The 65,268-nt window shown below is 36.2% G+C and overlaps 3 protein-coding genes and 1 long non-coding RNA gene across 4 annotated transcripts; 2 read left to right on the plus strand and 2 right to left on the minus strand.

Annotated features, from left to right (window-relative positions):
• The first annotated feature begins 10,589 nt into the window (after positions 1-10,589).
• On the plus strand, positions 10,590-11,573 carry LOC128202023 (cecropin-A-like). The gene is made up of 2 exons (XM_052900821.1): positions 10,590-10,787; positions 11,371-11,573. The coding sequence occupies exons 1-2, from the start codon at positions 10,590-10,592 to the stop codon at positions 11,464-11,466; spliced, it is 294 nt and encodes a 97-aa protein (XP_052756781.1). The 3' UTR covers positions 11,467-11,573.
• An 18,685-nt stretch (positions 11,574-30,258) lies between these two features.
• Positions 30,259-36,794, plus strand: LOC128202026 (uncharacterized). The gene is made up of 5 exons (XM_052900823.1): positions 30,259-30,320; positions 32,974-33,130; positions 34,846-34,940; positions 35,772-35,920; positions 36,726-36,794. Exons 1-5 carry the CDS (start codon positions 30,287-30,289, stop codon positions 36,792-36,794), a joined length of 504 nt encoding a protein of 167 aa, XP_052756783.1. The 5' UTR covers positions 30,259-30,286.
• A 2,694-nt stretch (positions 36,795-39,488) lies between these two features.
• Positions 39,489-42,369, minus strand: LOC128202024 (uncharacterized). The gene is made up of 3 exons (XR_008253561.1): positions 42,287-42,369; positions 40,648-40,742; positions 39,489-39,605 (listed from the first exon to the last, which is right to left on the minus strand). It is a non-coding gene; the product is annotated as an uncharacterized LOC128202024 (long non-coding RNA).
• Positions 42,370-47,066: 4,697 nt separating this feature from the next.
• LOC128202025 (neuropeptide F receptor-like) lies at positions 47,067-53,336 on the minus strand. The gene is made up of 3 exons (XM_052900822.1): positions 53,108-53,336; positions 52,348-52,581; positions 47,067-48,070 (listed from the first exon to the last, which is right to left on the minus strand). Exons 1-3 carry the CDS (start codon positions 53,312-53,314, stop codon positions 47,390-47,392), a joined length of 1,122 nt encoding a protein of 373 aa, XP_052756782.1. The 5' UTR covers positions 53,315-53,336; the 3' UTR covers positions 47,067-47,389.
• Between the last annotated feature and the right edge of the window lie 11,932 nt (positions 53,337-65,268).

Genomic DNA, 65,268 nt, shown 5'->3' on the forward strand with positions numbered 1-65,268 from the left:
GCGTGCGAGTATTAGCTTCTCATACAGCTTCCCCAGCGAGCTGAGGAGACTGATGGGGCGAAAACTGGTGGGAAGGGACTTATCTTTCCCAGGTTTGGGAAAGCCTACGACATCGGCTTCTTTCCAAGCATCTGGAAAGATGGCATTGGTAATTGCCGCATTGAAGATCGCTACTAGGAGTAGCAGAATGGTTTCTGGCAGACTCTTAAGGAGTCTGTTAGAGATACCGTCGGCACCGGGTGCCTTTCGGTTGGGAGTTCCTTTGATGAGTGTTCGCACCTCATCCAGTGTAACGGGGGGGAGTGACTCTACTGGAGGGATCGACAGGATTCGCTCCACCTCGGATTCTACCTTCTCTAGATGATCATCGGGCACCGGAAGGGTGCTCGGCATGCATTGGGCCTCTAGGCTGTCTGCTAGGCATTCAGCCTTTTCTTCATCAAATATGGCCGGACTGTTGTTTGTTCGGACTAAGGGCGGAAGGTCGGAGTAACACTGGTCTGTTTTGAGGGTTTTGGCTACTCGCCAGTACGCGGTATGGCAGGGGGTGAGTTCTTTGGTGAACTTATCCCATCTGTCTCGCCGAAGTTCCGCTATGCGACTCTTTACTTCGCGCTGTAAATCTCGCAGGCGGGTTCGGTTCTCTTCTGAGGGATAGCGGTCATACGCTCGTGTGGCTGCATTCTTAGTGCGCAGCAGAGCCCTTACATCATCAGGTAGGTTCCATCTACGGTCGCCCGTATCCGGAACCTCCCTGGAGCAGTCCTTGACTGCCGACTGCAGGTGCTCTGTTAGCGCGTCTATGGCTGTAGTCGTCTCCTCGATAGATTCGACTACGTCCGGGATGCGGTCCAGTACCGGAGAGTTAGTCGACTCGAGGACTTTCTCAAGCCGGCTCCAGTCCGTGACCGTTTTAAATTGAGGCGCCCCGTCTGCAGGTGGGCCTAGCGAGAATGTGACGGGGCGGTGGTCGGAGATGAGTTCGGCATGGACCTCCATAGAACTCAGCCTTAAGGCTACGTTCTTTAGTAGGGCCATGTCGAGGATGGAGGGCTGATGAGCAGTGTTTGCCGGATAGTGCGTGAAGTGCACTGGGGGAAGGATGTCGAAACCCATGGAAAGCGAAAGGCGTTCCAGGGTGAGACCGTTTGGGTTCGGATAAGCACAGCTCCAAAGGCTGTGCTTGCAGTTTAGATCTCCGGCAATAATTACCGAATCCCCCAGGTCCATGAGAGCTTGGAGGTCGGCCCGGAGTAGCTTTTTGGAGGGAGAGAGATAGGCCGATGCTATATAGATCGGTCGATGGTCTGTCATCGCGAGGAGGCATATCGAGGCTTCCATGTTTACGAGCGGAGGCGTGTCGATCGGAATGCACTGAAGGGACCTTCGGTAATAAATTAACGTACCGCCGCCGCGACTGATGCGGTCATTGCGTACGATATTGTAGTTTGCGATTCTTGGACCGCGTATTGAAGGCTTGAGGAAGGTCTCCTGTAGTAGGAGAACGTCCACCTGATGGGCGGTGAGAAACTCACGGACTTCGTCTCTTTGCCCTTGTAGTCCGTTAGCGTTGAAAAACGCTAACTTAACGGACCGAGGTTTGCATCTTTTCGCCCTTAGATCCATAATTAGTTGTTAAAATTGAGGATGGCGACTAGTACGCCGATGTGCTCGCAGACGGCTGCGAGTCTTTCTTGTGGGTCGTTGACTGACCTTAATTTGGAGGCCAGGGCCGTAATCTCGCCAGCGTCGATGGAGCTGGCGAGTTTCGCTACCAGTGCGAAGTCGGCTGCGAAGCTTGAGCCTACGTTCGTTCCAGTTTGCGGGGCGGGGCGCGGAGGAGCGGGCGATGCCACAATCTTGGCAAGCGTGGGAGCGGTTGCAGATGGCATGGTGGGTGAGGGGGTCGCCTTGACGACCGGAGGTCGCACCCAAGCATTTTTTGGCGGGGGAGGTGGTGCAGCTGAGGGCTGCGGGATAGTAGGGGGCGCGGGGCGTGCTGCGCGGGGTGCCTGAGCCTTTGTGGCTTTTGCGGAGGCCTTGTTTTGGCCGGGACGGGGAGCGCGGGGACATCCGCGGTAGTTAGCTGTGTGGCCCTGTGTGCCACAGAGTACACAGCTAGGTGGGGTCGGGGTGCCACTCACGCGAGTGCATTGCTTGGTGCCGTGGTCTCCCAGGCACTTGACGCAACGTTCGCGCGCGTAGCAGTTTCGGGCGGAGTGCCCATAATTTTGGCAGCGGTGGCACTGCCCGGGGTAGGTCCGCTTATTTGGCGGTTCTATTGATAGGCCTGAGATCAGGCAGACACTTCGGATGTTGAAGATAGATTTCCCCTCTGGGGAGAGATCTAGTACCACTAGTACCATGTCTAGTGGCGTTTTGGCCCTGCTGCGGTACATCCTGTGTACCTCGTGGACGGGGTAGTTTTGAGAGCGGATATCTGCGAGGATGTCCTGGCAGTCCAGCTCCTTAGGGACGCCGCGTATTACTACGCGCAGTCGTTTCTCCTCCTCGAGGGCATAAGTGTGGTAACCCACACTGTTTGTCCTGAGGAAGGAAGTTAACTGGCGATGATCCGCCGATGTGGGAACCACTACTCTGATTCCTAGTGAGGTTACCCTTGCATGGGTAAAGGATATGCGCTTTTCCTTCAGCGCAGCTGACACCCTGTTCCAGGCTGTCTTGTCCTGGATGATTATAGGAGGAGGAGGCCTCACTTTCCCCGCGTGATCGCGGTCGGTTTTATCGGCGTTAGCCGGAACGGGTGCGCCATCGTTGGCACGTTGGGTTTTAGGCGGGGGAAGATCGCGCGCCCGCTTCGCGCGTTTGGTGCGCTTGGCACCCACAATTTGAAATTCCTCTTCCGAGGAGGAGGCAGTGTCGGAGGAGTCGCCTGTTTCGGCGACGACGTTGGGAGCGTCTAGCTCCATTTCCGTTTCAGAGGAGGGGCGGTTGGGAGCAACCTCCTGAGGGGACATCGGCTCCGGGGTACTCACTAGGTGGTCCCCGGGGGAAGGTGGGTTTGAGGACAGCTCGTCGTTGGCCTCCTGAAGGGAGGCCGCCGGCGAGGCAGGGGCGTCGTCATGTATCACATGTGCGCCCCTGCGCTCATCGAAAAATGCCTTTAAGAGGCCAGGACATTTGGCCTTTAAAAAGGCCACGAATTGTGGAATGTCATCCTGGGACAGCGACATGTTGTCCCAGAAAACACTCCTCTTATAAATTAGCAATGCACCCGACTCTTAAGTCGGGTGCCAATACCTAAAAATAATTAAATTTATAATACGGACAATGCGCTACTATAAAAGTGGACACAAAAAATAAGCCGCTACAAGCCGCGTATATAAGGGCCTGTTGGGACCTGTCCAGGTATGAGTCGCCCTTTATACAGGGATTAGTCACCGGCCGGGCGACGGTTACCCGGCCGCTTTGTGTACAGTTAACCGCCCCGCCGAGTACGGCGGGGGGATGTGTGCCTATTGTTAATGTAACAATGGAATGTAGTCACCGGAGTGACTTGTGTACCTGTTGCCGATACTTGGCCGGGGTGTCGAAGGCGGCGCGGGTCGCCGGGGAGGAGAGTGCTGGTCTCTGGCACCGGCTCCGGAGCTGGTGCGCTGCGCTTATGGCGCAGTACACCACCCTAACACTTGTTAGTCCGATGCACTAGAGTTCACAACACTACACAATTGTCACTTGTAATTGTTCACATGCACTCACTGCACTCGCGACGCGACGAGGTGGCAGCGCGAGCCGTGTACGCGAACGGACGGCCGTTAAAAAGCGCGCGAACCTAAGGCGACGAACGAGAACCTCGTGCCCAAGTTGTTCTCTACTTTTCTTCGTGTCCGACGTGTTTGCGTATCCGCTGACTCCGTGCAACAAGGCAGCGCTACACAACGGAGTATTGATGCCAGTAGTGACGCGTGCGTCACCAAAGGCTATCGAATGAGCAATGTGATACTATTCGTGTATCAACTTTAATTTAAATAAAAAATAAAATAAGTTTTTGCATGCAAATAATAATTACAAATTTTCGTATTTATATTTATATTAATAGTTTTTTTTTATTATAAAATATCTTAATTTGATAAAATTAATATGGAATCAGCATAAAGAAACAATTTTCAACTAAAGTATAAAAGTATAAGGTAATAATAAGGTATAAGGTAATTAAAAGGTAGGGTATTAGGTTATTAGGTTGAAGATTAGCTAAGACATTTAAATACTAAATTAAATTGGTTGTCCACTTCAGTTTTGCACGCGTATACTAATGAAGAAAATTAAACAAAATCTTTTGTTTTTAACTCAAATTTTTCACATATCCGTAGTATTTTTCAAAAAATTTCTTTTATACACACTTTGTACTTTATATTAGAAACACAACAATAATATAATTTACCAAATACATGCAGCTGTCTTAACGTGATGTGGTACACACATTAGGCATATATGTATTGGCTATATATGTTTAAGTTTACAGATGTTTAAGTTTGTAAACATGTTAGGATGTTTGTTACTTTGTTTGTTGTTGAATAGATTTGAATATTAATTTAGTACATGGGTAGACCATATATTAAACTTGACACGTAGTACACTTATAATATGCATATATTGATGTACGTAGGCAACGCTACGGGAAACAGCTAGTATACAAATAAAAAAAGGAGCAATAAAATAATGCAAAGCTTTTTTAAGAACAAAATCAAAATGAAGTAGCAACTTTTCCCGTACCAATCCTATACATCAGCGGAGTGCAAGTGAGGGATGATAGGTGAGGATGCAGCTAGGTCAGCAATTAGACTCACATTTCCGCACTGAGCCTCGCATTTGGGCCGTTGTAGGTGTGTGAAATTCACAAGGTAAAAGCCATGAAGCTCTAGGGGGCACAACTTATAGGAGTATATTATAAGCAGTGGGATAGTGAAGAGAGCGATTATTATTAAAGAGGGTGTTAAATCCCATCACTAGAATAGAATAGAACAGAACAGAATAGAACAGAACAGAACAGAACAGAATAGAATAGAATATAAATTTATTGACAAAAATACAAAGTTACAATCACAAGATACAAGGGGTCTTACAGCAGGCGAACCTGTATCGCAAGCAGTATTATTTATCAGAACAACCTCAACGCGGTTCTCTCTAGAAAACATTCTTGTTGAATTCATCACAATGAGCTAACTGATGTAGTTTCATCCTCATCCATCACTCATATGTTCACTTTTCGTATGAAAAAAGTTAATAATCCGAATTGTGATATTTGTAACACATTGGATGATGTTCATCATATGATATCTGAATGTACGAAATACAAAACACAAAGGCAAGTATTAATACAGATATATAGTCTCAATAGACAGGAGATTGGTTTATTTTCAAATATACTCGCAGAACCACATTCCGGAATGGCATAATCTTTAATTACTATATTTTTGTATCAATAATTCCCTTTATCAAAATAGATTACTAAGATATTATGTATTATTTATTTATGTATCAATGTTTTAAGTATGTGAGGTATTCTATAAAATTAGGGTATGATGAGGCTGACATATCCTTATAGGATAAAAGCCTCTAAATTTAAAAAGATAAAAAAAAAATCACTCACATGTGTTTTACCGCGTACAATATCGTGTATGCGCTATTGTACGCGGAATTACCATTCCATTATCGTTCAATTATAAAAGAAGTAATGGGATAGCTAGATCTTATTATTAACAATTCTTTTCCCGCAATGATGCATAGTTTACTATTTAACGAATACAATAAGGTTTATTTATATAAAAGTTTATGCATTTTATTTTATGATGTAAATAAAAATAGTCATTTAGTATGAGATTATTTTTATTAATTTAGTTTTACAAGATACCATAATTATCTCGGCCGTTAGTCGTCCACTGCTGGATATAGGCCTCCCTTATAGACTGCCATAAAGAATGATCCTGAATCATCTGCGTCCACTGACTCCCTGCAATGCTATTGAGATCGTCACTCCATTTAGTGGGTTTTACACTATGTTTACCTATGTAAACTTGACGGTTCTTCGAGCCCATTGCCACTTTAGCTTATTTATTCTTCGGATAATGTCGGTACCTTTGGTTCTTTTGCAGATATCATAGTTTCTTGGTTATAGATTTTGTTACGCAAAGAAATTCCGAGTATAACCCTGTCCGTAACGTTTCGATTCTATAAGTCATCACTGGCAACTCGCACTGGTTGGAAATCTTCGTTTTCAAACTGTGAGGTATTCTGGATGAGAAGTTTTGTCGTAATTTCCCAAACACTGCCCAGTCGAGTTGGATTCGTGGGTTGACTTCTCGGTCGAAGTTGGACTTACTTAGTCCGACAAGTTATCGGCAACTTAGAACGTAGTATTCTCAATCATGACCAGTATAGGTGTAATATAGACGTTAGATATTTTAGTTGAGAACTATTGAGGTCATTAAACATAGTATTTAAGACCTCCAGGGATTCCGTCATAATTACTATTATTATCAACAAATCGAAAATATTCGCCGTTGATGTTTATAATAATAATAATAATAAATCTAAATAACCCATAGTTTACAATCATAGCGATGATAATTTAATTATAATTAATTATAAATTTTATATTATTATATTATACGTACAAACTATTATTATATTATTAAATTATATATTAATTAATAAAATACCAATTTAAATAATTTCATTATAAAATCTTTTGTCGTCAGGTATGCAGTCAGGAATACAGTCTTTACAATAGGATTACTTATTGTCATTAATCTTTAATGAAATTTTGTCTTACATTTACGTAAAATAGCAAAAAATTATTTACCCTGTTCTTTGCGAACATGCCAGACACACTACATCGTATTGGCAAGTTGAGTATCGCTCGGAATGCGTTATTGTATTGTACACGCAGTGTCTGATAAGCTCTCTTTGTATAACTATACCATAATGGACTGGTGTAGAAATCCTGACAATAGGACTTAAACAATATCAATTTGACTAGCTTCGAACAGTGGTTAAATCGTCTAGATAGCATATTGCTTCTACATGCAATGTTACGCCTTTGTCTCTCCAGATCACTATCATCTCTCAGATCTTCTGTTAACATATTTTCGAGATATTTAAATTTACTAACTATTTTTAAAGTATTCTCACACCATATCATATTTATACGATATCTTTTCCAGTCTAGAAGTTTGAAAAACACCTTCCAATGCAGCTGCGAAGAGTTTTGGGGGATATAACGTCACCCTGTCTTACACCTTTCACTGGGTAGTATTTCGTATACTTGTTCTATAGACGGATAGACATAGTAGTCTTCCTGTACATACATTTCGCTTCGATATACCTATAGTCAATCTAGCACCGCTGGAGGGACTATAGTACCGCCCATGTCTTCACCGAATCAAAGGCTACAAACGCCAGACATAGTGGTAGAATATACCCTTCGGTCTTCTGGATAAATTGCCGTACATACCCATGTATGTGGTCTATGGTATTAAAGCCCTTTCGAAAGCTAGCTTATTCGGGTGGTGGAAAGTCAGCGAGTTTGCGCGTAAGATGTAAGACGAAGATAAGATACCGAGTACATTAAAATTACATAAAAACCAAGCGGCCTCTCGAAAATTACGAAGTTAATCTGAAATATATGTTCGGATCTGGAAGATATTTGATTGAACTTTACTTTCTTAAATTCAAAACGGGATTTGAGAGAGCGAAGTTCAGAATTTATAACATACTTCGTCATATCGAACTTGACGTGTTCCCTTCTGGGAAGTACATGGTTAATGCTTGGTGAATTTATCACGATTTAAATAAGGATCCCTTTATAACTTTTGATTTTGGTATGAAACCTTTTAAATTTGAAACAACGTACGGGTATGTGGTAAGGGCAAAGAATTCAAAGTCATTAGCGGTACGTAAAATTACGAATCTACTATGCTATATGAGGACAGAAATTTCGTTAAAAAATTTTAAAAACAGCAAAAAATATTGTTAGTCACCAGAGGGAGACTTTGTACAAAAGTCGATTGTTTGGGTACCTCTGTCCCATTCGTGTTTCAACCGTGAAGCAGTTGTGTTTGCATGGCTGTGTTTCGATTTGAAGGGTGGGATATGGCGTGAATTTACTGGGTATAGAGGAATAACACCTGAGTCCTCAGGAATGGCAACGCATGGGGGGTATCATGGGCAAAACAGTATACTCTGTTATGCCCAGGGTACTACTCATGTCTATAGGCGACGGTTACCACTTTCCATCAGGTGGGCCGTCAGCTTGTTTGCCATTCTAAGTTGTATAAAAAAAAATAGTTACGTAGTGGGCAGTTATCAGTCGTCGCCCCTGAACATTGGTCAGCCCTATAAGGAGGATTTTGCCAGTAATTGTCACACTTGGCAGACAAGTTGGCAATCGCAGTTAGGCTTTGATGATGTTTTAAGATGGACGCTGCTGTTAATTACATACTTATTGTTAATTAATTATATCGTAAAAAATTACAATGATCCTCTAAATATCGCATCTATCTGTGTGCATATTATCTATACACTTAGAGAAATTTCAAAATTCAAAATTTCAAGAATATCTTTTGCTTCACTATCTTTTAGTGGTAGTTATATATTTTCAACTCAAAAAGAGGGTTCTCAATTCGGGTGTATTTTTTTTTTATTTGTTACCTCATTACTTCGTCAGTTATAAACCGGTTTAATTTTTTTTTGTCCTCTGAAAGTCTATTACTATATAGATTGGTTCCATAGAAATTTTATCAAACTCGACTCAATACTCTAATTTTGAAATCAAAACAACTGGGTTTTGCCACAACTGATAGCGATTTTTTTGTGGTACACAATCTTTAATTATCTTGTTGCTGCCTTTGTTTGTTTATGTCATATTTTGTAGCTTTAAACACATTATTTATTTATTCCAAACATTTTGAGTCGCAGTATTAACTTTTTTTTTGTGTAAGATACACGAAAAAGAAGTTGAGATTTTGTTCTTTTCAGCAAGTGTATTGCAATAATATATTGGTAACCCTACAAAAATAAATAAACTAAACGTACTGTGTTTGTATGGTTGGTTCAATATTTTTTATCGTATTTCGACTCATGTTTTTATAGTGAATATATAGTGAAAATGTTCAGTTTCGCCGATAGAATGCTCTCTTCAATAGATGCTAACGAATGCTATTTCATTCTGTATATTTGTATGAGTTACATCAGCTCCCCTATTCTTATTGAAAGTTGTAGGTGATTGCGTAAACATCATAGACATATATTTTATTTATCTATGTCAGATTACATCTTTTCCCTTATCTGTATATGATGAATAATGCCACAGATTAAATAGTAGTTACTGTTAATTCATCTATATCCGTCATATTATGCAATTTTGGCACTTAATGTAACGTCATAAGGTTGAATTAACATTAAAAGAAAAGTTTCTGTCAGGACTCTATCACCATGCTTTTGAGTAGGGGCACATGATATATAGCAATATCTATATATTTTAGTTGCAATATCTATATACGGGCCCAATAACGAATATGTTAAAAGTCTGTTATCCAAAAAGTAATATTGGATAACAGACTTTTAACATATTCGAAGATAGATATCCGACCGATATGGGCGATATCGAAATAGATGATGACCTTTTTTCCACCATCAATGTCCAGAGGAATCTTATATATAGATATCGGATCGATATCCATATTACTAATGCCTACAGTCTAATATATTTTGCTGCAAGATATCAATAGGATCGATTTTGAAGTGCTGTTCGAAACCTGTATTTTAAATTAATATTTTAATGAACAAATTAACGATTGGTCTTTCAATAGTCTTAATTTGGAGTTTGCAATTTATCTTATCTTATACCTTATCTTATTTTTCGCATATGGGGTCAGCTAAGCCGATGCACGTCGACCCATACGGATCTTTTGTGCTTCCCCCTGCCTTATACCATCATTTCATAGATCCTATTTGTTACCCTAACGATATCCCGCGGTTTAAGATATCTGTAGTCCAAAATGTTTGTAGTTTAATTCATTACATTAGATTATAATCTTATCTTTTTTTTTTTGATACTTTAAATAGCAAATAAGCTGACGGCTCATATGATGGAAAAAGTCTATAGATATGAACAACAGTATGGACACCACATAATACATATGATTACTGTTAGAAAAATTCCATTTACTATTTAATCGACTTCAAAAAAGGAGGAAGTTCTCTGTTTCATTGTATATTTTTTTTTTGTAAAAAATTATTAAAATTTAATTAACATTAATCAACTTTTTAATACTATAATATGTAAAATAATTGTTATTAATAAATATTATCCTTATTCCTTATAAAATGAGTAATTTTATTCATCACTTTATCACAAAGCTTTTCCAGTTATTTTCTGCAAAATGTTGCCGGCTTGGGGAGTTCCCTGCACCAAGCAGACTATGGAGTACAGAAAACAGTTAGCCGTTATTATCTATACGTGTTCAACAAAACACACTCATTTTCAGTTGTATGCGCAACGTAATAAGGTTGATAATAAATGCAAATAAATATATTGACTACAAAGACTGGCCGTATATAAAAAGGTAATGCTTTTTAAACGTATCATCATTCAACAGCATCGTTCCGTGATCGTTCTTCGAACGTTCATTTTTAATTCAAATTTCAAATATCGAATTTCGAAAATGGATTTCTCTAAAATTTTCTTCTTCGTATTTGCCTGCATCGTAGCGCTGTCAACGGTTTCGGGTGCACCCAGCCCTAAATGGAAGTTTTTCAAAAAGATTGTAAGTACATTTTTAATTTTTTTTTTTATTTATCTACGTAGTGAAAATAAGAATACTTTCTTTTCCATTATTTTTTTATATGCATACAGCTAATTGATAAAAAATAATTAATTTCATTTCTATTATATTAACGAGTATATGAATTCCAAAACGTTACATAACAAAACTTTCTAAAGTTTCAAGCGTTTTTGCTATGGGCTTTGTATTAAAATCTGAATTCGTTAGAAATTTATAATACCTGTAACAAGTATTATTATTTACATATCATGGGTTGTTGCCAACGAAAATGGTCGTTGTGATGTCTAGGTTAGAAATAAAATATCTTTGTTTAAAACAATAATATTCATAATGTAGGTATATAGTTGCCAAAGAGTGCTTGTTTGCTAAATCGCTTTCACTGACTATTATTTGTAATTAGAGTAGGCGATATTTAAATTTGAGCCGTATAGGTCCCGGTATAGAATAGGCCAAACAACGGTTACCAACCCACCTGCTAAGCGTGGCAACTACTCTAATTATTATATATTACTTTTGTTCTAAATGTTGTTTTCAATAATAATTTATTAATTTTATTTTATTTCAGGAGCGCGTTGGTCAGAATATAAGAGATGGAATCATAAAAGCTGGTCCAGCAGTACAAGTAGTAGGACAAGCAGCCACGATATATAAAGGAAAATAGATTTTATTTCTTAGATTTTAAGACTTAAATTATCACTTATTAGTTATAAGTCAGAGACTGCCATTACTTAAATTAAATTTATCAAAATAAATAATTATTTTACATAATCATTGACTTTTAATTTTTACAAATACAAATTGTAAAATTCTCTGAAATGGGTAAAGTATATATATTTTTAATTATATAAGTAGGTATTTTTTCATAAATTAATTGACAAATATTTTTAAAAAAAGAACTAAATATCTTTTTCGGTAAATAGTTACGTTGGTATTAAGATTTTTCATTTAATTAATATAATTAGTTTTTCAATTTCTCTAAATATAAACCGGCGTACGAAGTAGCGGGAAAAATACTAGTTTATAATACATATAAGTTTCACGGCCGCCTTATCTCAGACGACTTGTGGCTTTATCCTTTGATTCTTTGTAACTTTGTTATAGATTAAACTTGAATTTGACCTTAGGGTATAGATTGAGGATCTGTGTAGCGCTGTGGTTAGCACGTTGCTTTGCGTGAGTGAGATCCTGGCTTCGATACCCGGTCGAGTTAATTTAGGAAATGAGCATTTCAAAATTCGGCTTGGGTCTAGGTGTTATGAGTTGTGCCCCAGATTGCCCGGCTCCTCGTAACACAAAATATCCTAGCTTGCAGACGAGGTGATTGATGTAATTTTGTGTCATTTATTAATATCAAAAGTATCTGTGATAAGATTCAATATTTATTGTTTTTTTAAATGTAGATCGTGGTCATTGTTAGTAACATTGTACTTATTTTAGTAGTAAATGCACCGCCTACTTAATTTTCCCGTTGCCTCATGGCTGACTGGTAGAAGACGCCATAAAGTGTTAAGTCCGCCCTATGTACATTTATATAATTGTATATTAAAGTTTAAAAAAAATATTGACTAATTTTATTGATTGTTGAATGAAATTAAAATAAAACAATTTAATATTAATTCTTATTTATATTTAAGATTATTAAATAAATCAAAATAAAAAAAATAATTTCAATAAAAGTAATTGCAAATTACATAAAATTAAATTACCTCATATATAAGCATAGATAGATACTCTTTATTGTTTTCTCTAATTTTTTTTATGCTACTTACAATGATAAACAAGCTGATGGCCCACTTGATGAAGAGTAGTAACCTATAGACATGAGACCATGGACATAACAGTGTATATTATTTCGCCCATGATACCCCCCATGCGTTGCCATTCCTGAGGACTCGGATGTTATTCCTCTGTACGCTCTAAGTAAATTCACTGTCACCTTTAAAGCGAAACACAGCCATGCAAATACAATTCCTTCACGGTAAAAATACGAGTGGGACAGAGGTGCCCAAGCAAACGACTTTTGTACAAGGTCTCCCTCTGGTATATATAAGATTACAATATAATATTAAATAATACAATAAAATAATAATAGTAACCTTATTATAAATACAAATAATTACAAGGAAATATTACACTAAGAAAATAATATATCTTAATCAAGCGTAATTATTCTTCAAAAATGGCAACACATGAGGTATTACAGTATATTCTGTGATGTTAAAGGTGCTATTTATGACTATAGACGACGATTACGACTTTACAACAGATAGACCACTAGTTTATTTGCCATCTTGCATAACAAAAGTGTTTATGACATTGCGAGACAATTAAAGTTAAAACTATATGTGTATATGTTAATCCGAAAACAAATAGCGCCTGTACAAAGTGTAATTGCATTGTTGTTTAAAAGCAAGATTCCCCAAAACTGTTTGGAGATAAGTAAAAATGAATATAAATTTGTTTAGTTTTTGTCTGTAACTTTGTATGTTTGTTTATAACACTTTATTGTATTTATTTATTTAAGTGTAACCAATAAAACATACATTTATATCTACTTCAATTACATGATAACATGGTTATATTATAAAAAGTTGGTTAATTAAAGACCGTCTCAACACACTATATATATATATATATATATATAGCAGTACTAGCATAGCAGTGAATTTACTGGGTACAGAGGAATAACACCTGAATCCTCAGAAATGGCAACGCATGGGGTGGTATTATAGGCGAAACAGTACATTCATGCCCATGGTACTGCTTATGTCTGCAGGCGATGGTTACCACTTTCCATCAGGTGGGCCGTCAGCTTGTTTGTCATTCTAAGTTGCATAAAAAAATATAACTGTACAGTAAAGTTTAAAATACCATTTTTACCCATAAAAAAACCACCCTTAACTCACGCATTTCAGATAGATAGAGATATTAGAAACGGCTGAGCAATATCTGGCTGTCGCTGTCGGCTTTAATACCTTTATTATAATTTTGTATGTTAGCACACTAGGTTTATAACATGTATTTGGCTTTTGCTGTCATAATGTTAGAATTATGTTTAATGAATAAATAAATAACAGCACATGACATGACATCAACTAAAAATACAAAATATCTTCAAATTATATCTTGTAGTGTGCTTTGTATTTAATATTTCAGTAAATTACAAAAGCTCGCAATAGGTATATGATTCATAAGTAATGAAAGCGTTCCAGCTGCAGGAACGTTATACGTACCAATCCGACACTATCAAGGGATTGCACTATGCGAAGCAATTTGAAACTGAAAACAGTAAACCCAAAATCCGAAACAATTTGAAACAAACCTAGCACGATTCGAGTGTTCACTCGAAATAAAAAAAAAAACCCTCAAAATAATGTTAAACATACCTATACATACAAATTTATAGTTATAATAGGATATTTTAAAGAACGTACACTCCACTTAGTACCTTAGTGCATCCCTATTACAGAATTTTTTATAATTTTTCACATATTACATCTTATTAGACTTATTAATTTTTTATCTCAAATTCATTACACTAGTTAAAGTCTAATTTCAACAAAAGCTAACTAAATGTTCGACTCGATACCCACTTTATGGAAGGCGATCACTGCAATCCTATTTTCTTTAACACCACATTCCATATTGTAATTTGATAATGAATACGAAAAAAATATGTGAAATGGCGCGAAATCGAAACAAGTTTTTAAAATAATAAACGTGTTCCATATTCAAAATAATTAAAAAATTGAAAGAAACAAAAGTTTTTATGTAACAGTATTTATGGTCAGACTAGTTACGTACTGGGGCCACGTATACGAATTATGATTATTACAAAAGCAAAGGAGACGTCATTTCATTTAATTCATTTAATTGTGGGTATGTTATTATTTCAAAAGTAATAAAACTAAGTTTAATTAACTACATCACCCACGTTAATCAGAGGCTACTGATTAGTAGACAGAATTAGTTGCGTAGTGTGGTCCAACCCGGAACCGCATCGTAATATGTGTTAATTAAACTGAACTACTTACCCAGAAAAACATTGTGTAGCATGAAATTATTTTATATAAATACACAAATTTTCACCTGTAACTTTGTCCACGTAACCGAAAAATAGTCTATGCCCGAAACATAGTGTTATGTTTTTTCTTTCACACACAACTAAACTATGGAACGAAATCCGAGCAACAGTATTTCCGAACAGATGCAACATTCAAGAAAAGAGTATATTCCTTTTTAAAAGGCCGGCAGCACACCTGCAAAGCCGCTGGTGTTGTGGGTGATCATGGGCGGCGGTAGTCACTTACCATCAGGTGAGCCGCATGCTCGTTTGCCCCCTGTGTTGTAAAAAAAAAAAAAATTGAAACATTCGAGAAAAAAGTTAACTGGCTGTTGATTCTGACGTTTTTTAGAACACGTATTGTTTTTTTAAATTTGTTTTGTGACAGCTTCTTATAAAATATATCTCTTTTTTTATAAAATTGAGAATAGATTATATTACAAATACATATACGTTTTATTACTGCATTCTGCTGTTTACATCACAGGTCAACCTCAACGCGGTTCTTTCAAAAATCCACAATACTTTCTTTTTTTATTAATTCACCACAATTGGCTGAGATGATGATATGTTCGATAGTGGACAGATAATAGCTGAGATGATGAATTGGTCAACTGATTTGCTTTCATTCTTCACTGGTTTCCCGCGAACGTCAAGCTAGCATTAATAGATATTTAACCTAAACGGGGTTACTATTTAATTATCATCCATTTACAGAGTAGTCTATGCCGTTCTTTATTTAAAATACCATGTGTGTATCTATATATTCGTGATCAATTTCATGATGATTGGTGCCAATAAGGTCGTAATAAAATAAATAATAATGAATAAATAGGAATAATAAAAATAATTAATTTTATAATAAATTTCTTTATTTTTTCATAAATGATCGTCATCATATCGGTCGTTAACTGTCCACTTCTGAACATAGATTTCCCCCATTAGATTTTGCTAGTAGTTGCCACTCTTGACAGATGGGTTGGCAACCGCAGTTATGTTTTGGTGATATTTTAACAGAGCAGCAGCCCATCTCTTAATCGCCTCTTACGATACCCACGGGGAAGAAAGGGGTGGCTCATTCTATGCCGGGACCACACGGCGACCATGCTTGAACGATACATAGCAATAATTAGCTAATTATATTTTTGCAATCATCACAATTATGATATAATAATCACATTGATACGCAGTTCACAGGTCATGTAAACGGAGCGAGGGAACTCCCTATCACATAGTTATCATTCAATAAATAAAAGCACTAGGTAACATGAGATAAGGCTATTATGTTAAACATTAATTACGTATTATGTTATATTTAACTAGCTTTTACCTGCGACTTCGTCGTGACCGTGAAATGTTCACTAAGCGGACTAAAAAGAAGCCCATGTTCTTCTTTATCCCAAATACCAGAGGGAGACTGTATAAAAATGTTTTAATTTGGGTACTTCTGTCCTATTCGTGTTTCAACCGTAAAACAGTTGTGTTTGCATGGCTATGTTTCAGTTTGAAGGGTGGGATATGGCAGTGAAATTACAAGGTACAGAGGAATACCATCTTAACCCTCAGGAATTGCAACGCATGGGGGGGGGGGTATCATGGGCGAAACGGTATTCTCTGTTATGTTCATGATACTGCTCATGTCTATAGGCGACAGTTACTACTTTCCATCAGGTAGGTCGTCAGCTTGTTTGCCATTCTAAGTTGTATAAAAAAAATTAAACACATTATGCTGCCAAATAGATATATTTAATTGTACAAAAACAGCCTGTAGAAATAAGGTTATTCAAATTATAAGCAAATAACACGTTGAATCTCTCTGCATGCTTTTTAATCTAATGCATAAAAGGACCTGATTCTGGTGTTTTGAGTCGATGTAACATAACAATTATATATATATATATGTATGTATGTATGTTTATATTTACACACTACTGTTCGCTATTCTAAGTTGCACAAAAAATTTTATGTATGAGTCTTCATGATGATCAGGTTAAGCCATTAAAATGTCAGGAGGTAACAAAGAAATTCACTTTTATATATTTATTAATATTATAAATGTAAAAGTAAGTTAGTTCATTTGTAACATGTTAGCGTCATAACGGCTTAGCCAATTGCTATGAAATTAAGTATACACGTACTATATAGTATGAAGACGGTTATAGGCTACTTTTTATCCCACCCACATAAAATATTCCGGTCACGCGGGCGAAGTCGCGTGTAAAGCTAGTTTGTGAGGATTATATTAAGTATAATACGCACATTTCATAAGATTTTTCCTGTTAGCTACTGTTGTAGAGATATATAAAATTACAGAAAGCTGCGGTATAAACGCACAACATGCTAGGCCTCAGGAATTGCAATGAATGGGTGTAACAGTGTTTTTTTTATACCACTGAGTTGGTAAACAAGCATACGGCTTATGAACGCTTGCAATACCAGAGGTATTACGCGCGCGTTGCCGACCCTGAAGAAACCTCTTTAAAAAGAAAAGGGGGGTCCTTTTGAAGAACCCCATGCTGTAGTCTCTTGGGAAAACCTCGGCAAGGAGCTCATTCCATAACCTGAGTGTTCGTGGGAGAAAACATCTTCAGTGTTTTTTACAATATCTATTATATTACCTCCTCCTTAAGGGGGAGGAGGTTTGGCAGTAGTTTCCATGTTTGGCATTTTTGATTGACAACCGCAGTTAGGCGCAGAACTTAGAATGGCAAACAAGCTGACAGTCCACCTGATGGAAAGTGGTAACCGCCGCCTATAGACATGAGCAGTACCATGGACATAACAGAGTATACTGTCTCGCCCATGATACCCCCCATGCGTTGCCATTCCTGAGGACTCAGGTGTTATTTCTCTGTACCCAGTAAATTCACGCCATATCCCATCCTTCAAACCGAAACACAGCCATGCAGATACAACTGTTTCACGGTTGAAACACGAATAGGACAGAGGTACCCAAGCAATCGACTTTTGTACAAAGTCTCCCTCTGGTGATTATAATTAATGGATTAGTTGCAAGTTCACGATTGGACTTGTTTTTACTGTACTACCACAGAGTTTGGTAGAGCCACAGATAATATAATACCATACTAGTAGAGCAGTAACAAATTATGCAGAAGTAAAAAGTTAGTATTTATTTATAATAATGTAATTAGAGTATTTTTTCTAATTAATATGTAATGTATTTGTATTATTAATATTCTATGGTTTTTAGTGAATGAATTGGTAAATATATTCGTATATATTTTAAATAAATAATTATTGATTGATTTTCCCCAAAGAAACAGTGACTTTAATAAGGATTATTTATTTTTAAACAGTTTAATTTTAATTTGTATATTTTATTGTACACAATAATAATACATACAGATATATAATATGTCTAAATGTAATTAAATGCATAAAGGTGGCTTAAGACCTGTAAGAGTTTTCTTCTAGCCAAACCAAAAGTGGAATTTACATACAAAATAACGAGCATTTTATATTTATACATATTCGTCTATATTTTAGTTTACATATACATATGCTTATATTAATTTAAGCTTCAATAGCAACAAAATATTCACTAGAATCCCATCTTACTACTTACTTAATTATTGAAAAGATATTTTTATTATATGAAGCAGAAAGTGTCTCAGTTCTTCTATAAATTTTGGTGCGTATATTACGTTTTAAACCGATTTAATAACTCTTTTTGTACTTGATATAGTTAATTTCCATTAACGATAATAATACTTTTGACCACAACAGAATATCAGTGTTTTGCTCTTTTTAGGGTAAAACAATAAACTGAGTTGCAATCATTTTATGTTACTATGGCACATACATGAATGAAAAATTCTTACTTCTTTTATGTATTTTGCTTTTATTTTTATATGTATTCTTTTACCTCTTTTTACTGTGTATGCCTATCTATGTTTGTTGTTATTTGTGTGCTGTAAGTAATTCAAATAAATTATATATCTATCTATCTATCGAATTGAATTTAAATCCAATCAGCCATTTAATACTGAGTAAGAAATACCCAAACACCTTTACAAACATTCATATTTATAATTTTAGTAGGTTAAAAAAACTTACGATTTCCTTGAAGAAATTCTCCGGTGCCGCCGAAGTCGTGGTGAAGAACATGGCGCAGGCGAAAAAGACGAAGAAAATCTTGGAGAATTTCATTGTAATATTGTTTATGATACAATATGTTCACTGTACACTTGTTTAGCTTCTACTATTTACGATCCAAGGAACTGTTTGCATTTATATCGATTGAAAGTAACGAACAGGTTTCGTTGAAAGAAATAATCGTTATACCATTTACGATTCTATGAGTAATGATATAGAGATCAATATTTAATTTAATAAAGCTACTGAGTCATGAAATTGATAAGGTGTAATGTATGCAACAAAAAATACTCCGGTACATCCCAGCGTCCAAATAACGAAGATAGCTTGTGGTCGGACTAGTGTCAGACAAAGAGTTGTTGCTAACTGCAAGAATTATGACTAAACGTGTTAATTCTAATTAATCGTAATCCTCAAAACTTAGTGGTGAAGCAATTTAATATTTCAACTCCCAATGGTCATCGTTTCAAATATATATTTTTGAACGGTGTGGACTGCCGTTCGGTGACATGGACTGTAGGGGCGTTGGTTCTTTGAAACACAGGGATTACTATTCTGAAGCCTCCGGTACCGTCTGAAGAGAGTATTTTTTCTTCTTGTCCTATATTTTTTCTCGAGTGTAGTGCGTCGCTGCCCGGAAGCGAATGCCGCTCGACGGGAGGCGGTATCTTTATAGGTGCCCGCTCGCACGATAACGTTTCCAACTCGCGATAGCGATCTGTAAAAAAAAACGGGGCGAAAATGAACGAGACGCGTTAAAAGAAAAGTTACTCTATAGCGTCTATTTATTTATTTTATTTCAATTTACAATTTCTTAATTCTATTTATTATTACAATTTCTATTCGTAGGTATAACGACAACACGCAAAGGAATACTTTATTTAACTTACACTATCTTAAATCTATGTAAATCTATATAAAATAACAGAATACAGAAACGATTAACTAGGGACTTAACAACTATAAATTACGATATATACAAATAATGTCGCGAACATAATCTCCCGCCGCAGCTCTCGTAGCTGGAGTTAACTCGTGTTCGCGTCGCTCGATGTCGATGTGGGCAGTATGATCAGCTTCTTAGTGGGTCGCCGTAGGATGCCCTTGTTCGTCCGCACGTCGACTGCTCGGATCTCGCCGTCTGGTCCAGGGTAGGTCGCCACCACCACGCCTCGCGGCCACGTGTTGCGAGGCAAGGTCCCATCATTTATCAGGACCAGTGTCGTCCATTTTGATGGCTCGTGTGTAGATGATTGGGCTCCCGCCGGTGTTGCAACTCGGGTAGGTACTCCTTCACCCACCGGTTAAAAAGAAGCAATCAATAGCCTCTGGCTGGCACGCCACTCCTTGTGTCCCGCCGCGTCGCTCTCTGTGAAGCTGCCTGGCAGTGGGACGCGCGATGGACCGCCCAATTGATGATTGGGGGTTAGGGCGCTGTCGTCGTCTGCCGATGTTGACACGTGGGTTAGCGGTCGACTATTGAGGGTGTGCTCGACCTCGACCAGCAGAGTGTGGAGGACCTCTTCCTTGGGGGCCCGCTCGTTACGTAGCGGCTAGTGCGGTCTTCACGCTACGCACCAGCCGTTCCCACGCACCTCCCATGAAGGGTGCGCTCGGGGGAATGTAGCGCAACCGGATGAAATGGACTGATGACTCTTCTTGGATGGCTTCCTCGGCTGCTTTCTTCAGTTCGACGTCAGCACCTTTGAGGTTGGTGCCTTGGTCGGACCATAGCTCAGTGGGACACCCTCTGCGGCTTATGAAGCGCCGCAGGGCCATTATGGCGGAGTCCGTGCTGAGGCTGCCGGCGATTTCTAGGTGGACTGCGCGCGTCGTTAGGCAGGTGAAGAGCACTCCGTATCGCTTCTGGTGAGTGCGGCCCACTGTCACGGTCATAGGCCCGAATAGTCTAGGCCGGTGAACGTGAACGGTCGTTGATGATGCGCCAGCCTGCTATGTGGATGGTTGCCCGTTGATGGCTGCGCCGGTCTTGCTCTTCGTAGGCGGCACAGCTGACACCTCTTCAGTTCACTGCGGACGGCGTGTCGTAGGCGCAACACCCACAAGTGTTGTCGCACCTCGTTCGTGGTGATCTCGAAGCCGCCGTGGTGAAGTTTCCGATGCACCCATGCGATGTATAGGCGCACCCAGGCGTGGTTTCCGTCGACGATGGGGGGCTCTCGTTGCTCGGCTGACAAATCGGCGGCGGCCGCTATTCTCGATCGAAGTCGCAGAATGTCGTCGTTGTCTATGACGACCGACAGCTGTATGAGTCGACTGGATGACGGCAGCTGTTTCCCATGTTTCAATACTGCGATTTCGTCGCCGAACGACTCTTGTTGTATCGCGCGAATACATAGCCGTCGCGCGCGATCGAGGTAGTGTGTGTCTATGGGGATGAAACACACAGATGGACTATATATATTCTATGATTTTCATCTTCGTCTTCTCTCTATCGACTTTCTTCGTGCGGGTCCAAGTGGGGTCGGTGCTCTCTTTCTTCTTGTTCCTCTTTCGGATGGCGGTACAGCGTTGACTGGTCGGTCGCAGGAGGTCGATGAACTGCAACACTCGTTATGATACTGCGAACAAGTTTCAACCAATTAAAACGTACGGATCGGGTAATGCTATAGACAACTGCGTCGCGTTCTGTAAATTGTGTACGCGTTCTTCTCCCGTTTCCGCTTGACTATCGTCGCTCGTACTATCTTCACGCGGCCACTGCTCTTCGGGGAGGTACAGGAAGTCCGGCCCACGGAACCATCTATGCTGCGAGCCGAAGTCCGTCGGTGGGTCGCGTGTGGCGTCGTCTGCTACGTTGTGCCGCGTCGGTATCCATCTCCACTCGTTCGTCTTCGTTTCTTCGACGATCTCGGCGACTCTATGCGCGACGAAAAATTATGCGCGAGGACCGGTGCGTAGCCATGCGAGCACGGTGCGTGAGTCCGACCAGTATACTCGGCGAGCGGGCTTCAGGTCGTGTTCTTCGACTGCCGTGCGCGATAGGCGACACCCGAGGACGGCCGCTTGCAGCTCCAGTCGCGGTATCGTGGTCACCTTGCTGAGTGGGGCCACTCGTCCCTTTGCCGCGATCAGCGACACGTGGACCTCGCCGGTCGCGCTTACGGCCCGCCAGTACACGGCACAGGCGTACGCGTCCGAGCTGGCGTCGACGAATGTATGCAGCTCCGCTGTATCGGCCGTGGCTACCTCCGGGTAGCACCGCGGCACCTCCAGCGCGGACAGCCGTCGCACGTGGTCCATCCAGCTCCGCCAGGCGTCCGCTTCCCGTGGTTGCAGCTCGGTGTCCCAGTCGATACCGGTACGCCACGTCTCCTGCAATATCTTCTTCGCCTGTATGGTGATGGGAGTGGCGAGGCCCAGTGGATCGAACAGCGACATAATCGCTCGTAGCGCTTCCCTCTTCGTCGGCGTCTGTTCCCCGCTGGCTATCTGTGGCGGAAGCTTGTGTCCGTTGAAGTTGAAGCCTAAGGTGTCTTCAGAAGGTCGCCATACCATCCCCAGTATCTTCTCCGCGTCGAGTTGTACCACGCTGTCCCCGCCGGTGTCGGAGAACGCGGCGCGCTTTGATGCGAGTTCGACGCCCACCGTTGGAGATAGTAGTTGGCTCGACCGTGGATCTGTGCGACCTGTCTTGAGACGCGTACGGCTTGCTCTTCCGTGTCGAAGCTGGCGAGGTAGTCGTCGACGTAGTGGTTCATGACCACCGCCGTTGCTGCCTCCGGGAACTCTTCCTTGTACTGTTCTGCGTTCTTGTTCTTGACGTAGATTGCTGTACACGGTGACGATGTTGCGCCGAATATGACACTCTTCATCCTATATTCCACAGGTGGACCCTCTCGTCGATCTCCTCGCCACAGGAACCGTTGCATGTCCCTATCTTCTTCCCGTATGGTGACCCGCATGAACATGTCCTTTATGTCCGCCGTGACTGCCACCCGTCGTTGCCGGAACCGCAAGAGGACCCCCGGTAGCGATTGAAGTAAGTCGGGGCCCGGCAGCAGCATGTCGTTCAAACTGATGCCCTTCGTCTTGGCTGCTGCGTCGTGCACGATCCGCAGTTTCCCCGGTTTCTGCGGGTTGATGACGGCGAAGTGTGGCAGGTACCACACCCGTTGGGAACTCCGTGGCGGGGCGACTTCGGCATACCCGTTCTTGAGTAGCGTGTCCATTTGTTGTTCATACCTCTTCTTAATTTCTTCATTCTTGTCGAGTTTCCTTTCGACCAGTTGGAGACGTCGCATTGCCGATTCGTAGTTGTCCGGCGGCACAGGGTCGTCCTTCTTCCATAATAACCCCGTCTCGTATCCTCCCGCCGGTAACGGACGAGTTTTCTCCTCTAAAATGCGTAGGGCGCGACGTTCCTCTTCATTGTAAGACTTCTTCGGTGCGATTCCCAGCGATTCGAGCGCGAAATGTTGCTTCATCATTTCTTCCATCGATTGTTCCTCTTCATGTGTCGTCACTATGTGGCTGATTCTGTGCACCTGCTGTCTTGTCCTGCCGCGACTCGTACCGTGCAGTACCCATCCCAGGTCGGTGAGTGATGCGACCGGCTGCGTGTCGGATCCTCTTCTGACTTCGTGGGCCAGCAGTAGGTGCCAGTTGTCTTGCCCCAGCAGTACCGTCGGTTTGCCCTCTTCGTAGACCAATTCCCTCTCTATGTCCCGCAGATGTGGACAGCCCTTGATGACGCTGCGTGGTACCGACTGCGGTGATAACTGCATGTCCATCGTCCGTGCCCCCACTGTGTATTCTTGTATTCCGCCCGCGGATCTTGAAGTGAACACGCGTCGATTGAGCTGCGTTGATCCGCGCCCCGGCCACACCTTCCATGTAGAATGGTGCGGGGGGACCCGTAGCACCGATTCGCTCCGCCACCGTCGTCTCGATGATGGTGCAAGTCGACCCGTCGTCCAGTAGCGCGTAGGTGTCGCACGTTCCCGTGGGACCGATGACTCGTATCGGCAGGATCTTCAGGAACGCGATCTTGTCGTTTTCCCTTGCCGATGCGGCGACTGCGGCGGACTTGTCCTCGACGACGTGTGTTGTTACTTCATTCTCCGGCTGTTGTCGCGTGGTGTGCAGCAGAGGGTGATGAGTCTGCGTGCACTCATCCACTCCACATCTCTTGCTCTTGCAGGCGTGGCGAAATCTTCTTACTTTGAGGCAGCGGAAACACAGCCTATGAGTCTTCGCTAACTCCCATCTCGCCGATGTGTCTGCTTCCTTCATCGTCTTGCAGTCCGATGGAGCGTGTCCCTCTCGTCGACACATCGGGCACGGTGGTGTAGCGGGTTTCTCCTGCGTCGTGTATGTCTTCGCCGTCTTCCTAGGAGCGGACTCCCGCCGGTCTTCGGACGGTATCTCCTCGGCGGGGGCGAAGTTTCCACATCGTGCGGCGGTCCTTTGCAGGAACTGAGAGAGTGTTATGAGGTCCGGTTGTCCCTCCGGTTGGTCGTTGGCGAAATCGTAGTACTTGAAGCGTAGTACCGACGGCATCTTCTCTGTGACGTTTCTCACTATTTCTTCGTTGTAGAGGTAGTGACTCTTGTTCAGCGCTCGTATCGTGGCGACGACGTTCTGCACCTTGCTTGCGAAGAGGCAGACGTCTCTTGCGTTGTCCGAGAGTCGTGGTAGCGCGCGGAGTTTGTTCAGTTCGGCTGTGACGAGTGCCGAACCTCGCGGCTAACATCTTCATTACTTCTTCTGCGGTCGTAGACCCGACGAATAGGGAGCGTGCCGCGTCCTTTGCGGCCCCCTTCAAGCTTCTGCGCAGTCTTGCTAGGTTCTCTTGTTCTGTGAGTTGACTTGCGCTCTCTTCATAGGCCATCTTCCATGGTAACCACTCGCTCGACGATCCATTGAAGACTGGCAACTCGGTGACTCTTGACGCTGTGGAGGGCAGTATGTTGCGAGCGGCCATCTGCATGGCGATCGCAAACTCATTACAATCGATGCCCACCTTCAGCACCGGTTCTTCTTTCTTCATCGACTGCATCGCTGCTGCTATCGTAGGCATGGCGGCATGTGGGTCAACGTGGCGTGCGTGGTCCCGGTGAAGTGCGTCGCTGCTCGGCTGTGGCGGCGGCGCTCTCGAATCCTCTTCAACGGGTCTCGATGGGACGAACCCCTGACGCTTGCCGGTGACTTCTTCTATCTCTGGTACATGCGGCTCCATCGTGAGTGCCAGCGTGCTTCGATGAACCCAATCCGACGTTCGTTCTCTTCTGACGGTAGCGTCGTCGTCTTCTACTTCCTCGTCGTCCTCTGATTCGGCTTCCAGGGCGGCGACACGTGCGGCAGCCAATTCCACCTCCTTTCGAAGTAGCTCCTCCCGTGCCTTGGCCAGAGCCTTCTTCTTCTGCGAGGCCGTGGTGCGAACCGTGCGTGCCGTGCCGTGCTTCGGTTCCTTCTTCCTTGCTGTCTCCTCTGTCGTTCCTGTGGCTTCGGTAGTCTCCGTGGCTCCTGTGGTCGTCGTATCGCCGGACGTGTTCGTAGTCGATGTGGTGGCGGCGGTAGACGACGTGGCAGCGACAGATGACGTTCTGACAGCCGCAGACGACGTGGTGGCAGCAACGGACGGCGTGGCAGCGACGGACAGCGTTCCGGCGGCCGTAGTCGACGTGGTGGCGGCGGACGTTGTGGCTTCGGTGACGGCGATTTTTGTTGCGACGACTTCATGTTTCTCGTAGTCGGCATTTCAGCGATCCGGCTTCAGAATGGTCTTCCTCCAGCGATCCGGCTTCTCGATGTACCAACGGTGTTCCTCCAGCAATCCGGCTTCTCGAAGGACCACGATGAACGGTGTGGACTGCCGTTCGGTGAGCGTGGACTGTAGGGGCGTTGGTTCAGGCTGGAGTGAAACACAGGGATTACTATTCTGAAGCCTCCGGTACCGTCTGAAGAGAGTATTTTTTCTTCTTGTCCTATTTCTTCTCGAGTGTAGTGCGTCGCTGCCCGGAAGCGAATGCCGCTCGACGGGAGGCGGCCTATCTTTATACCCGCCCGCTCGCACGATAACGTTTCCAACTCGCGATAGCGATCTGTGCGAGCGGGACGGGGCGAAAATGAACGAGACGCGTGTCTCTTCAGATCGGTACTCTATAGCGTCTATTTATTTATTTATTTTATTTCAATTTACAATTTCTTAATTCTATTTATTGTTACAATTTCTATTCGTAGGTAATAACGACAACACGCAAAGGAATACTTTATTTAACTTACACTATCTTAAATCTATGTAAATCTATATAAAATAACAGAATACAGAAACGATTAACTAGGGACTTAACAACTATAAATTACGATATATACAAATAATGTCGCGAACAATTTTTGTATTATATTAAGAAAATAATTATCATTTTATATTCCTTGTGTTATATTATATAGTAATATATAATATAATTAACTGTAAAAAAGTTTGTACAAAAGTCGATTGTTTGGGTACCTCTGTCCCATTCGTGTTACAACCGTGAAGCAGTTGTGTTTGCATGGCTGTGTTTCGGTTTAGCGCAGCTCTTAAATGGGATAGATAGATAGATGGTTTATTCACATAAGATGATGGTATATATTAGCACAATACTAGTGTGGGATAAAACTACGAGAACGTATTCATATTAATTGGAACAATGCGAATTTAAATGTTCATGATGGTATCCGGTTGAACCACCTAGAGGTCAACTTGATAGGGTCATGACAATCAATCTTTTCTCTGTTTATGAATACTATATGAATCCGTGTAATCAATACTTGTTGCTCGATAATTTAATTTTTTGATGATTTGTAGTCAACAAAAAAGCCTTCGACTGTGGCAAAATCAGTTATTTCGATTTGTAAACTAAACTACTGAAGCGATTTTAATAAAAAAATCTACGTGACTAATCTGTAACTATACCCTTTCAGATAAAAAAAAAAACATATTGCAAATCGGTTTATAACTGATGGAGTTAAAAAAATACAAACGAATTAAGAACCCACTTCTTTTTGAAGTCGGTTTAAAATCTGAAAACAACATGGCAATGTAATTTTAAGTACGGAACATTGTTGTGTCCTTCTTTTCTAATCTTAGTCTTTAGTTAGAAATGTATAGATAGTAAACAAAAAAAAAAATATGCAACCAGTATCTATCAAAATATATTTCTTTTGTGTATTTTTAATTTTAAATTAAAAAACAAAAAAGAAACAAAAAAAAAAATTAAAACAGAAGGGAAAAAATGTTAGAAGACTCGATACGATACGACGAAATTAGGAATAATATAATAGAAGGTAAGGTAGAAGAAAGAAGGGGAAGAGGGAGACCAAGGCATAGTTACATCAGACAGATCAAGGAAGGAGTTGGTGCCGTGTCGTATCAAGATGTGAAGAGACTCGCTAAAAATCGTAGTGAGCGGTAAGAGCTCTTACGGACAAGAGCGCAGCTCTTAAATGGATAGATAATCCTATGTAATATAATAATAATTTACCTTAATCAATATGAAAACTGCACTTTTTCGAATATCAGAAATAAAGAAATTAATGAAATGACCAAAGAAACAACTTATACAAATTAAATTAATTTTCACTGCTACATAAAATAAGTCGCGGATACTGCTAGTTGATTATAGCAATTTAAAGGAATCATACTCGTAATGAAGAAGTTAGAGAGAGTTTGCTAACTCTCAAAGAGTCGTTATAAACTAATGACGGAGGTACAAACTTCGCCTCAAAATCATGTTCCAGCTGTTAATAATAATTTAGTCCCTAGAGTTATTTTCGACCGACTCAAAATATTATGAATTATATACTATGTTAATATAGTTTGTGTATAATTATATAGATAGAACATCGAGTCTCAAAAACGGGTCAACCTTTTGTTTTTTAACAATTTGACAATTAGCTGACTCGTTTTATTAACGGTGTTCTATAAACCAATACATAAAATGTATCTCGGCATATTATTCAATAACTAAAATGAGTATTTACGTAATAAAAAGAAGCAGAATTTACAAGAAAATAAATATAGAAGTAATAAAGGAATTACTTATAACTATTTGTCACGCAAAAATGTATGAAAAAGATGAACCTTTTTTTCGAAGCATTTGTATGGCGATACTCTATATAATCTAATATGTATACAGACAATCAGGGTTGCTACAAGTTATTTTTGATTGATACCCAAATGTCATATATTTCATACATTTTTATTTAAATCTATTACTCACTCATTAACTTGAACCTTCATCTACAATCCGGCATAGAATGTGTCACCCCTTCCTTTTCAGTAGGTGTCCTAAGAGGCAACTAAGGGAACTTAATAGTCGAGGAATGGGTATTTTATTTTCGAAAGCAATAGAGATCTTCCACCTGTTGCTAGCATCTTGTGATTAAAACTGTTATACTCGTATCATACATCAGTTTAAAATTTTGATATTTCCTTATATTTAAGCTTCTAAGTTTCACATAAAAAATGCCCAGCTAAATAGAATGACAAATTATAATATGAAACTAAGTAAAAAACATTTTAAATACAAACGTAATTTATATCCATAATTTTTTAGTAATATTTTTTTGTAGTATTATTATTTTTTTTTTGTATTATTATTTATATCTATTAATATTAGAAAAAGGAAAGGTTATGATTTTTTGTATGTTTATCTGTTTGTTTATTGGCTAAATTAAAAAACTACTCAACTGATTTTAAAAGTTCTTTCACCTGTATAAAGTTACATTTACAACGAATATGCTAGGATATATATCTTATTATAATGTAATAACTATCTTATAACTAATATAATTAATTTAAGTGTATTCTAGTTTCGAGACTAAGGGTCCCGGATGATTCTGAAACTAGTCGAGTTATCTCGACTAAAATGTATCTAAATTAAAAAAAAAATTAGAGATCCTTACGATAGTTACAATAATGTAATCCAAGGTATCATAATTTTCTTATTTAAGCTAATATAAATTATTAATACAATATAAGCGCGGCGGGTACTAGTACCCGTTTTGTGGACTGCCATCTATCAGCGGGGCGGGTATTTGTACCCATTTGGAAAGTACTTACGTTAAAGTGGGGTACAGTACTACTCGTTGGTTGACTTATGAAATATAAGTAGATGTTTGTTTTAAAATTCTCATAGTTCGAGGCGCTATAAATTTTCAACGCGAAGTTACGAGCTTCCCTCGCTAATTTCGCCCGCTACGCAATATCGTCAGGGCTATTAGACAGCCCGCTTAAAATGTGTTAATTTCACTATCTATCTACCCGTGCGAAGCCGGGTCGGATCGTTAGTTTTATTACAATATCACTGAGTATCACATGCATTATTCGTATTGGCAAATTATTTGATTTATCTCTATTATTTCCTTATCATTAAAGCGAACTCTGTGAAGGATTATCGGTAAAAGCTAAGCACTCGAGTTCTCAATATATTTGAATTTATATCAATTGTTTTGCTACCGTGACGTGTGCAGTGGTTTTGTTTTTATTCTGATTATATACAGAGGTTTGTTTGACTGCGTTTCAAGTTTCACTGCAGTGTAAGCAATAATGAGCTGATCTAACGTCTTTGGTATGCCTCGAATTTAGATTAGAGTTTCGAATAATTACGTTACTATTCGGGATACAAATCTCTATCCAGATGTGTTCATTTTAGAACTGGCAAGAAAAAAAAATATTTTAGCTTATTTTTGTCAGTAGAAAAATAGAGGCGTACAAACGTAACTAAATTAATATGATTAATCTTATTATTGTACTACATTTTAATTTAATAACTCTGAATCAATGTGCATTTTAGTCGACAAAGCTCGATTAGTTTCGGAACCACTCGGGATTCATAACCATAAGCGCCTATAACGTGAGTGCGAATCTCATTTAAAAATGAATTGAACACTCCAATAGTATACAAGATACTTTATAATTTGAATTAAGAACTAAGAATTAGTTATTTAAAAATAGCATTTACTCTGCTACAGCCAGTATTTTTTAAGGAACTTAAAAATAGCGGCTTCAGTTATCGCAATATTAATATGGAAACAGTAGTAGTTAGAGAGATTAAACTGTGTCGATAGAATTAAATAATTAATAAAATTTTAATCGTATATAATAGTTAAACAATAAATACAGATGAATAAATAGTCTCCTCTTTTGGAAGATATTTAAATATATTGCCTCTGTCATTGTTTTAGAACGTAACGCCCAATTTCCTCTCGCCTACAACTACCACTTGTTTTATGGTTATTGCATTCCGACTGAGCATTAGATTTTATTCTACCCGTATACCTTATCTATAGCATTATGCGACGAAATAATTCCCTATTGCTATTACTCTGTGAGTATTTTTATTTTATTATTATACTGTAGGAGAATTTCTACGTCGTCTAATTTTTAAGCGGTTTACAAAAGAAAGCGATTTTAAATTTTTTGTAGCTAAGTTGAACTACTTTTACTACACGTAAAGTATTTTTTGTATATTACTCTATCAATTCTAAATCGATTTTAGTATTTTATTTTAAAATTTTAGTGTCATATTAATTTATTACGATTGAAATCGCCGTTTTTTTCGTAAAGCAGAAAATTGCCTGAAATTGCAAAACACAATTATAAAAATGTTACTCCTCGTTCTAAATTCAAATATTTTATTTCTTCGAACTATTTAACTACACAATTTGTCCTTTCTCAGTGTGTTTTTCTACGATTTGAACAACTTTTTTGCTCAGAAAAATTTATTTACTGCGTACGTATGTATTTCTCATGCACCGCTGCGTTATCTTTATGCCGTTTCCATACTTTAGTTAAAAGTGGTTCGAGTTGTCTCGTTTGATATTTATCAAATTCTATACTAATCTTGTATGACTTCTGTACAACAGTGTTTGATTATTATATCAGTGCCTTAGATTATACAGATAGAGTGTCTCCATACAAATGCTTCAAGAAAAACGGATCAACTTTTTCATAAAATTTTGCGTGATAAATAGTTACGAGTGATTCTTTTATAACTTCTATATTTATTTCGTCTTATAAATTCTGCACTTTTTAATGCGTAAACACTCATTATATTTATTAAATAATACATCAAGATACTTTTTTTGTGTAAGTATATAAAACACTGACAAAAAAACGAGTCAGCTAATTTGACAATTAGCTGATAAAAAGTTGCCCCTTTTTGGATAATAATATAATTTATTTGCTGAAAAACACGGTATACAGATGGTAATATGTTAGGAACAGGCGTGTTTTGCCAAAACAATGGCATGCAAAATTTTAATATTTATTGTTAACTTCTTTTCAAATACTATTAACAAAATATTATTTATGTGCTTATAAAGTGGAATTACTGGGGGAAAAGGATTGTTAGCAGTGGAGTTTGATATTGCCAGCAATATGCCCTATCAGGTCGACCTCCACGTGGTTCCCCCTGGAAACCACCGTGAACAATTCTTGTTGAATTCGTCACGATGGGCTAACTGGCCTGCTTCATCCTCATCTAACATCACTCACTGGTGCCCCGCCGGTATATACCGATAGCACGGGTGGGGTTACCATTCCATTATCATCCATTAAAAAAAAGTGGATTTATTTTCTAGTCCAACAAGTCCTTAAATTGAGTAATAACATATGTCCAAAAGACATTTGTGCATTACAATTGCCATTTGGAGACTCGGTGCTCTATCTTTATAATCTAAGATAGAGACATCGTTATCATATCGGCCGGTAACTCTCTGCTGTTGAACATAAACCTCCTTCTTGGAGGGGTTTACCAGTACTTACTAACTACACTTGGCAGACGGGTTGGCTGGGCTTTATATATGTTTTAAGAGGGACGCTGCTGCCCCTTCCTCGACCATTAAGTTTTAGTCGCTTCTTAAGACATTCACTGGAAAAGAAGGGTTTTTATTGATGGGTGAAAATGGTATGGTAACCCCGCTTGCACTAACGGGATGCGCTGGCGGAGCACCGGTGAAGGGTGATAGATGAGAATGAAAACAGGCCAGTTAGCCCATCATGATGAATTCATCAGGAATTAACCATGATAGTTTCTAAGGGGAACCGCGAGGAGGTCGACCTGGTTGGGTATATTGCTAGCAATGGGATTCTCAGTCTCCATCACTAACAATCCTTTTCCCTCCGGAAAGGAAGGGTTGGCCCATTCTATGCTAGAGCTACATGGCAATTGTTGGTACAGCACTCGTGCTCTGTAGCTGTCTGCTAACGACATTCTTTTCTACTGTATTGAGTTGGCTGGAAGAGATCTCTTATTCCAAAAAGTTTAAAAATTTACAAGTGCAATAAAGGCTATAGATATAGGTATAGATAGAGTGTCTCTATACAAATGTTTCGCCAATACATTTGTACGGGGATATCTTATTATCCTTGTGTGCGTGAATAGAGTTATTATTATTATTGAGAAATGGGCTATGTTTGGGCATGGTGATTAGAGCAGTGGTTAACAACCAGTGGTCCGCAGAAGCTAAAATATGGTCCGTGAATGATTTTAAATTTAACGGGCGGTTAGCCGTTGGTTGCGGTTCAATGAGTTATTTCTTCTAATGTAATTTTCTATTGAGTTTTTAATCACAGTTTCAATTTGATTACTACAGTGTATTTTTATTATATCTACATATTGGTCCCTGCTAACGAGAATAATATAAAAATGGTTCCTAACCAAGAAAAGGGTGGGAACCCCTGCTTTAGAGACTACAATATGGGGTTTTTCAAAAAGAATATATTAAGTTTTTTTTTCAGGTTCGGTGGCGAACATGTGACACGTGACTGTGTACTATCATCAGTCGGGCTGTATGCTTATTTGCCACCTTTGTGGTATAAAAAAAATAAAGGTGCTGTTTATTTCTATAGCCGACAGCTACTTACCAATTTATATTATGTGGGCTGTTAAAATAAATTAGTAATCGAGATGTATTGATCAGCTATTGGCATAGAGTGGAAAAGAAAAACAGGGAAAATAAACAAAATAATTATTACAGTGTTTATAACGATAACAATGGGTTCCGACTACGTAAACAAATCGCACACGAAGCCATGGAAAGTAAGATTCTACCCTAAAAAGTCAGTGTTCAGGAAAGCTGACCACATCGACAAAGGGTGTACTGTGTTTATCAAGGATTGCCCCCAGTCGTACAAGTAAGATCTATTTTGTTATTTGACTTTGTATGCATATTTTTATTTTGTTGTATTAATCTTTTATTAGCTTTCAACTACGACTTTATCCCCGTGAAAACGCTTTGGCAAAAATATGTTTACTGACCGAGTTTTATATTTAATAAAATGTAAATTTATATAAACTCATTTGTTGATTTACGTATGAATGAAAAGCATCTATTTATCTTTTATTATATCTTCCTCCATCCGAGTAAATTTATTCTATAGTACCTCAATACCAAATTTCATAGTGACTCTCAAGTCGTTAAGAGGTAACAAAGAAATAAACAAACGAACTCTCTTTCATTTTTTTTTATTAGTAGTAATCGACTGTCCGGCTATCAGTGGAGTGGGAAGGTCGAATTTTTCTAACGTTATTGGAAATACAATTCTTTGGGGAAAATGTACAATTACACTAATAATGAAGTTAATAATTTCTATTTCATAAAAATTATAACAAAAAACGAAGTTTGCCATTTTTTATACATACAAAAGAACAAATTGGCTGGTGATTAATACATAGATGATATTTTGAACAATGGGAAATTACAAAATGTAATTTCCTGTCGTTGGAAATGTTAATTCATATATATTAAATACTTAAGTCGCCATAAAAACTTTAATCACCATATTGGTCCCGGTATAGAATAGCCCACTCCTTATCCCGTGGGCGTCGTAAGAGGCGACTAAGGAAGGGCGAGGGATGGACAGCAGCGATCCTCTTAAAATATCTCCAAAATCTAACTGCGGTTGCCAATCCGCCTGCCAAGCGTGACAACTATAAGCAAAACCCTCCAAGGGAGACGCTTATGTTCAGCAGTGGACAGTTAAAGGTTGAAATGATTGAAGATGAAATATAAATCGCGAAAATTATAAAAAAAAAAATGATAAATTAAATCTATTTTTGAATAGTGCATTTAAATAAATACACATAAAGTTAACAGAGATTTAAAAGGGTAACTGTTGAGTTTTTTACGAACTTTTCATAATAAATAATAACTTTCCGAACCCTGCATTCATAAAAAAATTACAATTTTAAAGTGTTTGTAAACAATTCTATTTAAATAAAGATGATTTGAATTTGAATCTGAACTACGTTTTTGTATAATAAAAATTTATTTAAATCACGATCGGTTATGTAGTCGTAGATTACTCCATCACAAAAACATATTGATTATATCGTCATAGTCGTAGAATACTGACGGATCTGACAAATATTATATATATATATAAATATTATATATTATATATCCGTCAGTATTCTACGACTATGACGATATCTACTCTCCTATATCACGGAAAAGGAAAATTTTAATAGTAAAGTTTTTCACCAGAACCCAACAGATTATAGCTATTGTTTTATATATTACTAGTTATATCTCATGACTCCGCCTGCGTGTATCAGTGCATAAAGCATCCTATGTTCTAAGTTAGGATATAATCTACTCGTGTACCAAATTTCGTTCAAATCCGTTTAGTAGTTTTTGCGTAAAGGAATAACAAATATCCATCCATTCATCCAGCATTACAAATTTTCGCTTTAATATTCATTTGAAATTTAATAATAGAGTTTTTCATTATTTTGGCATTATTACAAAGTACTAAATCAAACTATATCACTATTCATGGAATGTAGAATATATTTATATTCCTTCGGTAATGCAAAAGTTAGTAAGAACATACATCCTATTTTATAGACAGAATTTGGTCTGCGCAAGACATTACGACGGACAATTTAAAACTTTCAACAATTACTGTGAAATGGAGTTCGAGAATTGCAATAGTTGGAGACGTGAGTACACAACTTTATATCATTCAAAAACAATAAACCATACATTATACAATTTTGTTCGAAACATGAATTTTATATTCGAAAATTTAAAAATAACTGGCGACGTCCGTAACTGTTAAAAAAAAATAAGACATCAGAATTATAATTTGAAAATGGAACGTATTTTCGTTAGATTTTTTTGTCTTTATTTATACCACGACCTGTCTCCTTGCTGGGACAATAAATAGTATGTTAGACGTTTACTTTAATAGCGTGCTCAGTATGCGACCTATGTCGCATCCGAATTTATTTAATCGTTTCTTGGGGCATTTTGCGTTTCAGTCTGCGAGTTGTGTATTACATGTTGTTCATAAGGTCTCTTGCTAATTTGTTAGTGTGTTTTGTTATCCTCTTCTTGTAAGATTGTGTGTTGTAGTATTTGCTATCTAATAATTCTATTTTTTAGATCATGATCTAGTTGCTTGTTTGTGACAAACCAAGGAGCATTGGTCATTATTATTAGCATTTTATTGTGGAACCTTTGTAAAATCTCGACATTGAAGTAAGACGCTGTTCTTCAGAGTTCGATTCTATAGGTCCAGATAGGTTTTAGTATAGTCTTGTACAAAAGGAGTTTATTACTCATTGTTGTGATTGGATGCCTAATAACCAGTAAAGCTTAAGTATTTGTAAACACAATTGTATGCGTTTGGTTATTATATGTTTTTGCCAGATAAGTCGTCTATCCAGGCACAGATATTACATAGTTGGATTGAGGGATTTCTAAGTTGTTAAGCTTCACTGGGGGGCAAACACCTTTTTTTAGTGTGAACATGACATTGACTGATTTAGATTCATTAGCTCTTATTCTCTACTTTTTTAGCCAGGATGAAATATTATCTAAATCGGTGTGCAGGATCTGCGTCGCATTTGTTGGATCTTCGTGGGATACTTATATAGCTGTATCATTTGTAAATGTTCCAGTGGTGATATTTTTTGAAGTATGTAGGTCAGACGTGTAGATTAGATAAAGTATTGGCCCTAGTACGCTACCTTGTGGGACACCTGCATTAAAATTTATTAAATATTGTAGTTTATAAATTTTGTAACATATATGATTTTCTTATGAAAATAGTAGTTTTCTTTATTCAGATCCATTATGATGTACAATTTTTTTTATACCACTGCAGTGGCAAACAAGCATACGGCCCATCTGATGGTAAGTGGTTACCGTTGCCATTTTGAACATCGATTTAACAATGCATTAATATCAAACATCATAAATTAATATTAAATGGACGTCCATATAGTATTAATTTTGTTAGATCATTCTCTAGCTTTATACATTTTCCTGTAAACATTAAAATATTAATTTATTATTTAAATTTCTTGCAAGTTCAACACCTCTCCACAAGATGGCGTTAAATGTATTTTTACACATATGACGAACCGTTACAAGATGTACTATAAGCTTGTTTGCTACATTCGTGGTATAAAAAAGAGATACTAGATGTTTCTTTATTTTGTAAATAATTTTAATTACCTAATCAACGTTTTTTTTTAGAATGGAGTATGATCAGGCGAGATCGATGCTGAAGTTTGGTATCACTATCTTATTTCTTACAATTTTAGTTATTATGACAAATATATGGTTATATTTTTATTAATACATTTTACTATTATTTACTAAAGTTAAGAAATGTAATGTGAGTATCATTTGCATTCTAAAAGGATTCTGTACCTTCGCATACAATAAAAAAAATTGCTTTATATTAAAGTAAAATTATTTTCGACTCATTGTAACAGATATTTCAGAACCACGATAATTCACGAGGTCTATCTGATAAGATACACAGTTACAAATGGGGCCGCTAATCCTCGTTACAATCCCGTTCCCCAGTTCTGAACGTTTACTTGTCCGTACTGCAATATTAATCAAGTATTTCGTCTATAAATCAGGTAACATCGGGCTGTTAATTGCTTTGGAGGCGTGTCTGTAACGTTGTTTATTTTCATACATACATAGATATAATAAAACAGGAACAACAATGTTATCTTAGATTATATAGATAGAGTGTCTGCATACAAATGCTTCGAGAAAAGCCGGTCAAGTTTTCCATACAATTTGCGTGATTAACAGTTATAGGTGATTCCTTTATAACTTCTATATTTATTTTGTCTTATAATTTTTGCATATTTATAATCCGTAAAAACTTATTTTATTTATTCAATAATTAAATATAGATACGTCAAGATAAATTGTGTGCGTAAGTAAATAGAACACCGATAAAAAACAAGCCGGCTAATTTGAAAATTAGCTGACAAAAAGTTGACCCGGCTCAATGCTGTATCTATATAATCTAAGATACATAATTATACTAATATATATATATATATATATATATATATATATATATATATATATATATATATATATATATATATATATATATTATATCTGGCCTTCATACGCTTTCTGTTTTTACCTAATGGTTAGCTGGTAGAGAATGCCATTATGCTCGCCATTTGTACAAAATTTTATTGTGCAATAAAGAATAAATAAATAAATAAAATAAAATAAATATAATGTTATTACTATACTATATAAATTTTGTACATCATATTATAATATGAAATATTTATGAAGATACTTGAGTGTCTGTTACTGAATCCTAGTTCATTATTATCATCATATCAACGGTTAACTGCCCACTGCTGGACATAGGCCTCCATCATAACGGGAGTTTTGTCATTAGTTGCCACGCTTGGCAGCAGAGTTGACAATCGCAGTTAGCCTTTGGTGATGTTTTAAGAAGTTCTTGACCATTAAGTTCCCCTAGTCACCTCTTACGACATTTACGCGAAAGAAGTGGGTGGCACCAGATGGCAATCCAGGGCCTGTAGACAAGTGGCAAACGAATTCGTCGATGGAAACGACATCGCTAGCGAGTCCGTGAGTTGGAGTGAGTCAACGGCGTTGCTATCTTATTCGTTCTCACGGACTTGCTAGCGATGTCAATTCCGTCGACGAATTCGCTTGCCGTTTATCAAGAAGGCCCTGGTTTACTTTACATTAATTTTATTTTAGTAATTATTATTCTAGGGGGAATGATAGCCCCGCCGGCGCTATCGGTAGACACTGGCGGGGCACCAGTGAGGGATGATTGGTGAGGATGGACAACCCCTTAACTTCAGGAACGACGAACAATCCAATTCCTTTTCATTACTAACAATCCTTTTCCTCCAGATTATCCTAGTTGAGTACATGCTAAACACGAGAGATGATGGGGGGAAAGGGATTGTTAGTGATGGAGACTGACAATCCCATTGCTAGCAATATACCCAACCAGGTCGACCACCTCGCGGTTCCCCCTGGAAACTATCATGGTTGATTCCTGATGAATTCATCATGATGGGCTAACTGGCCTGTTTTAATTCTCATCTATCACTCTTCACTAGTGCTTCGCCAGCGTATCTCCTTAGCGCAGGCGGAGTTACCATTACATTTTCACCCATCAAAAAAAAAACACGAGAGATGCTCAATATAATACGCCGATATGGATGTATTGGTCCGCGAGAAGTTTGTTAAATTCGGCAGATTATATTGTCGAACAAACATTGTCATGATTCGTTTAAGGTAGGCTTTTTAAAAGTCCGTTAATTTCAAAGACGAGAAAAAAAAAATTGAATAATACGTACATCTTCTTACAATTTTTTTTTCTTTGAAATAAATGGAACCTTAAATCTAAATTTCTGAATTTACATTATTCGTTTAATGGATTTTATAAAATAAAAATACTTGATAAATAAAAGTTCTTTTTAGTTGTGCTATAATAATAATGAAGCGCGCAAAGCCGCGTGAATAAGTAGTGCTTCATAAAATATCGGCCATAAATATCTATTGCTTTGTTTTTGTTTTGTTTTCACAACAAACTATAAAACTTACAAGTCCGCAATGCTTCAGTTTGAAGTTATGTGAGATCTCAGGGTCTTGAATTTTAGGATTTTATTGAGTATATTTTATCATAACTTTGTAATGACAAAATGTGTGAAGTCAACCTTTGTAATATTACCATATGACTTTATTGTATTATATATACATTTTAGAAATAAATTTTATTCATTCATTTATTCATAAAGAATATGTGATTTTTTGTAGAGAGAACTATTGCTAAGTTTTATTTATATACTAATTAGTTTTATTTATTTCATTATCAGAGGGATGGGCAGCAACATCCTTCTTAAAACATGTCTAAAAGTCTATCTGCGGTTACTTACCCGTCTACCAAGCGTAGCAACTACTGGAAAAATTCCCCTTATAGGGAAGTCTTATGTCCAGCAGTGGATAGTTAATGGCTAAAATAATAACAATAATAGTTTTATTCCGCATCTAAACCCACGTGAATTAGTACATAAAGTATCCTATGTGCTGTGTTAGAATTTTATCTACCTGTATATTAAATATCAGTCATTTCAGATAGTATTTATATGAGTGAAACTGAAGGTAACGTACAATAAATAAATAATTTTATTGCTCAAAGTAGATACACGTATCATATAGATATGTTATTGAGATAAGCCAAGATATACAGCATTTCTTCCTTCTGGTATCTTATTTCTTCTCAATTTATGTATTCCTAGTACATTATAAGTGGCATAATGTATCACTCAGGTAACGCCAATAATCTGTTTAGAGGTAAAGAAGTTTATGTTATTCTTATTATATAAAGCAATATTTGTTGTGTTCAGAAATGCATTTGTCAACCAACAATAATGGCGGCTCGAATTGGTCGCCGCCATTTTTATTCTATAGTACAGTTAGCATCAAAATTCGATAAATACGTACAAATTTCTAAATTCTATTTTCCCAATAAAAAAAATTGTTAACGTCGAAATGTCCGTAATAAAATCAAATATAAAAATATATTTTAAAGTAATACTCCACCACTGAAATTAAATATATGTGTCAAATTAGGAGATTTTCATTCATTCTACTTATTAAGGTGCACGTGACACTCTTCGTGTTGCAGGCATTCCATAGGCTACAATGACAGTTTACGATCAGACTCCGTGGTATAAAAAAAATATTTAAAAATACCTTCCCAATACTATCAACATCATATCAGTCTTTAACTGTCCATTGCTAAACATAAGCCTCTCCTAGGGGCGGGGGGGGGGGGGGGGGGGTTTGCTAGTAGATATTTTAAGATGAACGCTGCTACCCATCCCTCGCCCTCCCTTAGTCACCTCTTACGACATCCACGGGAAAGGCCACCCCTTGGCTTATTCAATGACGGGACCACACTTCTCTCATACAATATTGTCATACATGGGGGGAATAAATTGTTAGTAATCCGGTTTTACCAGCTCCATTACTAGCAATATATCCTATCAGGGCGACCTCCACACGGTTCTACCTGAAAACCATCGTGGTTTATTCTGGAGGAATTTATCACGATGGGCTATTTGACCTGCTTTCATTCTCACCTATTATCCCTCACTGGTGCCATGCCGGTGTATACCGATAGCGTAGGCGGGGTACTATTTCATTATCATCCCACAAAAAAAAATAGTATAATACGTAAATACAATCATACATACAATTACTAATCATACAGGGAAAGGTAAGGGTTTTCTTTATATATTTTTTTTTATATTATTTTAAAAATAAATTTAAATATAGTTGTAATGTTTCTAAAACGCGAAAATATTAGTAGTGAGTACTTACGATCACTTTGTTTACAGTTGTCGTACTCCATCTCGCATAAATTCCGGAACACTTTCTTTTCATTCTTATCGCTGATAGCACAGAGTGGATTTTCGCTTGAAATGTAAATTACTTTATTATTAAGTTTTCTTTCGAATATAAAAGTTGAGTGAATAGAATTTAAACGAGGGAGTTTCGCTTATACTTGAATGGGCCAGATATAGGCAATCTTAAATTAAGATGTTTTGTCCAATTTTGAAAAAAAAACGAAATGAAGTATTTAGACCTATATCGGCTATAACTCTTTATTTATTTTAATAAATAGTAAAAATATCCGTAACTGGCGAGCATGTACGAAAAGATTGATGAATATGGAGGAAGCGAAAGAGGTCTGTTTGAACCGAAATATTTATATTTTAGAAAAGGGATTGTTAGCAATATGCTCTATTAGGTCGACTTCCACGTGGTTCCTCGTGGAAACCATCGTGAACAATTCTTGTTGAATTCGTCACGATGGGCTAACTGATCTGCATCAGCCTCAACTATCATCTTTCACTAGTGTCCCGCCGGTGTATACCATGGTGGGGTTACCATTCCTTTATCACCCGTTAAAAAACAATGAAGAGCTTCAAGCTGAACTATTATATCATTAGTCATGAATATCTATTATGTATTGTTATTTATATATGTATTGTATGTGATTTATGTATGTATAACTTTTGTAAGTATATTATTCTATATGTTTGTTCATTTATCTTAAAATGTATTAAAGGTGTTATCCTCTCTATGTTTAGCGTAACGGTTGACTAACAGAGAATGTCATCAGGCGTTAAGTCTGCTCTGTACACATATTTTAATGTATGCAAAAGTTGTAAATAAATCGATGTATTTGACGTTTCCTTATTTCTGCCTGCCCTAAGAGACAGACGTGACAGATATGTATGTATGTAAACAGTATTCTCAGTGTATTCAGACGATTTGAATTTATTTATTTAAATATACAACACCAGCGGGTCTACCATGAAATGAAATTCCGAAATTTCGGACTCAATTTCATGTTTTTGTTTATACCAAAATCGGACTAATAAATTGAGTTTAATATTACATTCGTCATACATTCTATCATAAAAGTCCAAAGGAACAATATTTTAACATTTTTAATATTTCTAAACAGCATGTATTATGTAATTTTAATATCAAATTTGTTTTTCGTTTAGCTCCGAAATTTCGGAAAACATTTCGTGGTAGGCCCTCAGCTTCGTACCCGTTACTTTGTATGCGTAGATTTCTGATGTAGGAAAAATAGTAAAATCACTTCTGGATCACACTTTACTTTAAGTAAAACATACACCAGTTTTTAAATTAGACCTTCAGGAATATAAATGTGAAAACCGTATCCAATTTGATGTGGTAATTTTTACGTGATGCTGGAACAAACATACAGACAGAAATACAGATATTTTTTTTAATTCTATTACCCTTAATAAGACTCAAGCGTGGCAACTACTGGCAAAACTCTCCTTACGGCGGAGGCCTATGTTCATCAGTGTACAGTTAATGGCTGACATCATAATAACAACAATAAAGTAGAAATAAAATAAAATACAACATTATATTTACTTCATTTCATAATGATGATGATCATGTATTCAAAACATACCCGGCCATTGGAATACTTAAGCAATTTCTGAATTCCTGCTTCAGTTGTGCTGATACTAATATTTTATTGTAGATACAAGATGCAGTTACTGGATTAAAAGAGAAACAATTACTAATTTAAGTACAATTAATTTTGATATTATTGGACGTGATGGAATTTTCTTTTTTATGAAATGGTAACCCCACTTTATACTTAATTACTTAATATTACTATATATGGTATATTGGCAAAAATATTGGTAATGGACAAAGCATATTTGCTAGCAATGGTACTAACAATAAACTCTTAAAACTTAGCGATAAAAATGGTAACACCTCCTGCGCTATCAGTTTACGCTGGCGAGGTATCAGTGAGTTTTTTAATGAATGATAATGGAACGGCAACCCTGCCTGCGCCAACGGTATACGTTAGCAGGGCACCAGTGAGGGATGATAGGTGAGAATGAAAAGGCAGGTCAGTTAGCTCGATGTGATGGATACACCTAGATTTCAGCACGATGGCTTCCAGGGGGGGACCATGTAGAGCTCGATCTGACAGGGTATATTGCTATCAATGGGCACTGGTAGTCCGTATTACTAACAATCCCTCCCCCTCCCCGTAACAGTGAGAATTTATAAATAGATTTTATAAATATTTAGTAAATAGAGGTCAACTTGATAGGATATATTGCTAGCAATAGGGCTGTTACATCCTAATATATGTTAACAATCCCTTTTTCTCGGTACTGAGATATCGCCTCCAAATTTAGTTATATCAAGTGGTGGAAGGAATTGTTATTAAAGGGACTAGTATAACTTGCATAAATAGAGATAAACAAAGTATTACATGAGACTAAAAATAAATAACTATAAACGTAAATAAACAATACTCTTTGCCCTAATACAATTATAGTATAAATTGAATGCAAAATATTTAATGAGAAATTGTATTTAATTGTGCTATGAGAAATTAAAGGGTATTTTATTTTATTTTTATGCATCAGACGAAGTATTGATAAATTTACAACTTACCAAGAATAATAATATTGTACTTTATTATATGCACATTTGAATTAAATTTTCTATAGAATTTATTCATATTTTATATCAATTATTAATTCAATTACATACTCGTAAATAAGTGTATTTATTAACGAATTTTTATTTGAATACAATTAATATTATCGTATATTTTTAAATGACAATAAAAGAACTCATTTCAAAGTTTACGAACTGTTAAATTAAAATTGCGCCATTAACCCTTCGAATCGTCATCGAGAAAGAATTTAAGATGCGAACAATCGTAAAAATACACTTCGAAAATGCCAGATTTCCAAATGTTAAACAAAATTAATCCCTTCCCAAAAGTTTAATGGGAAAGAATTTAAAATTAGAATTTGTTATATTTTTAAATTTCTCTGATACCTAACCTGAAAATGTATTTTAAAAATAAAAATAAACAACTACATATTATAAGTTATGTACTAACAAACATACTTTAGAGAGTAGGCTATTAAAATTGTGTTATGCATAAGTTCCGGCTGTGAAATGAGCTCCTGCCGAGGCTTTTTTCTAGAGACTACAGCATGGGGTTTTTCGAAACACATTTATTAAGGTTTCTTCAAGGTTAGCAACGTGTACTTGATATTTCTGGCGTTGTAGGCGTCCATGGGCTATAATGGCTGTTTACTATCAGACGAGTAATATGTTTGTCACTTTGGTATAAAAAAAATCACATCACAATAACTTTACAATTATCCAAACTATACTCTTTATTCGACTTGGTTATTTTTTGACTTGTCTCAATCTATTTATGGGTTTCTCATAATATTATTATCAAACTTTGGTATTTATGATTTAAATTGACAATGCTACAATTTATGGACGTCACTTTACTTCAAGAATTGTTGTTTATATTGCTTTTAATAGTACCCTATTTATTTCTTTCTTTAACGGGTTTTTTTTTATACAACTTAGAATGGCAAACAAGCTGACGGCCCACCTGATGGAAAGTGGTAACCGTCGCCTATAGACGTTGCCATTCCTGAGGACTCAGGTATTATTCCTCTGTACCCTGTAAATTCACGCCATATCCCACCCTTCAAACTGAAACACAGCCATGCAAACACAACTGCTTCACGGTTGAAACACGAATGGGACAAAGGTACCCAAGCAAACGATTTTTGTACAAAGTCTTCCTTAAGTTCGACACGTATATCAACAACTACTAATAAAAGAATGAATGCATATAGTAAATGAAATTAGTAATCGGATCAAATCGGTCTCAAATGATTTGAAAGTCATTCGAATTAATTCGAATAAATCGACGTCGAATAATTAGTATTCAAATTAGTGTAGTCGCGCAAAGCTACGTTAACCGAATCTTTCGAGGTCTTATTATTTTTTAACAGACTGCGACCCCCTTTAATAACAAACGCGACCCCTCGGTTAAGAAACGTTGGATTAGAAAAATAGTACCATGGACAACACAATGCACTATTATGTCCAAGCCCCTCATGAGTTGCTATTCCTAATATTACCATATTATCTTTATATTATCTGTGACATGACCAAGGTGAAACGCCTCTGTATTGTCCTTTTGACTTCAAGTAAAACTTAAAAAAAGAATAATTTGAAATTTTAATTCAAATGATCGTAATTCATGTATTATGTACATATACGACTACATAACTAGTTGTATCTCTCGGTTCTGCCCATGAATGTTTCGTGATATCGAATAACCTATAATATTTTTCAAGAATAGTGGAGCCTATCAGATACAAAAGTTTTATAAATTAGTGCATTTAAACTAACAAATACTTTGATTTTATTATATAGAGCTAGTTTAGTCGGATATGTGTATATTTGTAAAAGAGAATGGTATCCGATGGATAAACGACGAAGGGGATGGTAACATTGTTAATAATGCAACTTCAAAAGGGTTCGAGCCCTACCCTGTTCGATTTAAAACATATTAACTTACCTTAAAGGGTCGAAAACAGTATAATACTTGCGTAGTTAATTTGTTCTTGTAAATATTTAATTAAATTACAATAACCGTATCACCGCATTCAACAGTTAAGTATTTTAGAAAATATGAGCAAAAATGCCGCCATATACGAGTACAGATACAGTTTTGAAGAATTTTAGGAAATGTAATCGAAAATTTATTTTTTCTTTCATTACTCTCTTCAAAGTTTGTGTAGGATAGATTGTATCAAAGATAAGACCGCCTATTTTACTTTTGTTTTATATTTTTTTTCTTTAAATACAATATCAGTATTTGTGTTAATAAATAAATCCTTAAGCCGTGTGGTGTCATAGGAGGCGGCTAAAAAAACTTAATAGTTGAGCAGTGTCCCTTTTAAAACATCACTAGTCGTAATACGGTTGCCAATCCGACTGCCAAGCATAGCAACTACTGAAAAATTGTAAGCACAATGGAGATTGGGGAATATAGAATTTCTCATATAGTCATTCGTGTAATCTCGGCTTAGAATAGGCTACTCCATCCTTTCCTTTGAGTGGAGGAGAGGGCTTCTTAGTAATGGAAACGTTAATCCCAATTGCTAACAATATACTCTATCAGGTCGACCTCCACTCGGTTCCCCCTGGAAACCATAGCCATTAATTCTTGTTGATTTCGTCACAATGGATTAACTTACATCTTCCACTCACTGCTGACCCGCCAGTGTATACCGATAGCGCAGGCGGGGTTACCATTCCATTATTATACCATCCATTATGATGATGTGACTGAAGATGTGCCATAAAGATGAGGTGACTAGTTCAACTTAACGCAGCAGCGTTCCTCTTAAAACATCTCTAAGTCTTACTGTAGTTCCTTACCCACCTACCAGGCGTGGCAACTACTGGCAAAACTCTCCTTATAGGGAAGGCATATGTTCAGCAGTGAACAATTAACGGCTGAAATGTTGATGATAATATACAGACATAATTATAATATGACTAAAGACCTACCCTGGCCTCGTACGTGTAATTAAGAAAAATAATATGTAGTCTATGTTAATCGCTGATAATATAGTTTATTACAGGTGAAAAAAATTTTAAAATTAATTAAGTAGTTTTTGAGTTTATATATTACAAACAAATAAACACACACACATTCAAACAAACATGTAAATTTTAAGATTGTGTTTCAGAAAAAATACATTTACTTATTTGTGGTAATATAAGTTATTTTGAATTTATTTTAAAAATTAACTACTAAACCGATTTTAATAAAATTTCTATGAAACTAATCTGCAAGTATATCCTTTAAGAAAAAAAAAGAGTTTTGAAATTGGTTCATAATTGACGGAGTTATGATGTAGCAAACATAACAAATACAGTTTTTTTTTATACAACTTAGAATGGCAAACAAGCTGACGGCTTACCTGATGGAAAGTGATAACCGTCGCCTATAGACATGAGCAGTACCATGGACATAACAGAGTATATTGTTTCGTCCATGATACCCCCTTGATGTTGAAATGAGTACCTCCTTATTTTTGAAGTCGGTTAAAAATATCAAACCTTATAATATCAGTGTAGATATTTAAGGCTGAAAGATAATATATTTTAGTTAGAAAAAATGTAAATTCCTTCCTAGATATTTTACCCTTTTTCATTGCTTACTTAATAAAATGTGTCATTAATCTGTATTAACATTTGAGGCATTTTCCAAAATATATAGGAATTTAATTACAGGGACATTCAGCATTCTTTCGGATTTAGGGCTAAATTTATCCAGGCTCTAGATATATATAAAAAATGGGAGGAATAATGAAATACCTAAGCAGTCGATTTAGTTAACGATTTATTTATAAAAAAACAAAGTCGTTTTTTTTTCTATAAAATATTGGTACCATACGTTCTGGGCTCAAAAACGTATAGTACAATATTAAGACCTACAATTATGCATAATTATATATTATAATATAATCTTACATCTATAGAAATTATTCAAACTTACGCATATATTACATTATTAACATGAAAAATTAACAAAGGAACTTTTTACACCGTATTAACAAAACTTTAGTCATTTCCAATTGACACTGTAAGTTCATATGTTTTGCATTTCAACACTGCTACTTTCCTGCTATTTAAAGCAAGTCTTTAGTCAGAAAATCTGGGAGCATTGGGATGTTTTCGTGTTTGCGGTCACTGTGTGTTCTAACTGCAGCGCCGTCAACTCTGTCTCCATCTTTCTGCTCTTAATCCTCATATTATTCTTCAGTTGTCCCTTCTTACGACAGCAGCATAGGATCTCTTCGAATTCCTTTCTAAAGTTATCATTCAACCATCCATATAGTAGAGGGTTGGACACTGCACTCGACATACCGAACATATGGCATATTGCGTACGTTATTGTCATTGGTTTCTCGTCCAAAATGGGTTCCGGGCTGAAATCTGCTACTAAATTAAACACATTCAACGGCAACCAACTAATAACGTATGTGACCGCTATTGCTATCAAGATTGCCGGAGTTTTTCTAGTCGTCCGTCTTCTCCCACGCAACCTCCGATGAATCTGCACGTGCGCAATTACTACCACTAATACGGGGAGTAAGTATTGAAAGATCAAACTGAATACAGAGTAGATAGCTCTTCCGTTGTCTATCGGCCAGTCTTCTATGCAAAAACTTATGGAATCCATTCCTATGAAGCCTAGTTTGTGAGTCTTTAGGCTTCTAAATATGAAGAGGGGTGATGCAAGTGTAAAGGCTGTTAACCAAATGAAGAACATTGTAATTAATGCACCCATGGTTTGGAGTCCTGGTCGCGTTGGATAGACGATAAGCTGTGAACAAAATAAAATTAACACTATTAAAACAATTGACATGATAAAATTTCAATTATTAATTCTAACTAAATATATATTAATACAATCAAATTGTAACTGGACATTATCTGTACATGGAAGATATTTAAGAAAAAATGATATAAGGGTTCTTAATAAGAGTAATAAAAGCCAATATCTTACATGGGGAACTGTATACGTTTTTATAATAAACTTCCAGATGACGTTTTACATTTAAATGAAAGAAAATTTAAAACATATATAAAAAGGACTCTCTGTACAAAAGCATATTATAAATTAAATGACTATTTAAATGACAAAACTGCATGGATTTGAATTTTGTATTATTGTGAATTGTATTGTAAATGTAATTATTGTATTTTTTCTTAAATCAATATTATTTTCTATAGTAATTATTATAATTATAGATTGACGTATCATAAGTATCTGTAACAGATGTATATGAATAAAGATGATTGATTGATTGAATAAAATTATATTTAAAATTTTTGTCAGTCTGTCTATCCATCCATACTCTTTGTAAGTTTATGCCGATATCACGCAAAAACTATTGCACCTAATTAGATGTGGTCTAAATTGAAATTTAATGTACGTTTTATCTTAATATGCCATCTAGAAATCATCTTTTTTCATTATTTTTCCTACTTCTAAAATTGATGAATTATTTATTTCTAAGGTTACAAATGTTATAAATTTACTTATTATAAACCTAGTATTATATTGATTTTCCGAGAATTCCATTATTTATCAGTTTATCATTGGACAGTTCTGTGTAATGAATAAATACCAGAGCACTACACAATTGATAACACCACTTAATAAAGACGATAACAATAGACTATAAAACATACAAAAATGCAATATCTAGCTCGAACGTGACATATTTAAAGCATGCCTGCTGATTGTTTTGATAATTTGAGTAATTTCCTGTTACGCGGAGTGCTTTTGGAATTTTAGTAGGGGCTTTTCAGATCAATGGGTACATGAAAATAATATTCTCATTTCTATAAGAGCAGCGTTTCTAAAGCTTCTGCGCTATGTACTTGTAAAACTTTTTTATTGAACTGTTATTTTGCAGAAGTCCATATCTCTGATTAGTTGATTAGATTAATTTTTTGTATATCCGTTACAGTTAGTATACGTGCGACTGTTATTATTTGGGGACTGATTACTATCAGTAGAAGATATACAACCTTCAATATTATTAAATATGAGTTGTATATAGAAATAAAAGTGTTTTCTATTAAAGTCCGCTTAATTATAAGCATTTCTGAATAGTATTTTTTTTTTGTCAATCTACTGTCAGGATTGGAACGCAATTTCAGCTGAGAAGATGAGCAAGGAACTCATTATTATGTCAATCATTCAAATCATAATAATAAAGATCATTATCATATCAATGACTACTAATGTTGAGTTTTCGCAGAATGGAATTAGAATGACCTCTTTTCTCAAAAGAGGCGTTGAGGGATGGGCAGTAACGTCTCTTTAGAAACATTACCAAAAATCAAACTGCAGCTGCCAATCCGTTTGTCAAAGATGATTCTGAACAACTGAGAAAATCTTTTTCATAGTAAAAACACTCCTATTCCTTATGGCAATCTATGGGGATGCCTATATTCAGCAGTCGACAGATAATGATTAAAATGATGATGATGATGACTGAGTTTTCTTGGATTAAAATACAACTAACATTTAGGTGTAGGTTGTAGGTGACAAAAATTTATAATAAAAAAATACTCCTGATAAAATATAATGGGACCAACATTGTTAAAGATAAAATAACATTGATTACTGATGACATTTTTGACCGATCTATCAAAAGGCATTTGAGGTGAGTAAAAATCAATAAATTTGTTTCTATATATCTAATTACGATATCTGCTGAAATTGTATCAGAATAAATTATGTCTAGAATTAAATTAAAGAGATATACAAAAACTGTTTAGTCTTAAGTACATTATATCAGCTTGAGAGACAGTGGATTTTTTTTGGAGGATGCTTAACAGGCTTGTATTAGATATTTTATTGATCTAGGTATTATCTTGTGGAAGTCCGTAACACTTGTTACTTGTTTATAATTATTACCATTATTACTAACAGTACTTCCACAACCTTTTATAATAGCCATTAATTTCTGACTCCCATTTGGTTCATGCACGTTTTGCGACACGTGTTTCACCTCTAGACGAGGTATCTTCAGGCAAATTATTATATCGCTGCTCGAAGCCTAGTGTTAACCGTTCGGCATCTTTCATTACCTTTTTTAAAATTGTATTAAATAGATTGAGTGACATAATTTTTTATCTACGATAGTTTCTACTTTATATATAGGATGTATGGTTTACATTGTATTAAGGGCAGCGGAATCTGACGTAAAAATTTTCAAGATTTTTGTTGTACACCGAGGCAGTATCTAATTACTATCTTGGTGTACAACTATGATTTCTAAAACCATTCATTACCAATTATATTGGTTAATTTGAAAAACATTTTTTGTCCGCAACTTTGTCTAGATTTCAGATGTAGGAAAACCAATAAAATAAATCACTTATAGATGATGCTTTAAAATAAAACATACACCAGATTTTAAGTCAAATATTCCGAAATACAACTGTAAAAACTAAATCTAATTTGGTGCAGTAGTTTTTGCGTGATGCCGGAACAAACATATAAATAGACAGACAGAAAAAATAATTATTATCGTTTTGGAATCTATTAGTTTTATAAAGATCTCTCCTATTACTTTTTCTTAAATATTTTCATCGTCTAGTTACAGTTTAATTATATTAGTAAAATATACTCATAACATTTTATTCTATTATAGAAAATATCAAATTGAATAAACATATACCAAAAGCATCATGGTGGCAAATCCTATAAACCCTCTACTGTGTAAACATATGTACGATTATATACTGCAAAACGTAATTTGCTAACTGAATTATTAGTTTCTAAAATTCCATTAGGTACATTTCGAACATATTTGTTTATAAAATAACGCGAGAGCAGATGTACGGACAAATCTAATTACAGACATATTGAGACTTTAATAGTGTGTGTAAATAGTGTTTATTTGGACTGAGATGTTAACAAGATCCGGGAAAATGGTGTCTGGAAAATAAATTGTTCCTTCACATTATAACAGTTGAAACTGTAAAGATATTAATAGACGATTAAAGTTACAAGCGCCTAATTTAACTCTTTTGATTGTATTCGGATAGCAGATATTGTCGATGACTTTGTACAATAGACGTGTGCTTGTGAAGGTTCCTCTGATCCGTTGTGTTTTGGCTACGTAATATTTTTAACTTTATTGATTACTTTGACCAAGAATAGACTTGAAATATGTCGTCAGGAACTGTTAAAAGGCTTGGACTCGGCTAAATTAATTATGGTTAACTATGTATATATACATCTGTGTATGCTGGTTTCAGCTGCATTTTGGCTCCTTTATTTTGAATTAACGTATCATTTTCTCGTATAAATTGTACTATGCTTTTATGCAAACAAATCCTAATAACAAATTTGAATATAGGAATTTATGTTGCTGTATATATTTCAACATTATAAAGCGTTGGGTAATTAAAAATTAAATACTAATTAACATCAGAATCATAAATTGTAATTCCATAAAAACAATATTAACTTAAATTTCAATTAATATTTTATATGATACCTGAGAATGGCAAGCGTTATATACTTGTAACATATTAGCGTTTTTATATGCAATAGAAAATTACAAACAAGTTCACAGTCTACCTGATGGAATAAAGTAACAGTTGCCTATAGACATGAATTGAACCATAGAATTTTACTATGATACCCATCAAAACCCTCATGTTTTGTCATTTCTTAGGATTGTGGTGTTATTCCTTGTAACATACTGTATCTGTATACTAGCCGTGAATAGTCCACTACAAAACATAGGCCTCCCCTTATTGAGGATTTTGCGCGTAATTACCATGTTTGGCAGGCGAGTTAGAAACCGCAGCTAGATTTTAAAAGGGACGCTGATGTTCATCTCTCGATCATATAAATTCTGTGTTAGTCGCTTCTTAAAACTTGCACAGGAAAGAAAGAGGAAGCCCATTCTATACCGAAACCATAGCATCGCACTCTTACCACACCCATAGGAAAGAAAGTGGTGGCCCATTCTCTGCTAGAACTACATGGCGACCGCATACTCTGCATCCTATCCTTTAAACCAAAACACACCCATGTAAGCATAGATAACTTAAAATCAAAATAATTACCTGATATCTATCCAAGGCAATGGCAGTGATGGATATCGTTGAGACGAATATTGATATGGCTTGAATAGCTCCGCAAGCTTTACACAAGCTTGGCCAGTCTGGCAAAGGCCAATGTTTGGTCAAAAGTTCCATAAGCGTGAGAGGGGTACCAACACAGCAAACCAATGCATCAGAGACAGCGAGGTTGACTATAAACATGTTCCTTGCTGTTCTCATCACTGGCTTCCTTACTACCTGCAAGGATATACACAAAATAATGTAATTACAAATTATATTTTAGAAACAGCTTTAATTTTTTAGTGTTGGAGGGGTGGGAGATGTTATCCTATTCTTACTATGCTGGCTATCCGGCTTGGTACATTATTTTCTTAAGAGATTTTATTATGATATCCATTTGTTTAATTTTGTGATACTAAATCATAAAGATCTGTTAATAGCTGACTTTTGGTGAAAATAACATACAAATAATCGAAAAAGCTGACCTCAGTAACAGACGAAATTTCAGTATATGATAACGTACACTTAATCATAAAGTTTTAAATAGATTTTTTGGTACTTCAATGTAAATATAAACGTTTGAAAATTAATTAACTAGTACACCATGTTAATAATATACTAGCTATATCCAGCAGCTTCCTCCTCAATCTTACCCAAGAAGTGTGCTGTCAAATGTATAAAGAAATTTTCTAATCTGGTTGGTAGTTCCAGAGATTCAAACAAACAAACTCTTCTATTTTATTATTCCAAAAATAATACTTACCGATATAACAACAAGAGCATTTCCCACAGCACCGATAACTACCAGGATACCATAAAACGTAAGCAAGAGTGCTCTAGTCGGGTCATCGACTTTCCTGTTCTGGGAGAATTTTTCAAGAAGAACATTAGGTTGTTGGATGCCTTTAGACGCTTCTATGATCCATTTTGCAGAAACATTCAGTGTTAAATTCACGCTGGGATCCAGCATCTAGAACAATGAAAAATAAACTACGTTAATGGGTGATCATGCTATTAAATACATCTTAAGTAAAAGTTAACAATTTTGTAAATTACAGACTAGATTTATGTTTTTTTTTATACAACTTAGAATGGCAAACAAGCTGACGGCCCACCTGATTGAAAGTGGTAACCGTCGCCTATAGACATGAGCAGTACCATGGACTTAATAGAGTGTACTGTTTCGCCCATGATACCCCTCATGCGTTGCCATTCCTGAGGACTCAGGTGTTATACCTCTGTACCCTGTAAATTCACGCCATATCCCACACTTCAAACCGAAACACAGCCATGCAAATACAACTGCTCTACGGTTGAAACACGAATGGGACAGAGGAACCCAAGCAAATGACTTTTGTACAAAGTCTCCCTCTGGTGAAGAAAAAGTTAATAAATTTATTGTACAAATTACATGACAAATATTGTATAAATATTTTGCTCCACGAAAGAAACACCGAAAACAAAACTTAATTAAGCATAATTATTACCATAAACCAGTTATTTTGATTTAGAACCTATATATAAACTGTTGGCATTCAAGATAAAGTCTGAATAGATTTCGTATACAAGGAGATTTTCATATAAAAACTAGTCTTATTAAAAAAGTTTAAAAAATCTATATTAAACACTTGAAAAGTTAGCCCGTAGCTTCAGTTGAAAGAGTCAGGATAATTCATTTTCAAGACAGATAGTAGGTATCCATTACAACTTTTTTAAATTGACTTCAACTCTTTTAATTCTCAGGTAAAGTAAAAGTAACATTTTGTTTTAAATTTAAATAAGTAGTGACTGCAATCTTTTTAGAATTAATAATAATAATAATAAAAAATACAAATTATCAAAAACAGAACTGGTGATGATATCGGATAATATATAAAAAATATAACATATTGTTCTACAAAAATGCAGTTATTTTTATTTAAAAATTAGACTACTAAACCGTTTTTGATAAAAAAAAATCAAATTGGTTTATAAGTGACGAAGTCATAAAGTAACAAATAAAAAAAAATACAATCGAATTGAGTACATCCTTCTTTTTGAAGTCGATTGAACAAAATCTAATCTTGTCAAGGCAATTTCAACAGTATTTCCGTTAGGATACCTGATTGAATCCTTATAATTTTTTTTTTTTTTTTATAAGTATTCTTTTACTTGTCTGTTTATTTTTCTACTTCTAAATTAGGGTTACAACTTTAGTGAGTTTCAGATTTGGAAACAATAGGGTCGATCTCGAGGGGCCATTTCTCTAAACTTGTCTCTTAATCTAATATATTAATTTGATAGTTTCGCAACATTACTGTTTTATGAGCTATCATGACCAAACTTTATAATAATTTCGACATTAGAAATTTAGTTAATGTCAGATTTCGTTGTAATATTAAATTGAATTTTAGAGAAATTTAAAATGGTTTTGAATAAATTTGTTACAATCTACGATTATATATATTTTTTTTATTGGATGATAATGGAATGGCAGCCCCACCCGCGCTTCCGGTATACACTGGCGGGGCACCAGTGAAGGATGATAGGTGAGGATGAAGTAGGTCAGTTAGCCCATCGTGACGAATTCAACAAGAATTGTTCACGATGGTTTCTAGGGGGAACCACGTGGAGGTCGACCTAATAGGGCATATTGCTAGCAATGGGGCATTCAAACTCCATTGCTAACAATCCCTTTCCGATTATATTCTACGATTATATTATAGTACTGGACTAGAAAAAAATGTATTTCAATATATATATAATATGTCCTTTATAACTTGTAAACATAATTATCTTTTATAATAATAATATGAGATATTAATATTATTGTACCTATTCAATTGATATTAATTATTCCAATATAATATTGTAATATTAATACAGTATTGGTTCATTAACAATACTCAATATAATGTAACCAATTTAAGATAATATATGTATCATACATAATAGAAATGAAATAATAATCTTGATATAATAATCAATTGACTGGTATATTGAATATTGTATGTGTTGTTATTGTTAAAATGTTTATGAATATATTGAAACAACATAATAAAGTCAAGTAAATAAAAGTAGTTTTATGAACTAAACATTTACATGCCTATGTATGGCTACTAGTATAGTATTACCTGTGATATGGCGAAATATGTAGGTACTTATGCTTTGTATATAAAACATCTTGTATCTCAAGTTTCAAGTAAATAATAAATAAGTCCAACGCGTGTTTTTACTTCACTCGTTTTGTGTTAGAAATTATTTATTGATATACCCAATAGGTCACAGGAACGAAATTGTGGATATAAACAAATTAATAAAATAATTTCCTATTCAGATATTAAGATTTATTAATCACATATCTCACGTAATTATCGTATTTTTTCTGATATTTTACATATTAGCATATTGTAAAAGAGTTCCTTACAATGGATATTAGTACAAGTCACGTTCCCAACTTTACGATTTTATTAAGAGGGACCACTATATACCCAAATTGGTGAGTTAGTAAATTTAATTAATACAACGAGTTCGTGGGAATGAGTGGGTGCGAGGATGAAATCTGTGCTCTGAATACCTACCTTTCTGAAGGATAACGGGACTCATATACGCAGCCATTGCGAAAATGTTAATTTCATTCCACTTGCGAATACTTCTAAGTCTGAACTTTATTACCTACAGTTGTCTACATTACCTTTTTATAGAGATGCCTTTATTTGAATCTTTAAACATGTATTTTATGGGAGGAAGGGATTGTTAGTAATGCGGACTGCCAGTCCCATTGCTAGCAATACATTCTGTTAGGTCAATCTTCACGTGGTCCCCCTGGAAACCATCGTGTTGAATTCCAGGTGTATTCATTACGATAGGATAACTGACCTGCCTTTTAATTCTCATCTGTCATCCCTCGCTGGTGCCCGTCAGTGTATACCATTAGGTATGGTAAACCTGCCTGTGGGGATACCATTCTATTATCATCTATTAAAAAAAAATGTACTTTATGAGTTTATATAGTACATATGAACCTTCACTGAAAAAGCTAAATATTAATAAATAATAAAGTTTAAAAATCACATTTCAAAAGGGTAAACATTATATTTCTCTTAAAGCTCAAGCAGAGCAGTATCTCTATTTAACAACAGATGGCGTAATAAATCTGTTTCTAAACATGTAGGTATGGAATATAAAAATAATAGAGGTAGGTAGTATACGTGGGTATAGTTGGTGTCGTCTAATGGATGCTAATGGATTTTTTTTTTTTTTTTTTTTTTTTTTTTTTATACAACTTAGAATGGCAAACAAGCTGACGGCCCACCTGATGGAAAGTAGTGACCGTCGCCTATAGACATGAGCAGTACCATGGACATAACAGAGTATACTGTTTCGCCCATGATACCCCCATGCGCTGCCATTCCTGAGGACTCAGGTGTTATTCCTCTGTACCCAGTAAATTCACGCCATATCCCACTCTTCAAACCGAAACACAGCCATGCAAACACAACTGCTTCACGGTTGAAACACGAATGGGACAGAGGTACCCAAGCAATCGACTTTTGTACAAAGTCTCCCTCTGGTGACCCCGCCTGCATTATCGGTATATGTTTGTAGGGCGTCGATGAGGAATTTATAGGTCAGGATAAACGCTGGTCAGTTGGTTTGATTATGACGCATTATTAAAATTAATTACAATGGTTTCTGGAAGGAACCTCATGGAGGTCGACCTGGCAAGACAAATTGCTAGCAATAGGGCCGTTACCCCCCCTCCCAGTGGAACTAGTGAAGATTACTGTACTAAATCATCTTAATTAAATATTTCATTATAAACTGTCGCTTGCAAATTAGTTTCGAAATGCAGAGAAATTCATTTTAAAATTCTTACAGAGATTGAAAGTTACGGTGTAATTTTAAACGAATAGTTTTAAGTTCTTTCATTTACTACGCAGTAAAATTTAATAGAAAGTAGTTACTGTAAATACTATAAAACAAAGTCGTTATCTGCATTCATCTATTTATTTTACCTTTTCTGTAGCTCCGGAACGGATTTTGATACTTATTTATAATACTGTCTCTATTTCACGGCTTCGCCTACGTGATTTAGTATGTAATGTATACTGTGACCTAAGTTAGGATACAACCTATCCGTGTTCAAAAATTTCAATTAAATCCTTTTTTTGAGAAAGTAACTAACATCGAATAACCGTATAGGTCCCGGCATAGAATAGGCCTCCCTTTTCCGTGGGTGTCGTAAGAACTACGGAACTAAGGGAGCTTATGGTGGAGGAATGGGCAGCAGCGACCCTTTTAAAACGTCACCAAAAGCCAAACTGCGGTTGCCAACCCGTTTGCCAAACTTGGCAACTACTGAATAAACCCCCTTATGGGAAAAGCTATGTTCAGCAGTAGACAGTTAACAGTTGATACAATACAATACCACTAACATCCAAGCAGCTTCAGATTTTTTTGTATTTATATTAGTCCATCTATTTTTTATAGAAGGATTTGCTTTTATATATATTCCATTATAATAAAATTTTTGTATAAGTAGGTAAATTTAATATTTTGTAATAAATTGTAATCGTTTGTTAAAAGGATACTTAAAATTTCGATTTTATCCTCTATTGTTCTTATTGTTATTCTCAATCGCTGTTAAATTATACAATTAATTTAATACAAATCAGATATTTGACTTGCAATTTAGAATACAAAACAATCTATAACGAATACTTGATCTTCAGCAAGAATGTATAATTAAACAGTACTTTGCATTTTAATAATTACTCATCTAGATCTTTTATGGGAATGGGCATTAAATGTTTTAATAAGATACCGAAGGATATTTTGAAACTACCTTTTAACAAGTTTAAAACTATTATAAAAACACTTTACTTAATTACTTGAATGACAAATGGGCATAGTCATTAATCGATCATGCACGGTCTTTTAATGGTCATGTAATTTTTAACATAGTACGTTTAAATAAATACACATAATGGTAACAGAGATTTAAAACAATAACTTTGAGTCTCTCGCGGGCTCTTTTCAACAAATACTCGTAATAACTTTCCGAACCCTCCAGTAGATTAAAAAAAAAAGATACAATTTAAAAGTGCTAATTATGAGGACGACAGCCGGAGGACTAAAAAAAAAAACTAAATTTTATTAAAACTAATTTAATTCTAAAAGTTATAGTATAAAATTCTTTTTATCTAATTATAATTAAGATCACTGCTCAGTTCTAAGTGTGAACCAGGAGTGAGTCGTCACGTAGGCTAGCTTCGTGCTGCAGCGTCAGCAATTACCCCTAATTTTACACGAATTTTGGATGCGATGCGGTGTCAGCGGCCTCAAATGGTGGCTCGCTATGCAACTTGCTCGTAAACAAGTATAATTGAATAAATATTATTTAAATTTGAATCTCGAATATGACTGAATAATGACTGTTTTATAATGTTGCCAACCGCTGTGATGCAGCAGTGAGCACGTTGCTTTGCGCAAATGTGGTTGACATCTAGTCAAGTCAATTTAGAAAATGATTATTCTGGATTGACTCGCGTCTGGGTTTTCTGGAATTGTGCTTTGAGATGTTCGTCACTTAATTCTTTGTATCACAGGGTGCCTTTGCTCGAAGCCCAGATTGAGATTGGTGTGATTGTCTGACACTTATCAATAATTATAATATGCTACTCAATTTTATTACTTTTTACGTAAAATTTTTAACTAGTTAGTACTTATATTTTTACATAACATTTGGTGTCGTTTGCGCCTTATATTATAATTGTGGAAAATGTAAAATTTCATCTGTAAACCACTCATTATGCGCGGGCCTATAATTTTATCAAATTAAAAAAGAAACTTTACAATCCTTAATGACTATTCAAGTCATTGAATTAGTTATGCGGCAAAAATACTAGTAATTTAAATAACCTTTGAAAATGCCTTATACGAAGAAACAGGTATTAATTATAACATTTTTTTCGTGGAAAATAACAAGTGCTCCCTCCCCCTTCTTCCGTGCACCCCTTAAAGACTTCCGGATGTAGTCGAAACAATTGACGGAAAAGTCGAACACAGCAAGTTTATAAAATTTCCTGGTAAAAATATATATAGATATCGTTCAAAAAAGGAACACAATTTAAAAATAAAATATCAAATAACAAATTGCCTATACTCGTATATCTTAGACGATAGAATAACCAAGTATGTGGTTATCCTATCATCTAAGATAGATAGACAATAAATGGATTATCCATAAACAAACCTCCATAAAGTAGTGAATGCCTAAAAATAGAAGATAATAAATTTTCAAGACGACGATACTCAAGAATGATTCGGTTTACGACGTGTGGGCATAAATTCACATTGTCTGACTTGCTTCATAACATCGAATCAATTGGCTGTGAAATTGCCCGTTTTACGAGTATTATACTAGTTATAACAATCGTATTCCCTCTTGTGTATTAGGATAAAAAATACCTTATCATCATCATCATCATCATTTTAGCCATTATCTGTCCATTGTTGAACATAAGCCTTTCTCATAAGGGGAGTTAGGATTTTAGAGATGTTTTAAGAGGGGCACTGCTACTCATCTCTCTACCATTAAGTTCTTTTAGTCACCTCTTATCACACCCACAGGAAAGGAAGGGGTGACCTATTCCATGCCGGGACCACACGGACGTAAATGTATCATGTGTTATTATTTAACTATCGTAGTACTAGTATTCACTTTCACTAATAGAAAAGAACCCTAATATTTTCGATTTCAGTTTAAATCAAACGATATGAAGTTTACTTTATAATTCTGTAATATTGTTATTCACGGAGTCAGAAACAATAGTTTTTAGAGCAAAATAGCCGTTTCCAGTTTACATAATACATAATTTATATCACGTACAATGGAAATAAATTAGCTTAATATACATTCAAGGACCTTTTTTGTTTTTGCAATAGAATTTCGAGTGGCCCCCACGTGTATAATATCGTAATGATAATATCAGACATATCTTATCCGAAACGTGATATATACTCGTATTCACTCTCCTCATGTTATGCGCGTACTGTTTTTTATATATAATTAGATATTTATCTTGTTAACATTAATAGTGGTGAAATGTATGTAATGTTTACCAGAGGGAGACTTTGTACAAAAGTCGATTGCTTGGGTACCTCTGTCCCATTCGTGTTTCAACTGTGAAGCAGCTGTGTTTGCATGGCTGTGTTTCGGTTTGAAGGGTGGGATATGGCGTGAATTTACTGGGTACAGAGGAATAACACCTGAGTCCTCAGGAATGGCAACGCGTGAGGGGTATCATGGGTGAAACAGTATACTCTGTTATGTCCATGGTACTGCTCATGTCTATAGGTGGCGGTTACCACTTTCTATCAGGTGGGCTGTCAACTTGTTTGCCATTCTAAGTTGTATATAAAAAAAAAATGTATGTAAAGTAATTTTTTTTATACCATTAAGGTAACAAACAAGCATACGGTCAACGGTTACCGTAGCATATGAACGCCAGCAAGACCAGGGGTATTACGCACGAGTAACGAAGGGTATTGCTGACCCTAAAGGAACATCTTTATCCCTTTTTTAAAGAACCCCATATATTTTATATTTTTTTATATATTTCCTGCAATTTACTTGGATATTGCTTCACTACAATTATGTAATAGATTCACCAACAATAATCAATATTAAAATAACAGGAATTACTGGATTATTTTATTTATAAGGCGTTTAATTTTTAAGTTTAATTGGATTTATGCTAAGATCTTATTTTGTAATTGCGTTTTTTTTCGACGTTATATTACATTATTTTTTGCAGTGTGGTTTCTGCTTAGAATGGGCCTCCACTTCCTTCCCGTGGGTATCGTAAGAGGTGACTAAGAGAAATTAATGGTCGAGGGATGGGCAGTAGTGTCGTTAAAACGACACCAATAGTCTTATTGCGAATGTCAACCCTTTTGCCAAAAACTCCCGTATGGAGGAGGGCTATGTTCAGCAATGATAATTGTATTATAAAATCTTTATTATACATAATTTATATTGGACTCATTAAAAGATTTAATATACAATCGTAGACTCATAAAGGGATCTCTTACAGTCAATTATTAAGAAGCTAACAGAAGTCATATTTTATAATGCAAGATGCAAGCGCTATATATCAATTAAAATTAATGTCTGTATTATATTGTTGATGTACCTTTTAAAATAAATAAATACTTACTATTAACGTAATAAATATACTGAATACTAATGATGCCAAAACAATGTAGCATTAAGCAATGTTTTCGATCTGTTTTCAACATTATTTAGGTCAAGCACAGACGTAGAGCGACCAACAGCGCCACTTAAATATTAAAGTGCGTGCTACACTTGGTGCTTAAAATCTTAAGTGAGTAACTCGGAGGGGTTTTAAGTTGGTACTTATTTTAGGTGATTTTGGTCACACTTAACCTTGCATAAGAGTATTTTTTCGTCTGTATTTTTTTATAACGCGATCGATTCTGTCGATTTTCAATAATTCTTTTACGATCGATTTACTACGTAAATTTTACGAAGATTAAAACTAATTTTTGTTTACAGAGCAAAAAAATTCATTTTGCGAAGTAAAATTAACTTCTAATGTTGCATGTTTTAAATTCATATAAATAGGATAGATAGATACTCCTTATTGTTTCCTCCTAAAGATTACAATAGTAAACTTATTATAGATACAAACGATTACAATAAAAATTACACTGAGAAAACAATGGGTGGCCTTATCGCTAAGAGCGGTCTCTCTTAGGCAACTTTTAGATGGAGAGGAGTAATTATAAACAGTTTGCCTGGAGGCAGGAAACTCTGTTTGTTAAATACATATAGAGATATGTATAGGTACAATAATGTGAATATATAAATGTACATATAATAGGATGTTAGATTCGTTGTTTTATGCAACTTACAAGTAGAATGGCAAACAAGTTAACGGCCCATCTGATGGAAATTGGTATAGACATATAGACATGAGCAGTACCATGGATATAACAGAGTATACTGTGTCGTCCATGATAATCTCCATCGTTTTAATTGTAGTAGTGATAAAATGACTATAATAATAGGATTTATAACGATGTAAACTTTCAAAGGCCTACGCAAAATATGCTTTTGAAATTTTATGGTCGCGTTTTTTGTGACTTTATTACATTCTCTTGTAAAATGATTTTACCCTTTTTATTACAACAGAAGGGGCCTGACGTCAAATTAAAAGTGAAGGATTATGGTAATTTATACTCATAATTGAGATTTTTTTATACTAGCTTTTATCCGCAACTTCATCCATGTGGCTGGGATATGTTTACTAAGATAAAAAGTAGCTATTTTTTATATTAGTAAACATATCACAGACTTAATGGAATGGATAAGCTTATAGACTTCTTCATTCCATTAAGTATGTGTATATAAAATTTTATAGTGATTGATTAAGCCGTTAAGGCGCTATAACAAAGTCACTTTCACGTTTATAATATTAATAAGGATATATTTGTACTTACCCAAATCATAGGAGTTTTGGATAGCATTAACTAATGCGTCGTCTTTTAGTGTACAGTAGTGTAGTAAATATAAATTAAATATTTATTTTTTAAAGGAATTCCTTTCCCATGGATATCGTAAGAGGTAACTAAGGGAACTTAATGGTGGAACGATGGGCAGCAGCATCTGTATTAAAACATCACCAAAGCCTAACTACGGTTGTTTACCCGTCTGCCAAGCTGGGCAACTACTGGCAAAACCCTATAGGGGAGACCTATGTTCAGCACCGGTTAGTTAACGGCTGACATGAATAATAAATATAAGTAAATAAATTGAAAGTTTATTATATTAAAAATGACAAAAGTATTACAATTTCAACAGCGCGCCAAATAAAAGAAAGCAATTTTTATTTAACAATTTATAGAAGATACTCTATCTAGATACTATATATCCGTACAGTCGTTTAATACGCGAAATAACTTTCTATGACACAACACAAAATTAAACATTCCAGTTTGTGTAACTCCAATACGTACCTGCTAAGTTGGAGCAATAAGAATGATATAATCTTAGAAATGATTGTTCCCGTGACTCCCGTCTTCTGAGTGACCTACTTTACCTCGCCGTAGTGAAGTAACAGTTGACAAGTGCGAGCATGAATCGCTCTCTGAGGGATCTATAACGTCGACCAGTACGTTATCCACATTTGTCTGGATTACGTAGATTATGGATTTCTCCAAGGACTCCATTGACCTTAGAAATGTTACGTGCGCGTTGTGAATAGAATTTAAAAGGATTTTGTTATGATTGATATAAAATTTGCAAGATATGGTCTATCTATGTGTTATATCAATTAATTATGCCATATATATATACAGAGTGAAGTAAAATTCGTTAGCCGTATGTGAAACTTAAAATCTATCCATTCTATGGAATATTAATGATCTTGTCAACACTTACTATCAAGTAAGGTAAGATTAAACCCATTTTGTAATATATATGCACGCACGAAAAATGGAGGGATGCCCTGACGAAACTTCAAAAGGGTGGTAAAGAGGTTTCTTTAGGGTCGGCAACCCGCGCGTAATACCTCTGGTATTGCAGGCGTTCATAGGCTACAGTAACCGCTTACCATCAGGTGGGCCGTATGCTTGTTTGCCACCTCAGTGGTATAAAAAAAAACACTTTCAAACGACAAAAACAAGAATAGGGACGGCATTCATCAGTCGAACACCGCATGACGAACGGATCGTTATATCTTGCATCTTCCCTTGTACTGTTTCTAATTTATTTTCGTTAATTTGACATTATTTATTTACTTTTGCTTCTTAAATTAACGAAAGTGATTGCGGTATATGAAAATAAAGTGGGATTAGTAACTATTGTTTATTATCAATTCCGCCCACGATAGTTTAGTCTTTGTTGACTACGTTTGAGTCGGAGGAAACAGAGTATAGCTACGGCCGTCTTCTGACATATATATTAAGACAGAAATTTTATAAATCGATATACTCGTAGAAGGCTCATAAGTTTTCTTTCAATTTCGACCCATTTCTTTAGTGATACCTTATTTGAACTATTCGGGTATCTAATTTGCAATCATCGACAGGTAAAGACATATTAAGTCGCTAGACTAAATATGTAAGGTAATTTATTACAAACGACTTCAAAAAGGAGGTTCTAGATTAGCTTGTTTTTTTTTTATGTTAACTCCGTCAGTTGTAAAAATATTTGGACAACTTTTTTTTTCTTCTTAAAGGATATATTTTGAGACTGATCCAATACTTTAATTTTTAAATTAAAATAACTGATTTGCTACAATTGAAGTCTGTTCCTTGTGGAATACAATTTAATTACGTTCGATACGTGGTGAGGTGATACATTACCGGTAACAAACATTGGGTACAGTAGAGAGTTAGGTGCGTAAACAATCGCGTGACCAAACTACTTAGGTTATTTGACTTCGAAAAATTAAACAGTCGAATTCTTGTAACTCTATTGTATTCGTAAGCGCGTGCGTAATTTGTTGCGTTACAAGCATATACAGCTGTTGTTTGCGTTAGACCTAAAATCCATATGAAAACTTGAGGCGTTTGTGCTTCGTAGTACGAACAACGTTTTAAGTATTAGAACAACTAAATCAACATGGCTTTCTCGCTTAGAGTCGATGTGGGTGGATAAATGATGATGTTGAACCGATATGGTCTAGACATAATCTTTATTGATATTTTCCTTTATCCAAGACTTTATTTTGTGACTAGACTTGCATTGAGTAACAAAAATTAATCTGTGACTTTTCCGTCCAAAACATTATATATAAATTTCAAGAATATTAGATAAGCTGTTTGGCATACATGTTTTTTTTGTATGAAAAAGAGGTAAATTATATTTTATCTTGAGGGATGAAGTTGCAGGAAAATGCCATGTAAGTGAAT

Source organism: Galleria mellonella, unplaced genomic scaffold (genome assembly GCF_026898425.1).
Source record: "Galleria mellonella isolate WM207_F2 unplaced genomic scaffold, CSIRO_AGI_GalMel_v1 utg6618, whole genome shotgun sequence".
NCBI lineage: Eukaryota > Metazoa > Arthropoda > Insecta > Lepidoptera > Pyralidae > Galleria > Galleria mellonella.

Excerpts from the sequence above, each read along its gene's own strand:
- LOC128202023 (XM_052900821.1), top strand. The coding sequence starts at position 10,590 with ATGCTTTTTAAACGTATCATCATTCAACAGCATCGTTCCGTGATCGTT. Across the intron at positions 10,788-11,370 it reads GGAAGTTTTTCAAAAAGATT|GAGCGCGTTGGTCAGAATAT; the intron begins GTAAGTACATTT and ends ATTTTATTTCAG.
- LOC128202026 (XM_052900823.1), top strand. The coding sequence starts at position 30,287 with ATGCGACGAAATAATTCCCTATTGCTATTACTCT. Across the intron at positions 30,321-32,973 it reads TTCCCTATTGCTATTACTCT|TGTTTATAACGATAACAATG; the intron begins GTGAGTATTTTT and ends TAATTATTACAG. Across the intron at positions 33,131-34,845 it reads GATTGCCCCCAGTCGTACAA|ACAGAATTTGGTCTGCGCAA; the intron begins GTAAGATCTATT and ends CCTATTTTATAG.
- LOC128202025 (XM_052900822.1), bottom strand. The coding sequence starts at position 53,314 with ATGCTGGATCCCAGCGTGAATTTAACACTGAATGTTTCTGCAAAATGG. Across the intron at positions 52,582-53,107 it reads ATGCTCTTGTTGTTATATCG|GTAGTAAGGAAGCCAGTGAT; the intron begins GTAAGTATTATT and ends ATATCCTTGCAG. Across the intron at positions 48,071-52,347 it reads TTGCCTTGGATAGATATCAG|CTTATCGTCTATCCAACGCG; the intron begins GTAATTATTTTG and ends TTTTGTTCACAG.